Source organism: Oryza brachyantha, chromosome 6 (assembly GCF_000231095.2).
Source record: "Oryza brachyantha chromosome 6, ObraRS2, whole genome shotgun sequence".
Taxonomy (NCBI): Eukaryota; Viridiplantae; Streptophyta; class Magnoliopsida; order Poales; family Poaceae; genus Oryza; species Oryza brachyantha.
The window spans coordinates 21,502,843-21,555,260 of record NC_023168.2 but is presented as its reverse complement, the minus strand read 5'-3'; the positions used below and the strand labels follow the sequence as shown (position 1 = coordinate 21,555,260).

Sequence of the window (52,418 nt, the reverse complement as noted above, 5' to 3'; positions counted from 1 at the left end):
AAGGCTCGTCCAGTCGGACAGGTCAGGTGAAAGCTGGGATCCAAACGCTGGTCAGCCATGGCGACCACGACATACCACACAAACACACATCTCACATCCGTACGGATTGGTATGTGTGGCTAAACAAATTTCCTGTGGTGGTTGGTGCTAGTGACACTGTACTGTACTACGCGCTAACTCGAAACAGAAAGTCCTTGCCTTGGCTGGTACTAGTAACGAATAAATTTCGCTTGACTTTCGCTCGTTGATGATTGTAACGAATATTTTCAGAACTGCTAACGAACGACGCTGACATGCACAATACGACCTCCTGCCTCGGATATTCTTTTTTACAGCGCAAGTGCATCTACTCTTCATTTCTTTTCTTTTAAAATTCCTGCCTGCGTATCTCACAAATTTCAATAATAAAGAATAATGCTGTCGTACAGAGCAGTATTTATATCAAATCTCAAGGAAGCATCTGGGCCCATTGGACGTCCATGTGCATAGGCCCAGAACACACGTACATCTGGGCCTGAAATTTGGCCCATTCATACGATACCAAGAGTCGGACTAGAAAGGCCCATTAATATCCTCTCTCGTGGGTATCGTCATTTCTTGTCCATTGGGCCTAGGCCTACATTATCCATTACCATATCTGATTGTGCAATTTCGGACAGCATCAGGAAGGGAATAATCACACTAATCAATGTTCCTCGCCTATTTATAACTGTCGAAACACATCTCATCTAACATAGGTTGGTTTGCCAATTCTCCGAAAAATCACTTCCTTCAGACCATTGTATGATCGACTATGTTTTATGCTTCTCCTAAGCTTCGTTGTTTTTGCTTATGTTTATTTTCATAAGTTAAAATTTAAATTTTAGAATTTAAATTTAGAGCTGACTTTATGGGATTTTAATAGTAATTTATTTTTTAATATTTGCTTGAAGATCATAAGAACACACGTATATAGAAATTTTAATCATAAAATATTTTTTAATCGTCAATAGGTCCATTCTATTATGCTTGACACAAGTGGAGGTGGACTGTAATCGATCGAGATGGAAGCTAGCTTAGGTTGGCCACGGTCAATTCCACATACTGTACGTACACAGCAGCTAGTATCTAGATAGAGTGCCATTTTCCTTTGGTCAGGAAATGCATGCCTGCCCTGCCTTTTGTCCTCAAGCGCCGACTGACAGAGATCGATCGATGCATGCAACGCAACTCACAGCAACTTAGCAATCCAGTTCCAGGGAGTGTGTTTCATTGGCTCTATCTGTTGCTGTCCTAGCTAGCTGGTCAATGATGAATCTGTTTCTGGATGTAACCTGTAATTACATGCATGGATTGCATGGTGTTCTTGACCTGAAATGAAGCCAGCCAACACTCACGTACTGCAGTGACGCAGACGCCAACACCATCTCAAGGCCAAGGAATATCTTATCTCCAAATCTGCACCTGTTGCTGTGGCCTCGTGCGCAGAACCAGCTGCGAAGCTGCATGCCATGCCATGCCGATCGATCGATTCGATCCATCACGATGACATGTCTCACTCTCAGCTAGCTGGGCAGTGTGATATTATAATCACTTTGTCTGAATGATTTGATTTTGCTTATATTAATTATTAGTCTCCAAATCTTCCTTTTCTCTCCTCATCTGTCACTCCATCTCTCTACCCTTACGTGTGGATCGAACGAGTCCTTGCCCAGATTCTTGACAGATTATCTGAAATGTAGTACTACTGCTATTAGCTCTCTCTCTCTCTCTGTTCTCCACCCTCCATTCTTTGGCAAAAGCAATTGGGAGTATCAGTAATCCGTATATATACTCAGTTAGTCACTTCAAAACTCAGTTTGGAGAACACTGAAAAGCCAACACACAACTTATATATATATCCTCGAATCTCGATCGAATATATGGCCAATATGCCCTCGGAGAGGATACAATGGAATATATTTTTGCCAGTTCGATGTTCGAGTACTATTTGTACTCATCAAAAGCACACTAGCTAGTTATATGTTTTCTAGATAATGTACGCATCTCATATGCTATTTATTATCGGAAATGGATAATGTATCTTGTCTGAACTAGATCTGAAGATAGTCAAAGCGAAAGCCAAATATGCATCGCCATATTTATAAACCAAAATTAATCTGTTTTGGATATATCGCATGTGAATTATTGGTTGTCAATTCTCGGATCATGTACCACCAACATCTGATAGCAACTTGCTTGCAAGCCAAATGGACATCTATTAATTAATTTACGGTTTCTGGATTCCTCTCTTCTTCATGCAGTCATCTCATGTTAAGGCATAATTAATAAACTATTGATTTGTTCATCGATTAAACCGATACATCATAATGTATACATGACAATTTGCAAAAGGCCCATTTCCTGGTCGTTCTGACGACCATTACTTGGTGCTGAAATTACGCCGGAACGAAAACTTGGACCATGATAAAGAAAGGAGAATCTTTGATAATCATGTGGTGAGAAGAGAAGATACGATGCATGGTTACTCCCCTAATTGTTTCTTTAATCGCTTGCACACATCGGTGGCAACATTCTTCACTTCTTCTCCTAGCTGACACTAGAAAACCGCATATACAAATTGCAATTGGCACCAAAGCCTGAACAAATAAACAAACGGGGCAGATCATCCGAGTTACTGGCTAAACCAACAGGTTCAGAAGAGAATATACCATTCCAACTTCTTTTTCTTCAGACAAATCAGCAGAAGAAGCAGGCCAGTGAAAGTGAAGATCAGTGAGTCAACGATGAGTCATCGTTGGATGCTAACACGCCATCAAGATAAAGCACCACTGCAAACCATGCATTAATTGGCGAGCAATAACATCTTCTCTTCACTTTTCTGGAGTGTATATCCCCAAAAAGTACACCTTTCGGACTATAGCCATCACCCCATTTCTTCAGAGTTGCTGCTGTCCTGGCTCAAGTTAACAGATTCATGGCCATTCTCTCTTTCCCCCATTTCAGTTAGAAATCGACAGATTTCATAAATATGGATCGGTATGAACGCCTGAAATGTGCAGTGCAGTTGAAGCACTGGAATACTGTAATCTGTTACAGTTCCACTCGTTCGTTCAGACTTGAAAGTGATCAAGATCATTATTCAGAGTTGGGTTGGTGTGACATGCTGGGCGTTTGCTGGTGCAGGCTTCTACCTGTTCTTATCAACACATGTCGATAGCTCTTTATCAGTCTCAATAGCACGTAACGCCGGAGTAGACAAGTTTTCTTGACAACAATAAGAAGAAGAACTCTCTCATACTATGTACTGTATCGTGCATCAGACTGTCGCGCAGCTTTCGCCATCTTCTCTTCTCAGATACTGGTATTTATATTCAGATTTTTGGATGCAAAATGTTCAGAGTTCAGGCCACATGAAAACAGAATGATCCGGTTCAGACAAGTACTACTAAATAGGAATCAAACAAGTACTACTGAATAGGAATCAAACAAACTGATCCGGTTCAGACAAGTACTAAACAGAATGCAGAACAGGGTTCTCTTTAGACTTGCAGTACTTTCTTCAAATTTGGTGAAACTGATGACCGTACGTAAGACATACATACAGGTAGTTGAAGAAGCTAGTAGGTAGCAAAGTCATCATCACTTTGTGTGGCTGACTGCATATGAACACCGTATGAGCTGATTCAAAATCAGTGTGTGTGCAATACCAAGTTATTCCATCCAGCCGCAGAAGAAATCCCAACCTAAATCCACCGCGCAAAGGTGCGAATTTTTTTTAGTTGCAGCGACGACACCCCCCTACATCGGGGGGACTTTGGTTTCTTGATCCAAATTAGTGTGATTTATATCTAGTGATTTTTGGTGTTGCTTGGTGTTTGGGAAGAGTAAATTTCATCCATGTAGCGTACTATGGTATATGGCGCCTGACCACAGGTTCCACGTAACCCCATTTTTTTCTAAATATTAATTAAATTTATATTTTAAACAATATTATTCATAAGGAAGAATTAATACAACAGAAATTAATAATTAAAAAAAATCCATTGACATTAAATTTCTAATGTAAATATGTGCTCAAACATACTTAGGGGTATGATTTTTTAAGTCTTATGACCATAATACTTCTTATGACCACACTATTGAGGTTATGTGAGTGACACGTGCCATAATACATGTGGTTTCTACCATTTACTGTTTTATTTAAGAAAATAGTCAAACATTATGTTATATGTTACACTATATTTTATATATTTATAATGTAATCCTCAAATTTATGAGTATGATATTTACGTCTAAAATATGTTGATTTTGATTTATAAGGAAAAATATAATAGTTTAAACATAACATGCAAGTAAAATAATAATTTATCAATAAGAAATAATCATATGAGAATCCTTTTGTGGATAGAAAAAAAAGGAAAGGAGAAAATAGCTGTGCCTTGACTATATTTTTCTCATCCTCTCAATGGTAAGAAGTTTGCTATTGCACTTTTGCACTCCTAAGCTATGACTTAATCAAAATTTTAACCTACTTAAAATTTCGAGGTATTTCCATCACCTATCGCTTGGTGACGTCCTGCACTGTCCGCTTGCCCTCGAAAAATATATCCACACCAGGTGGAGAGAAGAGAACGACTTGATATGACTAGAAAAAATGTCATTGTGAATCTAAAATCAAGAAAAAATCCATCATCGTATGACTCAACCTGTGAATGTAAAATATAAGCTAAGAAGATTATCCATCTCATTAAGCATCGAGGAATGAGTGTAACAAGCTTGACTAGACATAGCAGAGCATAACACAACGAGGACTTATTTATATTAATCGGAACTACCTCGGTAATACAATACTTTTATATTATATTTTAATAGATGATGTCGTTCAATTTCCAGTAACATTTGACTATTCCTCTTATTTAAAAATTTTATTATGTAAGTTATGATTAAAATAAATTAGTAATAAATCCGATTATACTAAAATAAATAATAACTCTTAAGTTTTTAATAAGAAAAAATAGTCAAACATCTACACTATTAATATCTTCGAAGCCGGTTAATATGACCTACTAACATCATTTCATATTATAAAACTTTTTAAGTTTGTCTAGATTTATTAGCATACATATTATATATATGACTAGATTTATTAGCATATATATTAATCTAACGATATCAGAAAATCTTATATGGTACGACGGAGGAAATATATACGAAATAAAACAATAGAATTAGTTATGGTAATATCAATCTTGTCATAGGCAACGCGTAATGCACGAGCTCCGCCACCCGAAAAGACGGAAATGCCCCCAGGGTGTTCCCTTCTACTATTCGTCGCAACCAGATGAAACTGCCCCCCTCCCCTCGCATCTTTTCTTCTCTTCTCTCCTCTCCTCTCCTCTCCGTCCCCCTCTTTCCCCGTACGCGACGCGACGCGACAGCGACAGCCGGCCGGCGAGCTCTCCCCCCTCCGCCCGCCGAGGACGGGCTTCCCTGCGGCGCCCCAGGACGGGCCTCTCCCCCCGCCGCCTGCGCTGATCTCCCACGAGCAGGGGCGCTCTCGTCCTCGGTGAGCATCCACCCATCCATCCATCCATCCATCCATCCATCCGCGCGCTCTACTTTTTTTTTTTTTTGGCTCTCTTATGGCGTCATGAACCCTAGATAGATAGGTTCTCTTCTGGATCTGGCTTAATTTGGCTTGATATTAACCGGTTCTTCTTGTTCCCAGAAAGTTTGGGGGTTCCCCCACAATAGATCCGCCCCTGGGTATTGGTTACACACAATCAAGTTTGTTTGAACTAGAAGTGATCATTTCATTATATTTCTGGTCGTACTGTTATTGGGAAGGATATTTCTTGGATTTTTTGGCCTTTTAGGTTGTATAACACTAGATGTTAGAGAAAGCATATTATACTCCAAAGGAAAGGAATAATATTAATAATAAGATGATATCCTTTGAATTGCTTCTAAATCAGGCGCATGCAAATTATGCAATAGTCTTGAGTTCATTAATAGTCCCTACTTCTGTTTCATATATGTATGCATGGTTTTTTGCAGAATAAAGGAAAACATTGGTGCATCAAGGAGTGAAGCTGCATTTTCTTAGAGCACAGATGAAGCGGCCTCGAAGACGTCTGTGGTGGGATGACTGATGAGGGATGATAGTGGCATTGATGAACTTGTTTCGGGCATGCTGGAGACCATCGTCCAACCAGCATGCCCGGGCCGGCTCAGATGCTGCCGGTAGGCAGGATGGACTTCTATGGTATAAGGACACTGGACAGCATGTAAATGGGGAGTTCTCTATGGCTGTGGTCCAGGCCAATAACTTACTTGAGGATCAATGCCAGATTGAGTCAGGTTCATTGAGCTTTCTTGATTCTGGCCCATATGGCACATTCGTTGGGGTTTACGATGGACATGGTGGCCCAGAAACGGCTTGCTATATCAACGACCACCTCTTCCACAATCTGAAAAGTAATTTTAACTGATAGTCTGCACTTGTATTATTTTGCACACTATGTCTATATCCACATCTGTTTCAGAGCAATTCCATGACCATTTCGTTCCTCCATGGTTTTTATTGCAGGGTTTGCATCTGAACAGAATTCAATGTCTGCTGATGTGCTGAAGAAAGCATATGAAGCTACAGAAGATGGATTCTTCTCTGTTGTCACAAAGCAATGGCCTGTGAAGCCTCAAATAGCTGCTGTTGGCTCATGCTGCCTGGTTGGTGTAATCTGTGGTGGCATTCTTTATGTTGCCAATGTTGGGGATTCCCGTGTTGTTTTAGGTCGACATGTTAAAGCCACTGGAGAAGTTTTGGCTGTCCAACTCTCAGCAGAGCATAATGTGAGCATTGAGTCGATGAGAAAAGAATTGCAGTCAATGCACCCAGAAGATAAACACATTGTTGTTCTCAAGCACAACGTTTGGCGTGTAAAAGGCCTAATTCAGGTGTGTCCTCTATCACTGTGAGCACTATTTTAGCTCTGAAAAAGTTTGATCAACCCAAATCAAAGAAAACAACAGAAATACTCGACCAAAGGACTTCCATATTGCCACTTGCATCTGCCATTTTAATCTATTATTGGCATCATCTTGTGGATGGTAATAAACTAATTAATCTCATCTGCATTTGCTAAGTTGAATGACAAAACGAAGTAGATCTGAGATGGTAAGACCTTTGGAAATAAATACAATAAAGTATTCTTCTGCCCATTAATGAGAGTTGTCCTCTAGATAGTGATTCATGATTGTGGAATCACTCCTATATTTGCCCAGGTCATTTACTTAATTGAGACATTTTCTCATTGTACGGATAGCTGCTGGTTGAAGCAACACTTGATGCTTATTTGCTATGGATCAATTTTAATTTCGTGTCATCACTCAACTAAGAATTTGTTAGTGAAAAACTTTTGATGGATAGCCCTCCAATTCTGCACTCCCCACTTCTCCAGGGCCTGACACACCCTTCACTGGGCTTCCATCATATATAAGACAGCCGAATATGCGATTAGTTATATTGTACAGTTAACAAATTTGACAATACTTGTTGCTTCATTTATGTTTTCTTCCAAGGTCCAAGCGAAGATTGTTGGCTTTTCCTCTGATTTGTTATGTATTTTGCAGGTTTGCAGATCAATTGGTGATGCCTATCTTAAAAAATCAGAGTTCAACAGGGAACCTTTGTATGCAAAATTCCGTCTTCGGGAACCTTTTCATAAGCCCATACTAAGTTCAGAACCATCAATTAGTGTGCAATCCCTACAACCACATGATCAGTTTCTCATATTTGCATCTGATGGTCTCTGGGAGCACTTAACCAATCAAGAGGCTGTTGAGATTGTTCACAGTAACCCTTGCAGTGTAAGCACTTTCTTTTGTGCAAATAAATTAGCACGACAAAACATTTAGATGCGTTGGTTGGCTTTTTTTGCTGCAACCATGCATGTCGTTATCAGTGTGCTAGATCCTATTTCTATGGTTTGACATATATCACCAACATAAGAAACCACTAACTTTCCTTTAGTTACTACCACAGAGCTAATGATTTTGTAGTTTCAGTGACATGATTTCCTATTGCAGCCAATCCAGATCCTTTCATGTAGCAACATTAAGACTCAATTGCAGGAGGCTCTAGATTTATTTCTGAAGCTTTCAGAAAAAAAAACATGCACTGTACAGCAGTTTGTACCATAGCATTGGTTTAGGTACATACCCATGAGATGACTGCACACACAATAGAAAATAGACTCGTGTGGATATATCTATGATAACCTGGACTAGAGCTGAATTTTATTGTTACTTGCAAGCACAGAAGCTTAGCTTACCTTATTATTGTCCAGCCCTCACTGAGCATAAAGATTAAACTGACATTTCAGGTGTTGATCACGAAGGTAAAAGTGAAACAATCTGATGATATCTGCATTTTTTTTAAAATCTTTCAGGGAAGCGCTAGGAGGCTCATTAAGGCAGCTTTGCAAGAAGCAGCCAAGAAAAGAGAAATGAGATACTCAGATCTCAAGAAGATTGACCGTGGTGTTCGCCGCCATTTCCACGATGACATAACTGTCATAGTAGTCTTCCTTGACTCCAGCCTTGTAAGTAGGGCGAGCACCTACAGGGGCCCTTCTGTTTCTTTAAGAGGTGGCGGCGTGAATCTGCGCAGCAACACACTTGCACCTTATGCATCACAAATGTGACCCTGAATGCACGGTGGAGGCAACACACCTGACTGAAGAAGGTTTGCTTCCCCTGTGGTAAACTACGGTCATTTCGGCCAAGATCATTCCCTCAATGATGTAAAGAAGGAAAAAAAAAGGAGAGACACAGAAGCTCTTCTCCAGCTCTTTAATCCCAGCATCATAGTAATGTATGTTTCAAGATCGACTTAAAAAGAATAGCTTAGCTGTTCAATTGTGTTGTGCTGCTGATGCTCCATGGAAAGCTCAATCTTTCCAGCTGAAAAGCAAGTCTTGTTCAACCGCAGGAAATTTTAACACCAGTGCATATGAAATAATAAGCCAAAAAAGGAGTAACTTAATTAGCTGATGTTGTGGACTTTATGTATACTACTATATATATTTTTGACTTGTACATGCACTCTTATTTATTGACCACTGTGTACATTGTTGGTTTTCCCTTGGGCAAGATTCACTTTGGATACAGCAAGAACTTGCCAACTCTGAAGAAGGATAGCTGAATCAGATCTCATCAGTTGTGCGCCTGTGCCTCTGCAATCCTGCAGTATGGCACTGGTCACAGATAATGACGGTGATTCATGAGGGGTGAGATCCTTTGAATATTTTTGCTTTGGTTATGACATTTGGATGCACTCTTGATTGATTCAACACGTGTGTGTGCATGCATGCGTGCCGTCTATCTTATCGTTTTGGTATGGCATGGCATGTTCATCCCATCAGACTCGCAGATCTTGTTATACTGCTGCTGTATGCATTTCTGTCACTTGCAAAACCTCTATTCAACCACTCAGCTTTTTGGGTAACTAACCAAGCTTTAATGATCCCAAAAGAGCAGAAATGTCTACCTTAGAGAGATGATTGTATATATATATATATATATATTATATTACATCAGAGAAGATCAGCTCAAGCCGGTCCAGAGAGTTTTGAGAGGTATGTTACATCAGGAGAAAGGAGGGAGTAGATACATATATAGATATATGTAGTAGTAGTAGATAGTTCAACCAAAAAGACAGAGCATGTAGCAATATAACCAGAAACAAAATGCTCTATAGATTAAGGGTTTAATTTCTATATATATAGATGTCAGTCATTCTTCTCTAATAACAGCAACACTGATGGACAACTCGATCGCAGCACACACAGCAGCAGAGAGCACCCTCCTCCTCCTCCTCCTCCTCCTCCTAGAGCATGCAGTGAGTACGTCGTCGCCGTCGCCGCCGCCGCCGTCGACCTACAGCTTCCTCCGGCACAGCGGGCAGGATCCATGCTTGATCAGCCAGCCGTCGATGCACGGTACGTGGAACACATGCCAGCAATCCGGCAAGCTCCTCACCTTCTCTCCTGTCTGGAAATCCTGCAACAGGAGGGGCAAAATGCTTCAGAACTCACAGAATTCAGCAACCAATAGGCATTCATACAAAGATTTGGCACAGAAATAGAGGAGAAAGAACACTGCTGCAATTTGAGGGAGTGATCGATATGCATGCAAGGTACACTGGTTAATCTGCAAGCTCAGTTTGAGAAATGGAGGAAAAGTTTCAAGACCTGGAGGCAGACTGAACATCCAGAGAGGTCACCGACGGCATTTCGCTTGTACTCCTCGGTGATCCTGACCTCCGGGAGCTTGTCGATGGACGCCCGTGGCATGCCGTTGGTGCCCTCGATCTCGAACAGGTCAGGGGACTCCCTGAAGGGCGATGAGTCCACTGCATTCATCTGAATTCAGGGGAATTTTGTCAGACAAATCTGTGACTGAAGGTACTGCATATTTCTGAATCAAACAAAGCATGTAAGTTTGCAGGTGTGCAGATTCATGAGACGACCAACTGACCTGACTCCGGACAACCCGCTGCACTGCCGGGTCGACCTTCTCGCGTACAAGCCTGCCGGTGAGGAGGCTGTATATCACATTAAGCTACATTTCGCACAGAAAGATTTGCGTTAGTTTCAATTGGCCAACAGAAATTTCAGTAAAAAGTGTATGCATATGACAGATGAAGCAGAAGAGATGTTGAGAGATGCCATTCGTGCTGAAATTTGTTGCACAATCTACCTAGGAGTTCCTTTTTTTTTCTTTCAAAAATGACACTGAAAATACATGAGCAAGTTAATTAGACTCTAAAGAATGCCCGACTGCTTCGGAAAACATCATCTGAACTTTTTTTTTTTTGGAAAAAGAAATGATTATCTGAACTTCCTAGACAGCAAGGTTTTGACAACTGATTCTATCATCATAAATAAAGGAAGTTAGTCTTGACTCCTGGTTAAAATAAACATAAGCAGGTGTGGTTTAAGGGTTGTGAAGGCCATGAACAGCAGCATGAGGACGTCATTAGCCAGCAGAATAAACACAAGTACTAGTCGTTCTTATAAATTAAGCAAACGCACACTGAATACAGACAAGGAAGTTCAGTAGTTGAGGCAAGCAAGCGTGCAGCTATGAGTTGCTCTCCTACTCCAAGCTACTCCAGCTCAGCTGCCGGCATCAAGAAAAATCCTGGTATCATTGTGCTCACCACATAGCAGATGCTCGAGATCCCGGATCGCCGGGATCGCCACACCCGGATGGACGAGTCGACGACCTCGATGGAGACGAGGGCTCCGGTGATGGCGCCGATCCCGGTGCCGCGGAAGAGGCCGCTCTCGGTGGCCAGGCCGATCAGCCCGCCGGTGACTGCTCCAAGAAACAGTCCAGCTGCAGGCACAACACATGTTAATATTCAGAGATCATAGCTACCACGACAGCTTTCCAGTTAAAGCTAGCTTCAAGCTTTTTGATTTTTAAGTTACAAGCTTGAAGCTTGAACAAACAGAGATCAATACACAAATGAGACAAAGATCTCACACTTTGGAAAATATTGCAGATAGTTCAGAAATATTGTGGTTTAGGTAGTGCAAGAACCCATCTGTACATATGTTACTTTGCACTTGATTGCATTGAACGAACAGTATGCAAATCAACACTGCCGACAACGGCAACAACAAAATCTGTACTTTCGTTGAGCGAAGAAAAGCAGTATATACTACCTGAAAGGGGAAAAAAAATACAGAGATGGCTTTGAAGATTCATCCACAAAATTCATCAAGAAAGAAAGAAAGAGAACAAAAAATGAGGTCAAGTTTTGTGATGCAACCTACATAAAAGAATATCACTCTTCTCTTCTTAGACGACAGTTAGACCAAGAAATGGAAATGGAAGGGAAAACCTGATGGCGACAAAAGGGGAAACGAGACACTCAAGGTCGTGAACAAGATGAAATTATGCCGAAATAAACCCGGATCGAAAAGATGAACACCAACATGGTGTAGATCAGAGCAAGGCAGCAGCAGCAAAAAAACAAATCAGTAGCCGAGAGAGAAGAAACAAATTAATCTAATCAAAGAGGAGAGGTTAGCACAAGCAGTAGCAGGAGAGAGAGAGAGAGAGAGAGAGAGAGAGAGAGGTAGACAGACGTACCTATGGCGAAGATGAAGGTGATGACGCCGCGGAAGACCCTGTGGATCATCCTCCTCCCCCCGGCCGTCCTGGCCAGCGACGAGAGAGAGACATTGGAGCCGCTCCGGGGAGCCGCGTGGAAGAAGGCGCCCGACGGATCCATGCGGCGGCCAGCACCAGCACTAGCTCGGTCAGAAGCAACGACGCAACAGCTAGCTAGCTCGATCGATCAGAGACGCCGCCGGCGGTGAATTTCGGGTGGGGTGGGGTGGGGTGGGGTTAGTTGGAGATCTCGAGGAGGACGACGACGACGCACGCAAGAAGTGAAGAAGAAGCAAGGAGAAAGAAAGAAAGAAAGGAGAGGAAGGAAGTGAAGAATTTATGGCGCCAACTAACTCGGCACCGGTGCATTAAAGGAGAGGAGATCGAGAGGAGAAAGAAGACGAATGGGTTTGGTTGGTCAGGTCTAATCTCTCCTACGTTCCGTTCTCGCTCGCCGTGGGGAGATTGCTCTTGCTCTTGCTCTTCCTCATGCTCGTCCTCATCACTTCAGTAGCTAGCTCAATTTAGCTCATCACTTCACTGATCTGACGCACCACAACACAATGCATGTGCATCATCGACCAGATACATGGATATTATGAAGACGACGAGGAGGATTCGGACGGCTAGTAGGAAGTGAGGTAGTAGCAAGTTACGGCAGTACTCTCCGATATTTTTATTTTACGTGACTAACTTTTTAAATTTGTTTGATTGTTCATTTTACTTAAAATTTTATACGTAGATAAAATTATGAGGTTATTTATAATAAATTAAATCATAATAAAATAATTATTAATTATATATTTTTTAATAAGATAAATGATCAAACATGTACCCAAAGCTAACGACGTCGAATAAAAACACTAGAGGGCGTAGTTAATAAGAATAATTTTATCATACTTGAAAATATATCTTATGCTAAATTTTAATGTAAAACTAGAGGCGGAAATTTTGCACTTGAGATTTAATATCTCGAATAACTCTCTTAATGACCCTAAAACTCCCAAATAATAATTACGGTATCCTGTCTGTCCCGTGCTGCATCTGCATGGGATGGGAGTAAATAGATAAATATAGGGAGGAGTAAGTTAAGTAATTAAAATGGATGATTAATCATGGTATGCAGATCAATGTGTATATGACCCACCCACGGCCCCAATCCTACTGCAGGACCAGGTACAGATATTTTCCCCTCCGTATAGAGCACGTACGTATATACTATAGTCCCTGTGTTATGTGCATTTTACCTGGCTGGCTACGCCTACACCAACTAATTTTAGGTCCTCTTTAAAATACATGGCTGTAAAAAGTACTATGACTTCAATAGAAATGTAAGAGTAAAATAGATAATTCTAAAATATATATAAAATAGGGCATTCAATTATTTGTCACTGCTACGTTCACTCGTTCAACCATTTAACGGCCTCTTTGTCTATGACATATTGATTAGATACATCGGTTAAATTTCACGTATAAGAGCGAGTGAGCGACAATGATTAAATATCCCAAATGTATAGGAGGGACCTTTTCAAGAGGTTTGATCTAATGCTATTTTTTTTCTTCGAAATTTATGTCTTTTGAGACATTCTATATAAATTTTATATGAACCTTTGAGTTAATGACCAATTGATGTATTCGAGATCGGTTCATATATATACTACACAGGAAACAAGGAAAAGTCTTTTTTGGGGTGTGTTTAGGGGAGTATGCTCTCTCCTCTTCTTATGAATGCCAACTAGAATAAATATATAAATATATATATATATATATATATATATATATAAGATAATATATCTCGACGTGTTAACCCCAATATGCGATTTTAAATTTGACCACTGCTATTTTTTTAACAAATGCATGCATGCATATACATACACCTTTATAAAGATAATAGAAAGATAAAGATACAAGAAAGAGTTTTATGAAGAAATACTATTATATATAGCTGTTCACGCCTCCAGTGCATTCACACAGCCAAAAGAGTACCTTAAGAAGACAAGATCATATCAATTTATCACTAGCACAAACCTCTTCATCACTAACGGCTCAACCATCCCGTCACAGAATTTTGATCACTAATGAGGTGATTTATCAGTATCGGCAATTCACCAATTACGGATGTTTCACGTCAGTAACGGCTCGGGATATGAATGCAAAAACCGTGACGATATTTTTTGAATTTGCACGATTTTCGTGTAATAATCGTGATTATCATGCCTCCACCCAGGAGTGGTTTAGAATAACTTTGCGATAAATGAAACCGTGGGTGCAACCACGTTTGCAGCTCGAATATTGGCTCAATGAATCGAGACGAGGCGACTTTTTTTTTTCTCTTTTTCCTATTTATTTGTGTCAGGGCGATAAGTATGTGTCATCGGTGCCGGAGATTTTGGGTCGGATCTGTACCCATTACAAATATGTATTACAATCTGACATAAATACGATGTTCTGTACTAGTGCCGCTATCATCCAAATACAGAACTAGATAATGCAGATACATACAAACTAACTATACTACTCGTAGTGGAGTATAAGCTAGGGTTTAGGCATGTTAAGTTCCTAAAAAGTTTTTTTCAAAAACATCACATGAATTTTTAGACACCTAAATAAAGCATTAAACATAGAGGAAACAAAAAACTAATTACACAGTTACGGAAGAAATCTTAAGATGAATCTTTTGAGTCTAATTAGTCCATAATTAGCTATAAGCGCTACAATAACCAATATATGCTAATGACGGATTAATTAGGCTCAAAAGATTCGTCTCGCGGCTTCTAGGCTAACCGTAAAATTCGTTTTTTCATTCGTGTTCAAAAACCCCTTTAAACATCAGATCAAATACCTGACATGAAATTTCTCCAAAAAATTTTTGCCATCTACGAGGGGGTTTGGAGCGAGTGACCGACCGAGGCACAGCAGCACGTACTTGGAGGCTAATAAGTAGCTGGCTTCCACTCCTACTGCGGCCGTCAGGTACATGAAAGTGATGACATGCCTGTCTTGCTGTTGCCAATTAATTAACACGCACATATGTATATGCATGCATACGTCATTATTGATATATATTGATTCATTGCATATTTGCATGAATGCATATTTCATATAAATATACAAATTAAGCATATGTACTTACAATATATATTTGCAATTGAAAACTATTCTGTGTGATCTAAAACTTAAAACTGCAAAATAAACTATAACAAAAAAATCCTAAATTTTATTTTAAATTTAAAGCTAAAAAATCAAAATTTATCTCATAAACATGACCAAAAGCAAAAATATGGGGTTGATAGAGTCTATTGCATGCTTTTTAGTGTATATTTGTAGACTCTCTAGATGGGTCAACATGGATTCTGAGTGATCTGAAAACCTAAGACTTAAATCCATCGCCGCAATTATATCGCCATGCATGCCTTTTAAAAAGAAAGTAATTTTAATTTATATGGATATGTTTCTAATTATACTAAAAATAATAATTCTCATGATAAATCTAATAATGATATTTTTATCACCAGCATATATATAAATTATAACATGATTTTTATGTGACCGACTAGTTAAAAGTTGGTGAGTTTAATTGCAGAGCAACCCGTCTATTAGTAGCCATTATGTTGCATTGTCGGCAACTGGGGTACACAGCCCCTTTACACACAGTTAGCTGATACAGTGATATATTCTCGTGACACATATATGCACTATGCAAACCCTGATCTGGACAGTGCATGCATATATATAATCTATACGTAGGGTTTAGTATGCAGCAACTGATCATGTCTCTGTATTGAATTTGAACCTACACACGCACTTGAAGAGCTTAATTTGGCATAAATTTCAAGAATTTGTACATGAGGAGAAATGTTGTTGTGAACTTCTAGGAGAATTGTGTATGCTAGATAAATGGAAAATGCAAATGGATCGAATTCATGAACAAGTTTTATTATATATATTATGAATGTAAATGAGGTGAGAGAGTACAGATTGAGCATGGAGCTAGCATGAGATCTAATTGGTCGTTTCTTTAACAAGCTGAGTTTTTGTTTTTTTAGTGTAAATATGGTGGTTAAATTCTTAATTTGCATGATAATTAAATGCCCACGGAATGCCTACACATCGATGCGTAAATCAATAAAATCGTCATAATTAAAAGGAGTAGATGTGAATAAGAAATCCAACCATGTACTCCCTTTGCCTTTTTTATTTGATACCGTTGACTTTTGAATTTAATCGTTCGTCTTATTTATAACTTTTATCCAAATATATAAAATTATAAGTTATAAGTGTTTATAGTAATAAATCAAATCATAACAAAATAATTAATAATTATACAATGTGTTAAATATGACAAATGGTCAAAGATGTTTAATAAAAAAAACATATATACTACCTCCGTCCCATAATAACCTCATTTTTCGTTTTTCCGTGTCCAACGTTTGACCATTCGTGTTATTTGAAAAATTTGTGCAAAAATCAAAAAAAATTAGTCACGTATAAAGTACTATTCATATTTTATTATCTAGTAATAATAAAAAATATTAATCGCAAAAATATTTCAAATAAAACGAATGGTCAAACGTTGGACACAGAAAAACGAAAAATGAGACTATTATGGGACGGAGATAGTAGCATATATAAAATAGTGCCAATATGTTATTATGTTGTCGTAGCTCGTGAAAACTGAAAAACATCCTAGGAAATGATTTCACCCATTAAAGCCAAAATTCTAATACATACGTACGTACATGTATGTATGTACGTACGTAAGTACGTGTGTGTATGAATTCCACGCACGGCGCATGTATTGCTGTATATCTATTAGCCGAAAAAAGAGCTGTAACGTACGACTTGTCTATGATGGCTAGCTGCTGGTAGAGTGTGTTTTGGTGAAGGGTTTCAGTCACTACGTACTCTTGTTGCGACCATCAACGCCGTCAATTTTGACCATATTTAAATAGGTCAATTACAAACAGCTATTGCTTAAAATGAATGTACAGTGTTTGTTTATTTTATGTCTTATTTAGGGAGCTTAAGATTCTTAAAAAAATAGTCGGTGAGAAGCTAGTTTTTTAAAATCTAGAAAAACTAGGTTTTCCAACTTCTGGTTTCTAGTTCATATTGATTCTGTAATTCCATATTCTCAGAAGCTAAGGGCACATACAAAGGTGTTTATTAACTGACTCTATTAGTTATCACGTAAGCAAATTTGGTGGCATGGAGAAAATAGAGGTAAGACGAGAGAAAAGTCGTTACCATGCATAACACTGGCTTAGAGTCAACTCTTAGTATTTATTAAAGAAAACGTTGTTGCATGAGAGTAGATGAAAATAAAAGTAGTGTAATAAAAATATTTTATTGTATTAATAAAGAAACCATACCTAATTATACATTTATACGTATCACTATAAAATATATTCTCGTTGCTGACGTGGATTACATGAGAGTTCATATATACGGAGTATATTTTAATTATTTGATAATTGAATTTAATTCTTTTACATAGAGGGTTTATCATTTTGGTGAATATCTTTCTCTTCAGCTATAAAATATCTATTCTCATTGTGGCATAAACTTTTTCATCTTATTTTTTTGTCTGAAAAATAAACATGAATAAATGCTTACGTTTTAATATGTGTGGGATCAATGAAAACTATGGGTTGACCCACCCACCCATTAGGCGCACGCAGCCCGTGAACTGAAATAAATAAAGATAGTACGTACGTACGAGAGCGGTGCGTGAATTGTTCACGTACCAAAATATCACGTCACGTGCAATCCGATCGATCGATCTGCCACTCAAAAAATAACATAAAGATCAAAAATATCACATGCAATAAGTGATCATCCATCGTATGCAGTTAATTTAATTCGGCTATAAATTGCGGTAGATGTAATTTTCATTTAATTACAGCACTAGTTACCATAAAAACCATATCGAATCAATTATTCCCAATAAAAAGGTATTCCCTTTGTTTTACTTTGTTTTTAACCTTTTGACATAAATTTAATTAGTCTTATTTGTTTTTTTATAAAATTATAAAATTACAAGCCATGCTTGAAAGTTCTTTAATAATAAAACATATCATGATAATTGCATGTTTTAAGTAAGACAAATAATTAGGGGTTGTTTAGATGGGACTTTTAGCCCCATGTCACATCAGATGTTTAGACACTAATTTGAAATATTAAACATAGACTAATAAAAAACTAATTTCATAAACGAGAGCTAATGTTCGAGACGAATTAGAACATGTTTACTATAGCATCATATAGGCTAATCATGAATTAATTAGGCTCAATAGATTCGTCTCGTGAATTAGTCCAAGATTACAGATGAGTTTTATTAACCGTCTACGTTTACTATTTATAATAAATATCCAAACATTAATTTAGTCCATGTCCCAAACACCCCTAAACGCGGTTCCAAAACTAAGTGGTATCAAACATAAAAAAACAGAGGGATTATAAATTATAAAAGCATGCATAAAAGAACACAGTTCTTAAATTTATCGTGCACATAATTTTTTTAAAAAAATTAGGAAAGGATCTATGAGAGATCACGTCGATCCACGCTATTGTCCCAATAAAAGAAAGCATGGGCAAATTTATTATCTACAGTGTCAATCCCCAATTTTTCATTGTACATCTGAGCCAGCGAGTTATGGTAATGGGGCCTACTGCTTTAATGATTGGGCCCATCACATTGAATTTTAGTTATCCTTTTTTTTTCTTTTCAGGATGGATCATTACAAATTAAATGCCTCATAATCATGGTGTGTGATTGGTGGGTAACAAGAACCAAGATGTGCACAAGTCGAGTACATAAACTATGCTACTGCAAATGTACAATAGATGTATGGATGTTGACAACTTTGGACTATGAAATTGGTTTTAATTTTGGGTGTAGGAGTAACCAGTTCTCTACGGCACCCAAATCATAATGAAACACTACCAATTGATTAGTTCACATTTAATATGTATATAAATATTTTGAGTTTTAATTTCAGTGGGAAAATAAAACCAGCAAATTTTTTGCTTCTATATATCATCATAAATGATTTTCCTAAGAACTAGAAAATTATATCATGCTGTCCAGAATATCACAATTTATTTTTAGCCATTCCATGGTGTAAACAGTAAACTGTAGCAGGGCATGTTATTTTTTTAAAAGAAAAGAAAAATAAGGGCCATGGGCCCTTTTGGTGTGGGAGTAAATGGAGGCCCAGCACGGCCCATCTCAAAATAAATGTGGCCCATTAACCAAAACATTATCCATCTCTCTCTCTCTCTCTCGTCTCTTCGCTCTCCACTTGACTTCCCTCTCCATGGCGGCCACGGCGGCGCCGTCGCCGCCGGCGATCGCGACAGCCCTATCCGCCCTGCTGCGCCGCCGGAAGAACGGCGCCCGTTTCCTAAGGGCTTCGCAGGCGAGATGCATATCCTCCGACGCGAACGCCGAGGCGGCGTCGAGCCGGAGGGGAGGCCACGGCGGGACGCGCCTGGAGGAGGCCGTGCCAGCCGGAGAGGGCCGCTCGCGTATCGATGCGTGGATCTCCTCAAGGCTCGGCGGCGGAGGCGTCAGCCGCGCTCGTGTTCAGGCGAGCATCCGCGCCGGCCTCGTCGCCGTCAATGGCCGGCCCGTCTCCAAGGTGTCACGGTCTCCCCGAAATCCCATTCGTTTCCTGTAAAGCTTTGATCTTTCTATCACTTCAACATTAAATGGTTTCTTGAGCAATTTGCACATATTAGTTGCTATATTAAACCCTACAACTTAGTGTTCTGGAGACTGTATAGAGTAAAGATTTGCAGTTTTGCACAACACATGGCACAAATCTTTCCAATTGCAACCACCAGATGGTGAAGTAGTAGCAGTTGGAAATACATGTCAATAACTATCTGTTTGTTTATAATTGCTGGTATTTTTAAGCTGATTCGCTTTGCATTGCGTATTGTAGGTTTCACATATGGTGAAAGGTGGAGACATGGTCAGCTGCACGGTGTCGGAGCTACAGCCTCTAAGAGCAGAGCCAGAGGACATCCCACTGGACATTGTTTATGAGGATCAGCATCTTCTTGTTGTGAACAAGCCGGCTCATATGGTATGCGCCATTTCTTGTAATTCTTTTTTATTTTCACCAGATAGCAGTGATACTCGAGTGTAAGCTTTGGTTACGCGGTTCTTATTTCTTGTTTGCTTTGCTCCAAGCATCAACCAGTAGCCGTGCTTTACAATACTGGAGCTCTCGAGTCTGCTTTCTTCTGTGACAAATAGTCTTAGGTGGTGTTTAGATTGAGAAAATTTTTAGGAGAAGTGTCACGTCAAATATTTGACCGGATGTCGGAAGGGGTTTTCGGATACGAATGAAAAAACGAATTTCACGGCTAGCCTAGAAACCGCGAGACGAATCTTTTGAGCCTAATTAATCCGTCATTAGCACATGTTGGTTACTGTAGCACTTATGGCTAATCATGGACTAATTAGGCTCAAAAGATTCGTATGAAGATTTCTTTCGTAACTGTGCAATTAGTTTTTTGGTTCATCTATATTTAATGTTTTATTTAGGTGTCCAAAAATCCGATGTGATGTTTTTAGAAAAAAATTTTGGGAACTAAACAAGGCCTTAACATTCCTAACAATTGCAGGTCCCATAAGTCATAGGCTCATAGCTGCAAATCTGTAGTCTTAACATTCTAGTCTTTCTTCTTCTTTTTGGCTAATAATATGCTGTTACAACCAATAAGAGATTTTTGGAGTGCCGCTACTTTTTATCTTTCGTTATTGAGGCATTTCACTTCTCATCTGTTTAATTTTTAAACTCTTGTTTTGAATTTTTAGTCCATGGACGAAATATTTGCTCCTGCTACTGATACTTGTTTGTTGTGACTTTTAGGTTGTTCACCCAGCACCAGGAAATGCAAATGGCACCTTAGTCAATGCTATACTTCACCATTGCAAGATTTCAACCTTTACATGTTTAGCACGTAATTCAACTGATGATGAATGCCCTGATTCTTCAGACGATGACATTGATGTGTTTCACGTTGATCAATTTACTACTGGTGAAGTAAGTTCAGAAGTCCGTGAAGCTCTTGTGCGTCCTGGTATCGTGCATAGGCTTGATAAGGGTACAAGTGGACTTCTCGTTGTAGCTAAGGTACTGCCTGGTTCATCCTAACCCAAAACAGAACACTCATTTCCTTTTGTAAAAGTTATAGTAGAACATAATTTATGGAATTCGATGGTCACTGCATTGAATGGAAATTCCTTTGTTGCTACCAAGTTAGCATTAAGACTTTGTGAACTCTCCCCTTGTTAACAGGATGAGCATTCTCATGCACAATTAGCAGAACAATTCAAGCTGCATACAATACGTAGAGTGTACATCAGTCTTACTTGTGGTGCACCAAATCCGAATTCTGGCAGGATTGAAGTTCCTATAGCTCGTGATCCTAACAATCGGATCCGTATGATCGCCACTCCTGGATCAGGCCATAGATATGCACGACATGCCGCTAGTAGGTGATTCATGTTTTTCACTTGTGCCTTTTAACGCTGTGGTTCCATGTATAATGCCTCTCCACTGCCATTTGGCTTGAATATAATTATTCTCAGGTATTGACTAAGCTTAATAGCTAACTAATCAAGAATTTAAAATTTGCATATCAGTGCAAATGTGCAATATTATGATAAAATTGAGAAACTAGAGCTAAGCATTATTTAAAGTGTAGGAAGAGTGTTATTTATGTGGAGATGTTTATTACTATACTGAACAGTATATGGGTTACAGGAGACAAATGTTCAATTTATCCTTTCCCAGGAATTAATGCTAGGACTAAGGAATGATAAAGGGAAATTTTGGCTGAAACAGTTGAAATAAAGCAAATATGCTTACTCCAGTTATAACCACCTGAATTTAGAAAGGAAAAAGAAAAGCTCCTTGTTCACAGTTTCACACTGGTTCATCTGGATACAGCGATTTTGGTTTGCAATTCATACTGCTAGGTGGTTGTATTTGTAGATGTATGTAGACAAACTTGTTGATCTAGAAGAGCTTCGCTTTTAAATAAAAATATGCGAAGCAGCCATGTTAGGCTTTCTTAGTAGATGGTTTAATCTCAAGAGATTCTACAGGTATAAAGTAAGGGAGGTCTTTGCTGGTGGTGGATCAGCATTGGTGGAGTGGAAATTGGAGACAGGGCGCACTCACCAGGTTATTACATTCCACAATATCCCAGTACTCTCATGTTATTTTATTTATTAAGAGAATTTGCATCTTGGATAGGTATACATCTTATTTAGCTACATCTCCTTGAAATAGAAATACAAAGGATTATAAGCAACAGCTAAAATTTGATATGTATTTGCTATACTTCTTATTCCCTAACTATTAAGAAATCCTATTCAAGGATACGTTTTTTTATCTTTTTGATGAACCTGTAACTATTATTTTTTAGATCCGAGCACATGCAAAGTACCTTGGAATTCCCCTTCTTGGTGACGAAACATATGGAGGTACCAAAAGCATGGCACTGTCACTTTTGAGACCCAGAACTTCTTCAAGATATCATTGTGATCTTTCAAATCTGATAGCAAAGATAGACAGGCCATGTCTCCATGCCGCATTGCTTGGGTAGGTATTATCTGTAATGCATTTGGGTTCATATTTTTCTCACATTCGAGTGTGACCTTGTTCCTTTTCAGATTCAAGCATCCTCATTCAGGAAAGATCCTTGAATTCTCATGCCCCCCACCAGATGATTTTACTGAGGTCCTCAATGAACTTCGTCGTGTTACACCAAGTGATGGCCAAAATGGTGGCAGTGTTGCTCACATTTCTGAGTAGTGCAAAGCAGAAATCAGACAAAATGCTACTGAGGAAATGGTATGCCTGGTCTAGGCCTTGAATACCTGACTTGTGCATTCTGACCGAGGGACAATATTGCAAATACAGAATTGAAACAAGTTACAAGCATGCCTTCCCACTTCTGCATAGTCTGAGCCTCTGACGAATGGGGCTAAAATGTCTTAATCCGGAGGTCCTCGTGCTTTCCATATGTTCAACGAGAGGGTAGGACGACACCAAAGATGATGAACAAATCAAAGTTAAAGAACAGGGTTTAGCACTCTCTGTATCTGTCTTATGTAAAAAAAAGAAATGTGATTCTTAAAAGCATTTTAGCACTGTTAGCTCTGTTGAATGTACAGATGAGCAAAACCAACCAAACAATTTGTTTTGTAGAAGGAAGTATGTCATCTGTCCTCCTTTCGTTTTAACCTTGTACTATCTTCTCCTACTTGACTCCAGGCTTTATTAAGTCTGTAACACAGTCCTGCGCACTGGGTTCAGAGTTTTGTTGAGTAGCACGAACAAGTGATTGAATATTCATGATAGCACATGCAGTTGCCTGAATTTCTTGTGCTGGAATCCACAAGTACCCCTCAAGTAATAATACATCTAATACATGAGCAGATGTGCATCTAGCTGGAGAAATACACATTGTTCAGCCTCACACAAGCAGATATTTTCTGACAGATTCTAAGCACGATGAATCCAACGATAGAATGATCACTTCATTTCCATTTCCGTTTCAATTACAATTGGATGATCACTTGTGCTTCTTAGATTTCTTTGGTGGGTTGTTACCAGGTGCGTCGCCTTCGTCATCAGATAAGCCCTCGATGGGTTCATCAGGGACATCAGTGGGAGCATTATGCTTGGTGATGTAGGCTTTTAGGATCTCCATGCTCTTCTCCTTCATAGCAGCCAGCTGCTCCGATAGGATGCCAGAGTCGGAACTGATTGAAAATGATTCTGCCCCAAGAACCAGCTTTGCTTTCACTCTTGAATCAAGATTTGCCGCAGTAGCTGTTTGATCTGCCATCGATTCTGAACCTGGCAACAGAATTTGCAGCTCAATGTGAACAGGTTTTGTTGGAATTTGGCTGTGTAGCAGCAGGTATGGAAAAATTATTACAATGGTTGAGAAAGTGTAAAAATCAGCAAAACTTCTGGTGGCTCAAACCAGAACAAGGGAATGGCATAACTGCTTGAAGGCATTGCTTACCATTTTGTGAATACTGTTGAGCATTTTTATATTCTATAAGCAAGCATGTCGATGCAAAAAATAAACAAAGTTAAAGTTGTGGGGTTTTAAGCAGCTGCATTTAAATGAACTTTCTCTTGTTTTTCAGTTCAACTGTATAAGAAGTTGACGCCTTTCTTGGTTCTTGAATGCAGAGTGGAAACAAGTTTAAATGCCTGAAAAAGATTCGCCAAATTTGATTAAAAAAACATACAATATGACGGCCCAATGATACCCCACATCATGAACAAATCTTTCAGAACACAAGGTTGTATCTTGTATGTCTACAGGAGGCCTTAGGCTTGCACAAACAGTCACAGGAACAAACCCTAGATGTCACAAGAAAACAATTTGACATCACAGCAATCAAAAGGGATGCTCATACACACGCCAACTCAACGAACAAGATCCTGGACGAGAAAATCATCCTGAGAAGTGCAAAACCCTAGAGCATCGGACGGGTGTATCAATTCCGACATATAGAAGAAGGAAACCAGCTAGCAGAAAGGATACCTTGATCCCTTAGGCGCCGCGACGGCAAGACGGCGTCGCCGGCGGCGGCTGGACCGGACGCAAAGGCGAGAGAGACGAGCGCTAGGGCAGCTCGGCTCCGCTCAGCTCTCGCCGCTTTGACCGTCTTGGTGGGCCGGGCCGCGCATATTTGGGCCTCCACTTTGCAGAATCTGTAAATGGGCCTCTCACCTCAGCTCAGCATGGCCATGGCCATGGCGACAAGATGCAAAGCAACCCGAAAAGAAAAGAGGGAGAGGAGTTGACATCGACAACGAAAGGATCGGAGAGGCAGCAAGACGACGAGGACGACCCAACCCGCCATGATTGGATTAGCCACAGCTCGGCTCTGCATCCCGCCTAACAACCGCACAAAGCGACGGGGGAGGAAGAGAAGACTCGCATCGATTCTCACCCATGGCAGCTGGAATCCGTAGCCTTTTTTCCTTTCTTTCCATTCCACTTCCGGTCACAGCTCCAGCTCCAGCCATGGATGGACGCCATTTTCTTGCGATTAAACATTGATCGGTTAGTGTGATTCTTATTCCCGCCACTAATTAACCCCGCAGCATAAAAAAAACAACTCATGGAATTGGAGGGGAGGGTAGCCTTTTCGTGTAGCACGCCACATGCATGCAGATGCAGCTCCAGCTCTCTTCTCCATTGGATCACTGCCTGGATCATTGCACCCACTCGCTGACACTTGTAGATGCTAGCTGCTACTCCACTAGTAGTAGAGAACATCTCATCCTACTAGTAAATGATAAAACAAAAAAGAGCAGGTTAATGGAGAGATGGGGGATGAATGTGTTGTTGATGGTAAATGCTGCGATCCATAGTTCCATACCGAGGGCTGTTTGGAATAGAGGAATTTTAAAGCATAAAATTCCTATGAAAAAAATCTATATTCCAAAGAAATATGTTATGATTGTAAATTTCTTTGAAATTCCTTATGAATGTCACAAACGTAGAAATTTTGGAGGATTTTCAACCTGAGGTCTAACCTTTTATAAAAATTTCTTTGTGTCTGTCTCTTTCTTCTAATTCCTGGATTTGTCCTGTGCTCGTTCCAAATTATTTCCGTAGTTTTCTTGTATTTCTCAAATCCATAGTATTTGAGTTGATCGAACATTTCAATCCTATATTTTCCTATTCCTTTCTATTGAGAATCCTGCATTCCAAAATTCTTTTCTGAGTTTCTGTTGTGAGATGCTGTAATTGCAGGCGATCCTTATCATGAACTTACCTACATACACTACTCCACTGATCCGATTATTAAATGGTTAATCGTGTTGGTAAGTCTAGTTTAGTGGAAGCTAGTATTATGCTGTCGACCGTGTGGATATGCCCTCATGTGGCAGAAGCTGGACTTGTGCTCACTGGAAATTCCATAGTGGATTTATGACCGTAGATTCTACACTTTACTTTTATTATTTTTTTGGCTCTTTGATTGCGCCTTTATTAAACAGGATGCATCTTGTCCACTTCTATTAGCGATATTAGTAAACCCAAGTGTCAACGCCACCAAATTAGTATAATGTTGACAAGCAGGTAGCATCAGGTGCCAGCCAACAGAGTTGGAACCACTTTACTTTTTCTCATTATCATTATCAATGGTAGATTATTATCGGTATGTTTTTTAAGTTATAAACAGTATAATTCGTGCAAACCTTCTATATAAATGTTCAATATGTGATCTTTCTAAAGTAATTCTTTTCACTACTCAATGTTATTGTTTATACTCTATGTTACCACAAAATCAGATGATCCAAAATTAAAGATGTAAGATCATAAGCATGATTAATATTTTCTGATGAACAATTGGCTTGCGATTTGGTTTATAAATTGAATTTGGTTTGGAAGCAATTAAGGTGTTGGTGCGAGTGTGTGTAACTAATGTGAGTCAGGTTACGATATCTGTGCTCGGAAACGGTTGGTTTGTCTCTAGTTGTGCAGGTGACTTGAGGTCAATATCGGTCAATGGCGGTGTGATCGTGATTAGGCTCAAGGAGGAGCTGAGGTTCGGACGATCGAGGATGCCAGATGACGATATTGAATACGAGTTGGCACATGGTGCAGCAACACCGTGTGGGATGGAATCGTAACGGGCTTCACATGTTGTGTGTGTAAGCGCCGGAAAAATCGGGAAGTAAATCAGATCAAAACTGGATGAGAAAAGGAAAGAAATTTGCTACAGGTTCGGACACTGTAGCAGCGTCGTTACTGTAGCACGCGGCACTGTAGCAACCGGATCGGATTACTGTAGCGGACCCGGATTACTGTAGCGCGGCGGGTACTGTAGCAGTCGGACTACTGTAGCACGCCTGATTTTGGCATGTTGGATTTAATTAGGAAAACTAAGAGATGAGCCATATTAGTATAAGGAGTCCTACTCCTATTTGGTGATAGACTTTTCGATATAAATAGAGACCGAGGAGTATGCCCCTGGTGTGCTTTTTGTGAGACTTAGTTGTTGATTCTAGATCGACGATTTTGATAGGAGTGCTGTTGGTGCACTTTGTAAATACCAGTTGATGCAATAAAGTCAAGATCATTCAATCTACGTTTTCGGCTTTCATCTATTGGTGATTTTTTGGATTCCGACGATCCGATCGACGTCATAGGAGTGGCGCGATTCGATGATCTGCTCGGTGGCACATGAGCGGCGCGATCAAGATAGCGGCGACACAGGAGCGACGCGATCAAGGTAGCAAGCCTGCGTCAATTTCTTCGACAGAGGTAATCCTTTATTCCGCGAAAGATTTTTGGGTTTTGTTTTTCCTACCATTCACCCCCCCTCTGATAGGTTTGTTTGATCTTGTTCGATCCTACAAAAAACAGTAGTGGTGCGGTGAATTTGTCACCACCATAACACTTACACTAATATGTTGGTGTATGAGATGTGCTACATGATGTTAATATAGTGTACAGCATGCGAATGCTCTCCAAAACCAGCTCTCCATTTGTTTAAACTTTGTGCAGGAGAGTATGTGGTATCTTTGTCATCTTGACGAAGGTAATATTTAAAGCCCTTGGCTAATTATTGAGAAAATTTATCGCATTGCATGAGCTCTTGGCTAGTATTTTAAAGTATTCACAAAAAACAAACATCACCCAAGTACGTGTCCCTGTTTTGGCGTTGATAAAACTCTCGTCTTTTCACTTTCACTTATATTTATAAGCCAAATTTAATTTTTAATCTAAATTTGGATTTGATTTTAAGATTTTTTAATCATAGTTTAATTTTAAATATATATATATATAAATTTTATTTACAGATTATTTTACTTTTTAAAAATATGTAGCCAAAATATCACCCCTAGTACTCCATGAAACGACGAACATTGTACAGGTCATGCCATAAATAAAGGCGGTAGTCTTTTTCTTATGTGAATCACAAGCTAAATGGTTTATTAATAATTAAATCAATATATAAATAATTTTTTAATATGTATTCTTAGTGATTAAAAACAAATATTAAAAATAAATTATTATGACAAGTAATTTTAAATTTAAATATAACATATCAGTATAAGCAAGCATGTGCGCGGAGAAAGAGATGAAGCTGAAAAATGCGCTGAAAAGCAAGAGAAACTGAACTGAAATACTGAATGCACTGGAAGAGTCCACCCTGACGAGACGAGTGATGAAGTTAAATAGTAAATGTGAATTATTAATAAAATTCATCTACAATTTTGAACTAATTTGCGAGACGAATCTATTGAGCCTAATTAATTCATGATTAGTCTATGTGATGCTACAGTAAACATGCTCTAATTATGGATTAACTGGGCTTAAAAATTTTGCCTCACAGATTAGCTCTCGTTTATGAAATTAGTTTTTTTATTAGTTTATATTTAATACTTTAAATTAGTGTCCAAACATTCGATGTGATATGAGACTAAAAATTTTAGCCCCATCTAAACAGCCCGTAGAATGTAGACTTAGCCTGCCTTGGTCCCGGGCGAGCATTCACAAGTGTGTTTCCTGCTTTGGGTTTACGCGAAGACCTGACCATAAAATCAATCAGTTCATGGCCTAGGCGACCAGAGGAAAGTAGTAGCAGGAGCAGCAATGCTGCATTGCTGCTACTCTGCTATGCTAGCGGTAGCAGTGGCAATAGCACGCATGAACACTGCACAGGCGCTGCCGCCGCTGCAGATAGTACTACTGTACTAGCAGCAGCTCGGAAAGAAGACCTGGCTTCCACTTTCTGCTGGTGCTGGACACTTTCATTGCTCAGATTTCATAGTAGTAGAAAAGCAATGGCCATGGGTTTATGGAGTAGAAAAAAGGCTACATCTCCAGTGCCAGTAGCAAAGCAAACCGTAGTAGGATTATGGAGTGCTCCTGTTTTTTGGATTTGCAAAGCCCCTTTGCAATGGATCAAACCTGGTGTTTTTTTTCAACAATCCAAGCATGTCCCCGTTTTTCCATCACACCTCAAAGATTTGTGATATGAATCCAGCAGCTGAGCTGGGTGAGTGCATGAAAGGTCACAAGAGTTGCAGGATGCAGATGCTAGTAAAAGTACCGTGTCAGTTAAGCTGGTACAGGGTACTACGCCGTTGGCCGTTCGATCGATCACAGATCAAGACAGGCCACAACTTTTTTGTGGCGAGCGACAGAAAGAAGGCGTGGCTGGCGCTCAGCTTGCAAGAAGCAATGGATGGTCGTGGCAGCAGTTGCTCTCGGGATTAATTTCAAGATAGTCCGTATTTCATAGGATCAAGCCAGCACAAAATCTTAAGCCTAGTTTAGTTCCGAAAAATTTTCAAAAAAAACATCACATCGAATTTTTAGACACCTAAATAAAGCAATAAACATAGAGAAACCAAAAAACTAATTACACAATTATGAAAAAAATCTTGAGACGAATCTTTTGAGCATAATTAGTCAATGATTAGCCATAAGTGCTACAGTAATCAACATGTGCTAATGATGGATTAATTAGGCTCAAAAGATTCGTCTCGCGGTTTCCACGCTAGCCGTGAAAAACTCTTCCGACATCCAGTCAAACATTTGACGTGACACTTCTTCCAAAAAATTTCTCAATCTAAACACCACCTTAAATTATGTGTTTTTTTTCCATTACTGTGTTTTTCCGAATCCTGAAAGCCGTTGGGGTGTTTGTTTCTAGGGACTAAACTTTAGCCCTAGTCACATCGGATGTTTGGATATTTATAAATAAATCCATGCATAATCTTAGACTAATTTGCGAGACGAATCTAATGAGCCTAATTAATCGATAATTAGCCTATATGATACTACAGTAAACATTTGTTATTTATGAATTAATTATGCTCAAAAAATTCATCTCGCGGATTAGCTCTCATTTATGAAATTAATTTTTTGATTAGTCTATATTTAATACTTCAAATTAGTGTCCAAACATCCGATGTGATATGAGGGGTAGAAAATTTATCCCCGTATAAACAACCCCTTAAATCCGTATCCGAACTCTAAAATAATTAGAGCATATTTTAGGACAGCAGCGTGGTGCGTTCTGGAATCGAGAGTAGAGCTGCAGTAGGAGCAAGCAAACGCTTTGGCTTATCTCTGTCACTCACGTCGCCCGTCTCGTCCAGAGACAAGAGCCAGGACGTTGTATTACGCCGTCTCCGTTTGTATCTTTTGCACTTTAGACCGCTCGGGAAATCTATTTTACAAACAGACTCTTTCAAAACTTTATTCTAAATTCATATCGTTATTCTTTCATCGTTTTTCTTTGATCCATTATTAGACATCACAATTCATCATACCTAATCACAATCTCGGACTAAATTTGTACTTATACACATCTTTAGTTTTCTAATCATATAAATTAAAAAAATAGAATAGTGTTCGTTTTATCAAATCTCAAATGAAACTATCGTTCATTTTATCTATTTTAAACACATTGGGTTTGAATCTACCGTTGAGAAAAAAAATAAGGACTTATGTGGATAGGGTTTGACTAAGACACAGGGGAGATCTATAGATATGGATAGTCTTTCTCGCGTAAAGAAGAGTACCTGCCGACTGAAGTACAATGATCGGTCAAAAATAATCTAATTTATAACAAATAAAATATATAAAAAAATACAAAAATAATCTAATTTAGAACAAATAAAATATATAAAACATTATCTTATATTGGGACGAAGGTACTAAAACATCTACTTTTAAAAGTATGATATAATCAACTTCTATATAGAAATTTTGTGAACAAATACACTGTTTCTCAATTTGAAAAATAAGCGCTCATAAATAAAAAAAATCAAACCTAAAAGCAACTGTCTAAATTTAAGATAAATATTTTGATAAGGAGTTCATTTGTAAAACAGCCAAGGGGCCTGTCAGTCTCCGCGGCGCGCGTCGTCGTCCCTCCGACGCTGACGGCGTCAGTCCATGGCGCGCCTGGCCTTCTTCTCCTCTCCCTTTTATTCCCGCCACGCCACCTCCCCGCCATTCCTCACCTCACCTCACTTCACTATCATCACCATCACGTACGATGCCTCCCCCTCTTCTCCTCCTCCTCCTCCTCCTCGTCCCACCACCCTCCTCCTTCGCCTCCCCCGACCGCGACATCTACGCGCTCGCCAAGCTCAAGGCGGCGCTCCTGCCCTCCCCTTCCGCTTCCGCACCTGCACCGCTCGCCGACTGGGACCCGGCCGCCGCGTCCCCCGCCCACTGCTCCTTCTCCGGCGTCACCTGCGACGACCACTCCCGCGTCGTCGCCATCAACCTCACCGCACTCCCGCTCCACGCCGGCTCTCTCCCGCCCGAGCTCGCGCTGCTCGACTCCCTCGCCAACCTCACCATCGCCGCCTGCTGCCTCCCGGGCCACCTCCCGCTCGAGCTCCCCACCCTGCCGTCTCTCCGCTATCTCAACCTCTCGAACAACAACCTCTCCGGCCACTTCCCCGCCCCCGACTCCGACTCCGCCGCCGCTGACGCCCGATACTTCCCCGCGCTCGAGCTCATCGATGTCTACAACAACAACCTCTCCGGCCTGCTCCCGCCCTTCTCCGCCGCGCACGACCGCCTCCGCTACCTCCACCTCGGTGGGAACTACTTCACCGGCGCCATCCCGGACACCTACGGCGACCTCGCCGCCCTCGAGTACCTTGGCCTCAACGGCAACACGCTCTCCGGCCGCGTTCCCACCTCACTCGCGCGCCTCAAGCGCCTCCGCGAGATGTACATCGGCTACTACAACCAGTACGACGGCGGCGTCCCGCCCGAGTTCGGCGACCTCGACGCGCTCGTCCGCCTCGACATGAGCAGCTGCAACCTCACGGGCCCCGTCCCGCCGGAGCTCGGACGACTCCAGCACCTTGACACGCTCTTCCTCCTCTGGAACCGCCTCTCCGGGGAGATACCGCCGGAGCTCGGTGATCTCAAGAGCCTCGCGTCGCTCGACCTCTCCGTCAACGACCTCACCGGCGAGATTCCGCCCAGCCTCGCCAAGCTGTCCAACCTCAAGCTCCTCAACCTGTTCCGGAACCATCTCCGCGGCGGCATACCGGAGTTCGTCGCCGACTTTCAGCAGCTCGAGGTGCTGCAGCTGTGGGACAACAACCTCACCGGCAATATCCCCGCCGGACTCGGAAAGAACGGCCGCCTCAATATCCTGGACCTGGCAACCAACCACCTCACCGGCTCCATCCCGCCGGACCTCTGCGCTGGCCGGAGGCTGGAGATGCTCGTGCTCATGGAGAACGGCCTGTTCGGCCCCATCCCGGAGTCGCTCGGCGACTGCAAGACGCTGACGCGCGTCCGCCTCGCCAAGAACTACTTGACCGGTCCGGTGCCCGCCGGGCTGTTCAACCTCCCACAGGCGAACATGGTGGAGCTCACCGACAACCTGCTCACCGGCGAGCTCCCTGACGTGATCGGCGGCGACAAGATCGGCATGCTGCTGCTAGGAAACAACGGGATCGGTGGCCGCATTCCTCCGGCAATCGGGAACCTCCCGGCGCTGCAGACGCTGTCGCTGGAGTCCAACAACTTCTCCGGCGCCTTGCCGCCGGAGATCGGCAGGCTCAAGAACTTGTCCAGGCTCAACGTCAGCGGCAACTCGCTCACCGGCGCCATTCCGGAGGAGCTCATTCTCTGCGCCTCCCTCGCCGCCATCGACCTCAGCCGCAACGGCCTCTCCGGCGAGATACCGGGGAGCATCACGTCGCTGAAGATACTGTGCACGCTCAACGTGTCAAGGAACAGGCTGTCCGGCGAGCTCCCGCCGGAGATGTCGAACATGACGAGCCTCACCACGCTGGACGTCTCCTACAACAGCCTCTCCGGCCCCGTGCCGATGCAGGGCCAGTTCCTGGTGTTCAACGAGAGCTCGTTCGTCGGTAACCCCGGCCTGTGCGGCGGCCCTGTCGCCGACGCGTGCCCCCCGTCGATGGCCGGCGCGGGCTCATCGTCGCTGTCCCTGCGGCCGTGGGACTCCAAGAAGATGCTGGTGCTTCTCGTCGTGGTGTTCGCGGCGCTGGTCATCGCCTTCCTCGGCGCGAGGAAAGGGTGCGAGGCGTGGCGGGAGGCGGCGCGGCGGCGGTCGGGGGCGTGGAAGATGACGGCGTTCCAGAAGCTGGACTTCTCGGCGGATGACGTGGTGGAGTGCCTGAAGGAGGACAACATCATCGGCAAGGGCGGCGCCGGGATCGTGTACCACGGCGTGACACACGGCGGGACGGAGCTGGCGATCAAGCGGCTGGTGGGGCGGGGCGGCGGCGACCACGACCGCGGGTTCTCGGCGGAGGTGACGACGCTGGGGCGGATCCGGCACCGGAACATCGTGCGGCTGCTGGGGTTCGTGTCGAACAGGGAGACGAACCTGCTGCTGTACGAGTACATGCCGAACGGCTCGCTGGGGGAGATGCTGCACGGCGGCAAGGGCGGCCACCTCGGGTGGGACGCCAGGGCGCGCGTCGCGGCGGAGGCGGCGTGCGGCCTCTGCTACCTCCACCACGACTGCGCCCCGAGGATCATCCACCGCGACGTCAAGTCCAACAACATCCTGCTCGACTCCGCCTTCGAGGCGCACGTCGCCGACTTCGGCCTCGCCAAGTTCCTCGGCGGCGCCACCTCCGAGTGCATGTCCGCCATCGCTGGCTCCTACGGCTACATCGCGCCAGGTAACTAACCACCATTAATCTCCCACTTTCCTATTTCGCACCAACAACTTCTCTCATCAAATATTTTACATTTTCAAAGTCATTAATCGTCCCATACCCTATTTTATATTTTATATTTAATTGTATGAAGTGGGATACCTTATGCAAACAAAATTATAGGGCTCCTTTATTATGGAATAGGAAGAACTTTTTTATTTTTTGGCTCCTTTTTATCCCTAATTATAACTAAATTTACATAAATGAATCTATTTGAAAAATAGTGTACTGATCATTTAGAACAGAAACGTGCTTGCTTTATACTGATCCATGTGTTCAAACTTAAAAAGAATGAACTTTTCTTTAACCATGACAGGGAACAAACTTCTTATCTGAACCATGACAAAGAACACACTTTTTATCTGAACCATGGCTAATTAAAGAATCATTCTAGTCCCAAATGAATGAACTGATCTGATACGAAGTGCCATTCAAAAATTGCTAACTTTACGTGGAGCTAATAATTAATGGAGGGCACTGCATGGAGATGCAACCACGTTCCACTTGCACTTGGCACTGTACACACTGTACAACTGCAGCTTGTTCTTGGCTTTGCACTGCTTTGCCCTGGCAGATCTTGTTGCCTTGTGCACGGTCAACTGGGGAGCGGACAAATGTTACCTTTGGGCCAAAGTGTAACTTTTATCAAGAGAGAGAGAGAGCTACACCAGTTACAGCTACAGTGCCACTAGTATCTTGCCGTTACATGGCCGTACTAGTGATTTTTTTTTTTTTTTGAGATAGGCTGTACTAGTGATTGTGATGAATGGTCAATTGTCTTCCATGGCTAGCCCCTGTTTCTGGGTCATACGTGAGTCCAGCAGACCTTGGTTGCATAGTGACTTCGACTACAGCGAATTCTGATCAGTGATCCCTGTTTCTTGGACTCTACCATGGCTTTGTCAGTCCGTAGGAGCAGATCTTGTAGCCATCTGTATGGTCAATGGCAGGCAAGGCAAGACATGGTTGGTTGCCTTCGGATTAGGGGTTGTTTAGTTTGCAATTTTTTTTAAAAATATCACATCAAAACTTTAAACATGTATTTAAAGTATTAAACTCAGTCTAATTACAAAATAAATTTCAGATTCCGCATGGAAACCGCAAGACGAATCTTTTGAGTCTAATTAATCCATCATTAGCATGTATTGGTTACTGTAGTATTTATGGCTAATCACGTTCTAATTAGACTCAAAAGATTCGTCTCATTATTCCCTCCATAACCGTGTAATTAGTTTTAATATTTATATATATTTAATATTTTATTTAGATGTCAAAAAATTTGATGTAATGTTTTTGGAAAAAAATTTGGAAACTAAACGGAGCCTTAATACATGGCGCTTGGCTACTACTGAAGCAGTAGCATTCAGATTTGTTGCCTCTCTCTTGGATAATTGATCGGAGACAGAGAAGCCAAGGAGGAGGAAATATAGTACTCTACCGTATCTTGGCACTACCTCCACGGTAGATCTGCTCCTGTTGACTCGACAGCTCACTAGCTAAGAGACTGGCTCCAATTTATCTATAGTCAATCTAATAGTCAATTTATATAATAGTTATATATAAAACATCAGTACATAGTCTCATATGTCATATACACATTCTGTCTTGGAGTTTCTGTGCAGCTAGCTATAAATTAGTAGCTCACATTTCTTCTCTCTGTCCTCTTATCTTTTTAAAATATGTTTATAGATGATTTATAGCCTGCTATTATACCTGCTCTAAGTAGCTAGTAAATTGTGTAGTTCGAATCTTGATGAAGTTTCTAGCTTTCCGGCCTATTCGCTTTGGATGAATTTCGCCTGAATTATAGAATTAAACTGTTCCTGCAAAAAAAATTATGCATTCCGAGGGAGTCCTCTAAGCATAAACAACTCGATTTTGAACAGGATTTGAGTGGCTGCCGTTGCATATAATTATGAAAATGCACATTATCTTAGTTTATACTATTAGTGTTAAGCCGTAGTGGCATACCTCTTAGAAATGGAACATGTAGATCAAGAATTCAATGGTAAATGTATTGGTCAATATTTTGATTGATTAATGTCTAGTAATGGAATGATAGTATATTATTATCTGACCAATTATTGATCACTTCTCTGAACTGTATGAATTTTGCAGAGTACGCATACACGCTGCGTGTGGACGAGAAGAGCGACGTGTACAGCTTCGGTGTGGTGCTCCTAGAGCTGATCACGGGCCGCCGCCCCGTCGGCGGGTTCGGTGACGGCGTGGACATCGTGCACTGGGTCCGCAAGGTGACCGCCGAGCTGCCGGACAGCTCCGACACCGCCGCCGTCCTCGCGGTGGCCGACCGCCGCCTCTCGCCGGAGCCGGTGGCGCTGATGGTGAACCTCTACAAGGTGGCCATGGTGTGCGTGGAGGAGGCCAGCACGGCCCGGCCCACGATGCGCGAGGTGGTCCACATGCTCTCCAACCCCGGCCCGGCCCAGCCCAACAGCGACCTGCTCGTCACCTTCTGAACCCAAACCCTACCGATTGATATCTATAGCTGCTCCAGCTTAATGGTATGGATAATGTGTGAGCTTAATTAATTAAATTAGACACTAATTTTGGTTTAGCTGGTGCTTTTGCCCATCGTGTGGTTGACGTGAACAATAACTTGCAGAAAAAGGTTACTAGCTACTTTCTGCTTAATGCGTAACAGCTGAATGAATATGTGGATATAGTAAAGTTGAAGTTGAAATATCTATGTGCTAATGATATAGTTCTATTCGTTATTTCGCTGTCATGTTTTTTTTTTCTTCGATTCTCTCTGTTTTTTTTTGCTATCGAGGATAGAACCATTTGACGTGAAACTCGGAATCCCAGAAGGCGAACGAATTTAGGTGCAGCCACCAGTGATAGTGCGATATGTGTATATCAGTAAACTTAGCCGTCAGTGCAGAATCGAATCCAAGCAAGCAAAGAACACACAAAATACCTAACTTGGCTTTCGCCTTTATTCTCCCTTTTTTTTTACGTGTTAATCTTGAAGCTGACTCGAGAGGACATATTCCTGAGTCATTTTTTGCTGCTCATGCAAGTAGATTAGGGCATATATTCGTTGCATGCAGATGCAGGATAGAGCTAGCTAGGCATGCTTTGCCTTTGAGCACTGCATTGCGGAAAACCTTTTGTTTTCTCAGACGGTTGCTCATGAAAGTTGGATGGTGGATGTAGATGTGTAAAGCAAAGAATCGATGTGTGTGTGATAATGAAGGTCGAGGGGTGAAGTTGGGCTGGGCTGGGAATCAAGGAAGTAAGTGTTCGATATTGTCGGGCTGAGCCTAAGGGTGACAATGGATCCAATTGTTTTACCTATAAAATTTAAGAGTCGGATTTAAAATAGATTAAAAATAAATTATATAAAGTTTTGAACTAAATTTTTTTAAAATTAAATAGAATTATAGAAAAACCCACCGATGCAGTAGTGTACTATTGCGCCCTCAAACCGATGGAAGGAATCTGGACGGAGGGGTAGCTTCTGGTCATCTTGACCGATATCGGACAGCGTGACCTCCACGTGGGCCGGTTACCCAGGTCCGCACACTCCACCGACCCGCCAATAGCCTCACCGACAGGTGGGCTCCAGATAGACGGAGTGGAAGTAACAGCTTTCCGGGACCCACAAGTCATTGACAGTACAGCATCGCCTTAAATCGGAGAACAAACCCATCCAACCAACCAACCAAACAGCCATGCGGGACCCGCCACCCTCCTCAACCGCGTGGACCCCACCAGCCGCGGTCGCCACGTACGCGGCCGGCGAGCCCTATACAACCGCCACGTCGCCGGCGAGCCGTCGCCGTCTCCCCCACGACTCCTCCTCCTCCGTTTCCGGCATAAACTACTCCCCGCGCGGCGCTCCCATGTCGTACTACTACAGCACCTCGACCTCGAGCGCTAACCCTAACCCTAGCCCTGCGCCCTCGGCGCCGCCGCTTTACCCGACGCTCACCATGGCCGATCTCGCGCCCGTCGAGATAGGCCCCTCCTCTCCGGCGTCTCCGGCCACCGCGGAAGACGACGCCAATGCCCCTCCCCCCTCGGAGGACGTCCTCCTGCGGATCCCGGGGGCGCAGCTCCACCTCATCGACCGCCACCGCAGTCACCCGCTCGCCGCCGGCGACCTCTCGCTGCTCCGCATCCGCTCCGGAGACACCTCCCTCGCCGCCATCGCGCTCCTCCAGCCGATCCAGTGGCCGCTCGCGCGCGACGTCGCCGCGGTCAAGCTCGACCCCTGCCATTACTCCTTCTCCCTCACCGTGCCGCCCTCCGCCGACGACCCCAATCCGGGGCCTCTGCATTACGGCCTCACGCTCTCCCACCCCGACCTGCGCCTCGACGGCATCCTCGCCACGTACACCAGCTTCTCGGTCCAGTCCGTGGTCGGCGGCGAGGCGTTGGCGAGTAAGGTGCGCGAGGAGGTGGAGGCGGCGGCGTACTGGACGGCGGTGGCGCCAAATGTGGAGGAGTACGGCGGGGCGGTGGCGAGGGCGATCTCCACGGGCGCCGGGCATCTAGCGAAGGGGATTCTCTGGTGCGGGGAAGTGACGGTGGAGAGGCTCCGGTGGGGAAACGAGGTCCTCAAGAAGAGGATGCAGCCCGGCGACGCCGACGCCGAGGTCACTCCTGAGATGCTGAGGCGGATTAAAAGGTAATGGCTTTCTCATATTACTATTGTAATTGTGATTTGAACTGCTGCCAACAAATCAGTATGATTTGAGATTTATTAGTATCAGACATGAATGTAGTTTCAGGCTTTTAGTTCTCCATGTTTCATATATATTCCATGTATATGTCATAATGGAAAATTTTAAGTATGTAGTAATGGACCCATGTGATTGCAGACACCCATCCTAGAACAAATTGTTTCTTAAAAATAACTTAAGTTGTGGTATTTATGTAGCTGTGATATTGTTGCTCCTGGATTGTTTGCCTTATTTCTGAAGTATACCATCTTCATACAGTTTTGAGCTTATAATATATCGTGTATCATTCTACAATCTACACTAATGTAGGTTTAGCATAAGGATGCATTTAAATACTAGGATTTTAGACCCTTTTCCATGAGTGGTTGTATCATTTGTAGTGTGATGGCCAACTTTTACCGTGTAGCCTCTGTTCTAAAAATTCATGTGGTCTCAACTTTGTTTTGCTAGATTTTGGTGGTTGAAGTGTTATGTGAAATTAGGACATTGCAGACACATATTGTGCTGATCAAATATTAGAAGTTTTCTGCTTCAAATACTTCATACCTGTAATTGTTCGCAGGGCCAAGAAGGTGACACAAATGTCTGAGAAAGTGGCAACTGGAATACTATCTGGAGTTGTAAAGGTTACTGGCTATTTTACGAGCTCAATAGCTAACTCAAAGGCTGGCAAGAAGTTTTTTAGTTTATTGCCTGGAGAGATTGTTCTTGCTTCACTTGATGGATTTGGTACGGTTCTTTTAACTTCTCTATGGTATCTAAACTAATGTTAGTATTACATAATGTGTCTGCTTGGCATTATTGATAATTTTAAATTATATGGCGAGTGTTGACATCTTTGCTTTATTCAAACATGAAACCTGGTTTCATAATTTAACAATTTATTGTAATCCTTAAACTACACCAAGGCGATACCTATGTCATGCCCCACGAGGCAGGATTTTTTTTTCTCTTTTTATAATTTGAATATTCCTGTGGGTGCATTGGATAAGTCATAATTATTTGAAGTAAGGCAGGCTTTGGTTGGGATTTTAAGCTGCATATATCATGTGCGTTTACATAACTTGATGGATACAAATTTTGCCAATAAGTTAGCAGAACATATACACTGGTGACTTAAATTTGGATTGAAATAATTGTTAGCAGTATTTTTTCTTGGTTCTCTATTTCCTCGTTTAGTTTAGCAAGTACCTTCTGGATCTGCTCATATTAAGAGCTGCTGCCAATGAGTTTTAGTTTAGTGCATCCAACTACTGATTATACTTTAAAAAAAAAACCTGCCAGTTGGTCTTAGCTCAACATGGTAGATACAAATAAAAAGAAAATTTCTGTTTGCTCACATGTTTTCTGATGAAATAGCACTTTATAACGAATAAGCAACATGATGTAGAGATTTGCATGGAGAGCACTCCTTGAAATAGTAATTTTCTTTGGCAATTCAATCTGTTGGGGCTGAGCACTTTTGATTTTGATAACATTGTTTTTCTTACATATCATTTGTTGGTGCCAACAGGGAAGATTTGTGATGCAGTAGAAGTGGCTGGAACGAATGTTTTGTCCACGTCATCAACTGTAACTACTGGTCTTGTATCCCACAAGTATGTGCTATTCTCCTCTGCACTCATTTTTCCCGTCTTTATATATACATTTCTACTACTTCTTACATGTGTACTGTATATCCATGTCTGCAGTACATCACACACACGTCCTTTTTCTAGTTCTTGCTCAAGTAGAATAAATCAATAGAGAGTACATTCTTCTTGAGCTCTTACATTGGATTTGCTCTGCACTGCAGATATGGGGAGAAAGCGGCGGCTGCAACCAATGAAGGGCTCGATGCAGCAGGCCATGCCATCGGGACAGCGTGGACGGTGTTCAAGATCCGGCAGGCCTTGAATCCAAAGAGTGTCCTAAAGCCGACCTCACTCGCCAAGTCCACCATCAAGGCAGCTGCTGCTGACCTTCGTGCAAAGCAAAAGAAATAGTTGGAAGTATCGTCTGTCCAGTGTCCACAACGATCAGGCGAAGCGTCCCGTTGGTGCATGCTCAGCTCAGTTCTGGACCTGTCCCTACTAACAGTAGCTTTTGTCAATTCCATCTAGTTTTTGCAGATGTTTTCTCTTGTTTTTGTCATGAGTCATGGTGTACTGCTACTGTTGCTTGTAATATATATGTGCTGAAAACGAAAGGCTGATTATGTCATTGATACTGAGTCCATCTGTGCTGATGCGATGTACGGAAATCTGGGCTGTTGCAAATTTTGTTTTTGCATTCTGGATAGCTTTCCGTGCTGTGTTTGCTTTGTTTGGTTGTAGAGTGTGATGGTTAATATATTTGATTAGTTTTCCTAAGCGGCAATTGTCTGTTCTGATTCAGATAGCGTAATACGAAGTCCATGATTGGGTTGTTGTGGCATCATCAAAAAAAAAATGTTGACAAACAAACCAGACCAGATTACAATACCAAAAGAACACATTTGTCAACGCATTCGCCTCTCCTCTACCATACAAGTATACAACTACAACCACACCAGTACACCACAGATGTAACGAGATTCTCTACGCTACTGTATGTGCAATAGGTGTAGTGAAACTTGAGCAAGACTCTGGTGTTTAGTTGCCAAAATTATTTTTTGGTAAAAACATCATATCGAATGTTTGGTCGGATGTCGGAAAGGGTTTTTGGACACGAATAAAAAAACGAATTTCACGGCTAGCCTAGAAACCATGAGACGAATCTTTTGAGTCTAATTAATCCGTCATTAGCACATGTTGGTTACTGTAGCACTTATGGCTAATCATGGACTAATTAGGCTCAAAAGATTCGTCTCAAAGATTTCTTCCATAACTGTGTAATTAGTTTTCTGCTTCATCTATGTTTAATGCTTTATTTAGGTGTCCAAAAATTCGATGTGATGTTTTTGGAAAAATATTTTGGGAACTAAACAAGGCCTTATTTTATTATGGTGGGCTTTTGGCAAACAGAAATGAGAACTGTGGAAAACAATATCATTTCTCAAGAAAAAAAGATTTATCTATTCAATAAATTTTATGCTTATTTCATTTCATAATAGTCCTATCCAAAATTATATGGATATTAATTTAGAAATTCATTAGGCAGAGTGAAAAAAATTTACAATATGTCGTGTAAAATACTCCATCGGTTCCATATCATAAGACTTTCTAGGATTAATTAGCATACATATGAATGTAGACAAAACTAAAAAGTCTTAATATGTAACGGATGAAATATTTACCAATGTACCCCATTTCATATTATAACACTTTTTATATTTATCTATTAATCTATATATAATATATATGTTTGCATTAATTAGCATCCATATGAATCTATCTTATAATATAAAAAATTGAAAACATGACAAAGAAAATCCATAAATTCGTCAGGAGAAAACAAAGCCCTACACAAAAATAATCTTGCTTTAAAAATACTATATGAAAACCTTCTATATAAAAAACTTTTACACAAAATATAAATATATTGAAAAACATGGCCGAGATAAATCCATAATCCCTCGTGAGAAAACGAGGCTTCATAAGAAAATCTTACTATAAAAATACTCTACGCAAAACTTTTATATGGTAAACTTATACACAAAACATACGTATACATAATATTGAATTCATATAAAAAAAAGGCTCAATGGCAAAGCCGCGGGATCAAAAGCAAAGCCGCGGGATCAAAGGCGATGCGCATCAGCGCATCGCATGATTGGATCCATAGCACTGCGTGCGTGGCAGCGTGGGTATCACTTTGCACTTCGACACGACCGCTTCCGCGTTTCTTCTCGGCGACGCACCACCCCACGCCACGCCGCGCCGCGCCAACCAACCCTTCCTTTTCCACCACTCCACCGCCACACAAACTCCACCGCCGCCGCCGCCAACGCCAACGCGCTTCTCTTCTCTCCTCCGATCTGCCCCCACCGCGGGCGGCGCGATTCCTCTCGCCGGTAACACCTCCCTCCCTCCCTCCCTCTCTCTCTTCGCGGTTTGTAATTCGCCTTGTGCTCGCGAACAGCGAGCGGGATCGAAATCCCCAGATAGATCTCCCGGAATTTGGTGCGCCCTGTGTAATCCTGGTGGTTTTTGGTGACCAGGTGTGCGCTCCATTGCCAGCTATCCGGCGGCGGCGGGCGGCCATGGACGACGGGGACATTGATTTCTCCAACCCGGACACGTTCCTCTGCCCGGCCGCCGGTGCCGGCGCCGACCCAGACGGCAGCTGCTCCATGGATAGCTACTTCGATGACATCCTCAAGGACACGGAGCACCACGCGTGCACCCACACCCACACCTGCAACCCGCCCGTGCACGACCTCTCCCACACCCACACCTGCGTCCACGTCCACACCAAGATCGTCTCCGCGCCGTCCGATGACGCCGATTCCCCCACGACGGCGGACAACAATGCCTCCAAGAAGCGGCCGTCCGGTAACCGCGCGGCCGTGAGGAAGTACAGGGAGAAGAAGAAAGCTCACACGGCCTCGCTGGAGGAAGAGGTGGTTCATCTGAGGGCTCTGAACCAGCAGCTCATGAAGAAGCTTCAGAATCACGCCGCGCTTGAGGCAGAGGTTTCTAGGCTGCGCTGCCTGCTTGTTGACATTAGAGGAAGGATCGAGGGGGAGATTGGGGCTTTTCCTTATCAGAGGCCAGCCAAGAACATTGATCTGGTTTCTAGTGTTGACCAGGGGAGTTTCCTTGGTGGTGCGCAGGTTATGAACTCCTGTGACTTCCGATGTGCCGACCAGATGTATTGCAGCCCGGGGATGCAGGTCAGAACAATGGCTGAGGATGGTGCTATGAGTGGTCAGGTGCTGGGGCAAGGCGCCTGCGATATTGCGAGTATCCAATGCACAGGGAGTGCTAAATCTGGATCTACAAAGCTCCCAGTTTGTGGTGCCATGGGTACGATGCCTGTTGGCAGTCTGCCAAATTCTGAAAAGAAATGAAGGTCAGTTATGTTTCTTTCTGTTTTTGCTAATTTCAGGCACTTCTTCTAGCTAGTAGCTGGTTATATATGAAATACTAACTTGATAGCTACTACTTTTGCCTTCCAGTATGGTTAAATCCTCTAAATTTAGACCACCTATATATACATCTAAAATACCAATTTGGTAGCTTTCATAATCTTCGGTTGTCTATGGCCTTCCGAAAAGGAGTATAACTACTACTCGGCTAGTATTGGTTTTCCTTGATTTAGAAGTTATAATATAAAAGCTTATAAACAGAGCCAATATATAATAAAGTTTTATGCTCCAGAGCTTTCTGTAGTTTAGTTGATTTGCTGTTGTCTGTTATCTTATATGGAGTATTTTCTTTTATTATGTAGCGAAAAAACAGTTAATCCAGACTGAATATGTATTTTTGGGTATTGCTGTTGTCTGTTATCGGAATTTTTTTATTTTTTTAAACCTTTTTAAGAAATAATTTTATTACTAAACCTCCGGGGAAAATATTTCTAAATCTGAACCTTTTGGCCACGGCACCAACATTGGCATGGCAAGACAACGCTGGCACGTAGCATTTTGGGCGTTGCGTGGACTGTCAGTGGCATGCTGCCACGCCACCGACAATGGCGTGGCAAGCCGTTTGATCATGCCAATGTTGGTGGCGTGGCCAAAAGGTTTATGTGGTGAAAATATTTTTCCCCGGAGGTTTAGTAATAAAATTATTTCTTAAAAAGGTTTAAAAATAAAAAAATTTCTCTGTTATCTTATATGTAGTATTTTTTTTATTATGTAGCGAAAAAACAGTTAATCTGGACTGAATATGTATTTTTGGGTATGGCTGGGTGTGTGCTCTCATCTCGTTGATCCATATGTACAATGATCAACTTATGTGTTTTGCTGGATATATTTGACCTCTTTGAAGGCAGCATACATCTGACTGAATATAACATTTAATAACTGATACTATGGACTGTACATCATAGTAACTTTCCAGCGAAAAAACCATGTTGGTTCTACTGCTAAGCTAGTAGCGATATGATACTTGTGTGGTTATGCTTGAAAAAAATAGCGATTATCAAGAAAAAACAAATTAGGACTGAAGGTTCCAGAATCCAGATGCTTCTATAGCAGCATGCATCTGTTTGTTTCTGTAAGTTCACCACTGGTTTTTGGCTGTTGCATCGCATTGTCCTAGCTTGAAATGCTTCCCTTATATCATGGATACTGCACCTAGGCATTCAAGATGCTACCTGAATGCTTTGCTGATTCCATAGTATATTGTCTAAAAACGATGCTCCCTCTGTCCCAGAATATATAAGGCACACACAATTTTAGGGAAATCAACATTTGCAAGCTTTGATCAATAACTAAACTGACAATGTATATGTTTAATGCATGTGGTATCATTAGATTCATAATTTCATATTTGAATGCATGTTCATATGATGTTAATTTTGTAGATGTTTATAATACATCATGGAAGAAATTAATGGTCAAAGTTTTTATGTTGGCAACCATGTAAAAACCTTATATTTTGGGACGAAGGGAGTAATTAGGAGTCAGTACACTACATTGTCTAGACATTTACTTTATCAGAGTGTGCTTGATTCATGCTTTTTTGGCCATGATACCCAAGAAAATATTTGAATGCAACACTACCTCCGGTTCTGTTGTTAGGAGAGTTCATTTTTCATAGAAGCTTCGTTTTAGCATCACTAGTTTTTGGAGAATATAGAGAAATTCCCTTTTGTGTTCATTTCTGTGAAGAGCTAGTTCTGATCCTGTGATTGTCGCTAACAACTATTCATTTATGATGGGATGGGAGTATGGGACTTGCTTTTTAGTGGCTGGCCATTCCATGATATATATCCATCTGTTTTTCATGGAGTTTTGCCTCGATTTATGAATGTAATTCTTGCTCATCTCTGGTCATGGAACTGAAATCAAGAAATTGTAAAATCTTCTGCAATGTTCTCTTGATAGTTCTTTGTTGTATATCCATACTTACCACACAGTGTCTTCTGTATTTATCTTTGTTCTTTTGAACGAATTGTCTTTCTAACCTCAGGAACGTGTAGTTATGTACTGGTGAATAATTCTGGTTCGTGACTCGAGTAACAGCGGATGCTACTTCTCTTTTCAGGATCCCCTTTGCCAAGACTTTTAAGTTGGGCATTGAAGAAACATAGCATAAATTGCTAGCGTCTATCTCAAGGGGTGTGTGATTCTGCCGCCGATGATGCTTCCATGGTGCCTGAGGCAGTTTGAGTTTGTTAGCTACGAAGCTGATGTACATTCCTCTAGTTTGGTTAGCTTCCTCCGTCTATTCTTGGTGTTGGAATTAAACAATGGTGCTGCTATTGACTCCCAAATGTTCCATGATAAAAGGCCAAAAATGAGAGACCGACACCGAAGAAATTATGAATGAATGAATGCTTGTAAGATTCAGCATCCACTTTTATGCCAGGATACATGTCCAGATTTGGGTAGGACTAAGTTTTGATGTGAATCTGTTGTAAATACATCATGCGTGGAATCTTTAGAGTAACATGGATTCAATTATTATTTGGGTGTTCTGTCGATTATTTATTTAATTAAACGATATATTTTTGTTACTTGGGTGTTGGTCGCATGCGTATGAAGCAGCCAGCATCATTCTGGTATAAAGCCAGAAAGTGTTCTATCCAACGTACAATTTTTAGAGTTATGGACCATTCTTGTACCGCTTACACATGTCCGTGTTCATTTGATCAGAAATTAAAATTCGATCATGTGATTTTTTTTCTAAAGAAGTTCCTACAAAATCCATTTGCATTTGTGATTTGTATCGTAACCTTTTGGCTTTCGACTGCTTTGAAGATGTCATGCGTGATCCGAAGCGTGAGTGAGGGTCAGGCCCAACAACATGAACAGCCGTTGACTGACAGGTGGTCCCCGGCCGGCCCCACCTTCGAGCTAATTATCCACTCAGCACGTCCGCTTCGAACTTTCTAGCACCTCCAGCCTCATCGACGTCGATGCTCCGCTCACCCGCCAATCGCCTCCCGCCACGTGTCCAACCCATTCAGGCGCGCACGGGGATCTCAGCCCTCCGAGCCCCAAGTTCCCCGCATCGGACGGCGGAGACCACCCCCCTCGCTCGCTCTTGCTCCACGTCAAGCTCGCAGCGTCGCCCAGTGACAGGCGGCCACGTGGACGAGGCTCCATCCCAGCCGTCCAATCGTCCACGTGGCGAGATCGCCCCGGCGTGGACCGGCCGGGCGCACGGGGTCTCCGGGTGGGAGCCCGATTTTAAAAGGAGCCATCCCTTCCTTCCTTCCTCCTCGCGTCGAGTTAGAACGCGACGAACTCCCTCGTCTCGCCTCCACTTGTGCTGCGGATTCGAGTGAAGCGGGGGGCAGGGCACGATGCGCAAGTGGGCGCTCGCCTCCGCGCTTCTCCTCCTCTTCCTCCTCACCACTCTCCCCGATCCAGGCACGTCTCTGCTGCCTTTCTCTCGATTTTTTTTTTGGCGATTTTTGGTGTTTTTTTTTTCTTTCTGTGGGGGCTTAGTGAGTTTTAGGTTGGAGCTCTGTGATCTGCTAGCTTCGGAGGCGAGCAGTGCGGATTGGATCTCACTGGAGGCCTTTGTTTGTCCTTAGGTTCCGCGTGAATTTTTGGGGGGTTATTTCGGTGCCGCTTCTTCGAGTAAGGGAGTGAGATGTGATGAATTGGTAATTTTTTTTTTGAAATAATGCTCATAGTTGTTTGATCCGTTCGTGTTGAGGCGACTGTTGCTACGTGCGATCTCAGGTGGTGATTCGAGTCCCGTTTTTATTCTAGATCTCGCGTTTAAGTGTCGGCTCTCTCGCCTGCTCCCTGCTGGGTTCGGGGTCACTTCGATCTGTTGTAATGGTAGGGTTTATTGCGGTCTCGAGATTTGGCTAGTCGTTAGATCCGTAATCTGGTATGGCGCAGCGCACTTTTTGTGCACAATAGGGCTAATTCTGTGCGGGGTTTAAATAGGGGTTTAGTCCTGGGAGTAATCCACCTGTTTCAAGTATCAACACTGCCTGCCCAGTGTAAATTCTGTGCTCATTAGTGAATTTAAGACCCCTCTAGTCTAGTTCACACGCGCTGCTCTACCGCAAATTCACGAATGATTCAAATTATTATTCGGTCATGACCCTTTCTGTACTGCAGCTAAGAAGCTCCAAGTCAATGCTGATGACAGCGCTGATGAGTTAGTCGACCCGCCCAAGGTAGAGGAGAGGATTGGTGCCGTTCCCCATGGCCTGTCTACCGACTCTGAGGTTGCTCAAAGGTGTGCACAGTCTTCTGGTCAATGCTGATCATTTCGGTCTTATCATGCGGTTGATATCTGTATGAACAATATGGAATGCATACAGGGAGGCTGAGTCGATCTCGAGGAAGACCCTCAGGAGCTCGGCGGAGAAGTTTGAGTTCCAGGCTGAGGTGTCCAGACTCATGGATATCATCATCAACTCACTCTACAGCAACAAGGACATTTTCCTGAGGGAGCTCATATCCAATGCTTCGGATGTATGTATTTGCATTGCATCTGATTTCCTTTTTGGGCTATAGTAGATCCTAGAAATTAAGAGTAGTGTTTTTTATATATGTAGGCATTGGACAAGATTAGGTTCCTAGCTCTCACTGATAAGGAGGTTTTGGGTGAAGGTGACACTGCTAAACTTGAAATCCAGGTATAGTGGACTTCATAGCCAACAGTTTTTTTTGTTTGGTACATTTTTCTTTCAAAATTGACTTCATGGCATCTACTGTGGGGAATGTAGATTAAGTTGGATAAGGAGAAGAAGATCCTCTCTATTCGTGATAGGGGTATTGGTATGACCAAGGAAGATCTTATTAAGAACCTTGGGACCATTGCAAAATCTGGAACATCAGGTATTACTCCTTCCTACTGGTTTCTCCTAAGTTATGCGTAACCTCTTGCTACAATTGTGCATTATGTATTTGTTTGTTAGGAACAATTGTACCAAGTAACATTCAACGTACTCTTAAATGATACCAATTCCTTGCAATTTTTTCAGCTTTTGTGGAAAAGATGCAGACCAGCGGTGACCTCAATCTCATTGGGCAATTCGGTGTTGGCTTCTATTCAGTATACTTGGTTGCTGACTATGTTGAAGTGATCAGCAAGCACAACGATGACAAACAGTAAGGCATTACTGTCCTCTGAAATTCAGCAGCTATTCATTGTGTTTTTGGTTCATATTCTTTTTCCTTTACTGCAACCTACACCTACTTAATGTTGTGCTGTTGCATTCCTCTCCAATAGACACGTGTGGGAGTCCAAAGCTGATGGATCATTCGCTATCTCTGAGGATACATGGAATGAACCCCTGGGCCGTGGAACTGAGATAAGATTGCACCTCAGAGATGAAGCCAAGGAGTACTTGGAAGAAGACAAGCTAAAGGTATTACCATTACTACTGTCAATTGGTTTCTTGCTACAACATCAAATATGTGATGTGCACATGCTAGTGGTAGTTGGCGTCTGCATTGTCTTTGTGCTTTGTGCTTAGCACCTAAGAATGTGGACACAGCTTTGTTGCAAGATTCAGATAGGGATTGTCATTTGGCTTGTTGTTTGCATATGTAGTTGATGGTTAGGGTTGTTCAGCAGCTGTATTTGCATGAATTGCTGCTGCCTTGGCAGTCTAGCCTTTATAACTTGGACCTAGGAACTTCCTTTTCATTACCCATAAATGTCATTACTTATAATCATGAGGATTTCATGGTATTATTTGTTGACAGTAGTGCTTGTCTTCCAGGACTTGGTGAAGAAATACTCTGAGTTCATCAATTTCCCCATTTACCTGTGGGCAACCAAGGAGATTGATGTTGAAGTGCCAGCTGATGAGGATGAATCAAGTGAGTCCAGTGAAGAAGAGGAATCATGTAAGTTTGCAATCTTTATTTTTCAATATTTTAGATGATGCCTATGCTATTTGCATGCAAGTGCAACATATGAGCCATTTCTTTGTAGCCCCTGAGTCTACTGAGGAAGAAGAGACAGAAGAGAGTGAAGAGAAGAAGCCCAAGACAAAGACAGTAAAGGAAACCACTACTGAGTGGGAGCTTCTGAATGATGTGAAGGCTATCTGGCTTCGTAGCCCCAAGGAGGTTACTGAAGAAGAATACTCAAAGTTCTATCACTCACTTGCTAAGGTACAGACTGTAGGATTTACATCAGCAGAACATTTTGTGAATGGCTTGCAGAAAGCAATGAAACCTTTTAATTCCAAATTATCTTGTAGGACTTCGGTGATGACAAGCCCATGTCTTGGAGCCACTTCATTGCTGAGGGGGATGTTGAATTCAAAGCTTTGCTCTTTGTTCCTCCCAAGGCTCCACATGATCTCTATGAGAGTTACTACAACTCTAACAAGTCAAACCTTAAGTTGTATGTTAGAAGGGTCTTCATCTCTGATGAATTTGATGAGCTTCTTCCAAAGTATCTTAGCTTTTTGAAGGTACTGGATTAGTATTCCCTAACAACAAGCTATTCCATTCATTGACGTATGCAGACTAAACTTATAAGCTATTATGCCTACTTCTGTAGGGCCTTGTTGACTCAGACACACTGCCTCTCAATGTGTCCCGAGAAATGCTCCAACAACATAGCAGTCTGAAGACCATCAAGAAGAAACTAATCCGCAAAGCTCTTGACATGATTAGAAAACTTGCTGAGGAAGATCCTGATGAGTACAGCAACAAAGATAAGACAGGTAACTGAGTTCTCTGGATCACAGGTCAACATACTGTTATTTATGATGTAGTCCTCACATCATCTACTTTAATCAGATGAAGAAAAGAGTGCGATGGAGGAGAAAAAGGGGCAATATGCCAAGTTCTGGAATGAGTTTGGAAAATCAATCAAGCTTGGGATCATTGAAGATGCAACTAACAGGAACCGTCTTGCAAAGCTTCTGAGATTTGAAACGTTAGTATTTTATTGTAATGCACATTCATCGCTGTAGTAATATTTCCCAGGGATAAAAGAACTGACCTTGTACCTGTTTCAGTACCAAGTCGGAGGGAAAACTTGCCTCTCTTGATGAGTACATTTCAAGGATGAAACCAGGGCAGAAGGACATCTTTTACATTACAGGAAGCAGCAAGGAACAACTGGAGAAATCTCCATTCCTTGAGAGGCTAACCAAAAAGAACTATGAGGTGTGTTACTGTGATTCCTCATTTTCTCTGTCTTATGCCATGTATTCTATGGTTCCTCATAAGAAGTTCAATGTAGCTTCATGGTACTGCTGTAATAGGTTGGTTTCTGGAATTGTTAGGTTCAGTCCTAGTTTAACTCATTCAAGATTCCATAGGTCGAGACCAAAGATTTTGAAACTGAGGAATCATGAATCTGGTCATTATACTGTATGTTTCAATACGTGATGGTAATGACATCTCTAATGCTGCCATAGCCTTACCATCCTCTAGATCATTGATAAACCTCCACACACCTCCCAGCCTTTACCCTAAGAAATGCTATGTGGTATTTAACAAGGTTAATCAGACAGTAGGTTGTAGAATTTCACTCAGAATCTGGCTCTTGATATAGCTGCGGAGTTAACACTCTTGAAATCTTGTCTTGCAGGTTATTTTCTTCACTGACCCTGTTGACGAGTACTTGATGCAATACCTCATGGACTACGAGGACAAGAAGTTCCAGAACGTTTCCAAGGAGGGTCTCAAGCTCGGCAAGGACTCCAAGCTGAAGGACCTCAAGGAATCTTTCAAGGAGCTAACCGACTGGTGGAAGAAGGCTCTTGACAGTGAGAACGTCGATTCCGTGAAGATCAGCAACCGGCTGCACGACACCCCCTGTGTGGTGGTGACATCCAAGTACGGGTGGAGCGCCAACATGGAGAAGATCATGCAGTCGCAGACCCTCTCGGATGCCAGCAAGCAGGCATACATGCGCGGCAAGAGGGTTCTTGAGATCAATCCGAGGCATCCCATCATCAAGGAACTCCGCGACAAGGTCGCCGAGGACAACGAGGTACCGTTGCCAGATCGACAAAGCTTTCTGTCACCCATCATATTTGCTTCCAAAGAATTTTGTTACAAACGATAAGAATTGTTTCGTGTAATCTTGATGCAGAGTGAGAGCTTGAAGCAGACGGCGAAGCTCGTCTACCAGACGGCCCTCATGGAGAGTGGCTTCAACCTTCCTGACCCCAAGGACTTCGCCTCCAGCATCTACAAGTCGGTGCAGAAGAGCCTGGACCTGAGCCCCGATGCCACCGTGGAGGAGGAAGAGGAGGTCGAGGAGCCAGAGGTTGAAGAGAAGGAAACCATCAAAGAGGAGACGGAGCCGTCGTCGCAGTATGACAAGGACGAGCTGTAGAAGTGATGATATCTCTTAGCTGCCAAACTGTTGTTTTATCTAGCTCCTCCTGTTTAGGTGTTCAAAAAATGTGATGGGTTTTGAGGGACGTCCATTTTTCCATGCGAAAATGCATACCATGATACGAGGATTTTGTCATGTACGTAGTTTGATACTAGTTTAAATTAATGGCTGTCTAATTCCGATCTTCGAGAGCTGCCCATGTTCATCTGTGACTACTTTGATAGAAACTTAGTTTAGCAGGTGGTTGCCTTTATCGCCGTGATTAATTATGTTACTGAATTAAAATTCTAAGTTTTAACATGAATCAACTACTACAAGTCTAGAGGTCCCATATATGGTTCGTGGCTTCGTGCAAACATCTGGCAAAACATTTGCAATATATATTTTTTGCAACAAGAACCAGGGCTTAATTGATTGATGCCAAAGTGTGC

General features: G+C 42.1%; 8 protein-coding genes across 8 annotated transcripts; 6 read left to right on the top strand and 2 right to left on the bottom strand.

Moving 5' to 3' along the window:
- Nucleotides 1–5,388: 5,388 nt before the first annotated feature.
- On the top strand, nucleotides 5,389–9,152 carry LOC102699513 (probable protein phosphatase 2C 60). The gene is made up of 5 exons (XM_006656437.3): nucleotides 5,389–5,548; nucleotides 6,040–6,459; nucleotides 6,572–6,939; nucleotides 7,615–7,851; nucleotides 8,433–9,152. The coding sequence occupies exons 2-5, from the start codon at nucleotides 6,141–6,143 to the stop codon at nucleotides 8,685–8,687; spliced, it is 1,179 nt and encodes a 392-aa protein (XP_006656500.1). The 5' UTR covers nucleotides 5,389–5,548; nucleotides 6,040–6,140; the 3' UTR covers nucleotides 8,688–9,152.
- A 396-nt stretch (nucleotides 9,153–9,548) lies between these two features.
- Nucleotides 9,549–12,394, bottom strand: LOC102723062 (NEP1-interacting protein-like 1). The gene is made up of 5 exons (XM_006656436.3): nucleotides 12,148–12,394; nucleotides 11,207–11,385; nucleotides 10,522–10,605; nucleotides 10,236–10,406; nucleotides 9,549–10,044 (listed from the first exon to the last, which is right to left on the bottom strand). The coding sequence occupies exons 1-5, from the start codon at nucleotides 12,287–12,289 to the stop codon at nucleotides 9,922–9,924; spliced, it is 699 nt and encodes a 232-aa protein (XP_006656499.1). The 5' UTR covers nucleotides 12,290–12,394; the 3' UTR covers nucleotides 9,549–9,921.
- A 7,086-nt stretch (nucleotides 12,395–19,480) lies between these two features.
- Nucleotides 19,481–23,270, top strand: LOC102722501 (RNA pseudouridine synthase 2, chloroplastic). The gene is made up of 7 exons (XM_006656434.1): nucleotides 19,481–19,811; nucleotides 20,118–20,261; nucleotides 21,054–21,317; nucleotides 21,483–21,682; nucleotides 22,295–22,373; nucleotides 22,618–22,793; nucleotides 22,865–23,270. Exons 1-7 carry the CDS (start codon nucleotides 19,488–19,490, stop codon nucleotides 23,004–23,006), a joined length of 1,329 nt encoding a protein of 442 aa, XP_006656497.1. The 5' UTR covers nucleotides 19,481–19,487; the 3' UTR covers nucleotides 23,007–23,270.
- A 473-nt stretch (nucleotides 23,271–23,743) lies between these two features.
- Nucleotides 23,744–24,859, bottom strand: LOC102722776. The gene is made up of 2 exons (XM_006656435.3): nucleotides 24,760–24,859; nucleotides 23,744–24,056 (listed from the first exon to the last, which is right to left on the bottom strand). Exon 2 carries the CDS (start codon nucleotides 24,043–24,045, stop codon nucleotides 23,770–23,772), a length of 276 nt encoding a protein of 91 aa, XP_006656498.1. The 5' UTR covers nucleotides 24,046–24,056; nucleotides 24,760–24,859; the 3' UTR covers nucleotides 23,744–23,769.
- A 6,370-nt stretch (nucleotides 24,860–31,229) lies between these two features.
- On the top strand, nucleotides 31,230–36,630 carry LOC102722222 (leucine-rich repeat receptor-like kinase protein FLORAL ORGAN NUMBER1). The gene is made up of 2 exons (XM_006656433.3): nucleotides 31,230–33,881; nucleotides 36,036–36,630. Exons 1-2 carry the CDS (start codon nucleotides 31,250–31,252, stop codon nucleotides 36,395–36,397), a joined length of 2,994 nt encoding a protein of 997 aa, XP_006656496.2. The 5' UTR covers nucleotides 31,230–31,249; the 3' UTR covers nucleotides 36,398–36,630.
- A 988-nt stretch (nucleotides 36,631–37,618) lies between these two features.
- On the top strand, nucleotides 37,619–40,980 carry LOC102721935 (protein EARLY-RESPONSIVE TO DEHYDRATION 7, chloroplastic-like). Its single transcript, XM_006656432.2, has 4 exons — nucleotides 37,619–38,574; nucleotides 39,192–39,358; nucleotides 40,143–40,227; nucleotides 40,425–40,980. The coding sequence occupies exons 1-4, from the start codon at nucleotides 37,787–37,789 to the stop codon at nucleotides 40,612–40,614; spliced, it is 1,230 nt and encodes a 409-aa protein (XP_006656495.1). The 5' UTR covers nucleotides 37,619–37,786; the 3' UTR covers nucleotides 40,615–40,980.
- Nucleotides 40,981–42,455: 1,475 nt separating this feature from the next.
- Nucleotides 42,456–46,336, top strand: LOC102721653 (basic leucine zipper 23-like). Its single transcript, XM_006656431.3, has 3 exons — nucleotides 42,456–42,602; nucleotides 42,750–43,603; nucleotides 45,745–46,336. The coding sequence occupies exon 2, from the start codon at nucleotides 42,792–42,794 to the stop codon at nucleotides 43,599–43,601; it is 810 nt and encodes a 269-aa protein (XP_006656494.1). The 5' UTR covers nucleotides 42,456–42,602; nucleotides 42,750–42,791; the 3' UTR covers nucleotides 43,602–43,603; nucleotides 45,745–46,336.
- A 598-nt stretch (nucleotides 46,337–46,934) lies between these two features.
- LOC102719971 (endoplasmin homolog) lies at nucleotides 46,935–52,171 on the top strand. Its single transcript, XM_006657287.2, has 15 exons — nucleotides 46,935–47,075; nucleotides 47,784–47,904; nucleotides 47,990–48,143; nucleotides 48,227–48,307; nucleotides 48,398–48,509; nucleotides 48,656–48,782; nucleotides 48,904–49,042; nucleotides 49,400–49,526; nucleotides 49,615–49,796; nucleotides 49,886–50,101; nucleotides 50,191–50,356; nucleotides 50,433–50,571; nucleotides 50,654–50,804; nucleotides 51,232–51,636; nucleotides 51,739–52,171. The coding sequence occupies exons 1-15, from the start codon at nucleotides 47,009–47,011 to the stop codon at nucleotides 51,982–51,984; spliced, it is 2,433 nt and encodes an 810-aa protein (XP_006657350.1). The 5' UTR covers nucleotides 46,935–47,008; the 3' UTR covers nucleotides 51,985–52,171.
- The last annotated feature ends 247 nt before the right edge of the window (nucleotides 52,172–52,418 follow it).

Bases quoted from the DNA above. Each gene is read 5' to 3' on its own strand.
- LOC102699513 (XM_006656437.3), top strand. From the start codon at position 6,141: ATGATAGTGGCATTGATGAACTTGTTTCGGGCATGCTGGAGACCATCG. The intron at 6,940-7,614 runs GTGTGTCCTCTA...TGTATTTTGCAG, and splicing joins GTGTAAAAGGCCTAATTCAG to GTTTGCAGATCAATTGGTGA. The intron at 7,852-8,432 runs GTAAGCACTTTC...AAAATCTTTCAG, and splicing joins TTCACAGTAACCCTTGCAGT to GGAAGCGCTAGGAGGCTCAT.
- LOC102723062 (XM_006656436.3), bottom strand. From the start codon at position 12,289: ATGGATCCGTCGGGCGCCTTCTTCCACGCGGCTCCCCGGAGCGGCTCC. The intron at 11,386-12,147 runs GTACGTCTGTCT...TTGTGCCTGCAG, and splicing joins CACCTTCATCTTCGCCATAG to CTGGACTGTTTCTTGGAGCA. The intron at 10,045-10,235 runs GTCTTGAAACTT...CTCCTGTTGCAG, and splicing joins GATGTTCAGTCTGCCTCCAG to GATTTCCAGACAGGAGAGAA.
- LOC102722501 (XM_006656434.1), top strand. From the start codon at position 19,488: ATGGCGGCCACGGCGGCGCCGTCGCCGCCGGCGATCGCGACAGCCCTA. The intron at 21,318-21,482 runs GTACTGCCTGGT...CCTTGTTAACAG, and splicing joins GACTTCTCGTTGTAGCTAAG to GATGAGCATTCTCATGCACA. The intron at 21,683-22,294 runs GTGATTCATGTT...GAGATTCTACAG, and splicing joins GCACGACATGCCGCTAGTAG to GTATAAAGTAAGGGAGGTCT.
- LOC102722776 (XM_006656435.3), bottom strand. From the start codon at position 24,045: ATGGCAGATCAAACAGCTACTGCGGCAAATCTTGATTCAAGAGTGAAA.
- LOC102722222 (XM_006656433.3), top strand. From the start codon at position 31,250: ATGCCTCCCCCTCTTCTCCTCCTCCTCCTCCTCCTCGTCCCACCACCC. The intron at 33,882-36,035 runs GTAACTAACCAC...TGAATTTTGCAG, and splicing joins CTACGGCTACATCGCGCCAG to AGTACGCATACACGCTGCGT.
- LOC102721935 (XM_006656432.2), top strand. From the start codon at position 37,787: ATGTCGTACTACTACAGCACCTCGACCTCGAGCGCTAACCCTAACCCT. The intron at 38,575-39,191 runs GTAATGGCTTTC...AATTGTTCGCAG, and splicing joins ATGCTGAGGCGGATTAAAAG to GGCCAAGAAGGTGACACAAA. The intron at 40,228-40,424 runs GTATGTGCTATT...TCTGCACTGCAG, and splicing joins ACTGGTCTTGTATCCCACAA to ATATGGGGAGAAAGCGGCGG.
- LOC102721653 (XM_006656431.3), top strand. From the start codon at position 42,792: ATGGACGACGGGGACATTGATTTCTCCAACCCGGACACGTTCCTCTGC.
- LOC102719971 (XM_006657287.2), top strand. From the start codon at position 47,009: ATGCGCAAGTGGGCGCTCGCCTCCGCGCTTCTCCTCCTCTTCCTCCTC. The intron at 49,043-49,399 runs GTATTACCATTA...CTTGTCTTCCAG, and splicing joins TGGAAGAAGACAAGCTAAAG to GACTTGGTGAAGAAATACTC. The intron at 50,102-50,190 runs GTACTGGATTAG...CTACTTCTGTAG, and splicing joins AGTATCTTAGCTTTTTGAAG to GGCCTTGTTGACTCAGACAC.